We start from the raw sequence: 72,089 nt of genomic DNA on the forward strand, positions 1-72,089 counted from the left end.
TTTGCCTCTTTGAAAAGAATCACTCTTGAAACTGCACAGGTGAAAATCACCATACATTGCTTTATGCACTGTTCTTTGACTGCTGCGTGGGGTGGTACTGTGAAGTCTATTCCTCTGACTTGGAATAGCACATCTTGCGGCAACCGATCTTGTGGAAATGCACGAGCTATTGCGGTGACTGCACTGCATTAGTTCTTTTGCAAACGATATAATTGTTTATAGCTTGTTTTACAGTCTGATGTCCTTGCGAAATCCATAAAGTTGTTCGCAGATGGGCTAGCGTTGCTTGTACGCCACCATGTATCACAAGGCGGTGAGCTTGATTTCGAACCGGTTCCAAAAAATCGCCATGTTTTGGTAGTACAATGACGTGCTTAGTTATCATCTCTGTAGTTTACGCCTTTTTTCGGTCTTAATTTCCTAATCGTCAATAAATGCATGTTTTCCTTGTTTTTGACGAACCTATTTGCATCACCGTGGTGAGTGGCTGAGCGGTGCAAATGTTTCATAAGCTTTCGTAGTGTAGTAATTATCTCTTGCAATTATCTCTTGGTCCCGTATGAATGGAGCGGTAAAATGATCTTGGCTAAGGTTCCTAATCAATCTAAATAAGCAAACTGTTTTTAGTAGTAGCCAATTGTAAGATCCATGTCGTCGGTATTTAATACTAATAACTAACGTTTTCTCTTTTTCTGTACACGTTTGCACTGGACATTTTTTTTTGTTCAATAATTCTTTGTCGGTCCTTTTTACAGTTCTTGTTTTTTCTTCTCGTCTGCAATGTCAAACTGTAATTTCTTCATATATTTGCTGGGTTCATTTGTGGGCCAGGGCACTAGTACGGGACATCACGTCCACATTTTGTGCTTAACGAAGACATTCAGAGCTTTTGGTTCGGGGCCCGACTTCACTTGCACCACGTGCATGATCGTCACAATGCATGCATCACCATCGGATACATCACCTCAAAATACCTCGTATTCACATTACAACGTGTGCTTTCTAAGCGGTTCCTATAAGGCACACATCTCCTCTGAATCACTTGCAATTGGAGGATTAGAACACAACCGTCGCTTCAGAGTCTTTTTATTGAAGGGATTGAGGGGCGCCCTTTGCATTGTGTACGACTCAGCCAAGGTAGTTTTTATGCTTTACTTTTTCGGCGTATCTGCTCCACCTGCCTTTTGTCCTCACCAAAAAGTCTCTTCCCTAGATCAAAAAGTTTTTATTTAGTAGATTCGATAGGAAAACACTGACCTCGTCTTTCTGTATTTGATAGCAAAAGCAGCAATAAGAGCGGTTGCCTCACAGCCTTACGTAAGTGGTTTAAGGAACTCCTCTGAAATTGGCTACAATCCGCCGAGGTACGTATCTTACTTGCCGACACGGTTAAACCTTCGTCGTGATCCATTGTTTTGCCAACTTCCTCTTCCCAAGACCACATTGACCCTTTTTATTCAAGCATCTCCAATAACGAACACTCATTTCGCGTTTCTGTGAATTTGAGACAAAAGGCAGCAGGTTCTCCAGCATCCAGAGTTCCCCAGCATCGCGCGGGGCCCATGCACCCGAGTCAGCAAGATTGAAATTAAGTGGAAGGTCTGAATTGCCTTTACGTAGTATTGTGTGGTGTTGTGTCCTAATTCTTTTTAATGCAAAAAAAAACAATGTAGGTTTGAGACTGCCAACGCTGCGTTATCACTTAAAATTCACAGAGGCCGTTCGGCGTGGTAATCATAAATCTTGGTAGCAGAACTCTCTGCGGCTCTGTGCCGCCACAGGGGGATGGGTTGTAAAAAAGATTCTGAAGCCAGAAGAACCGCCGTCTCAACAGGAGTCGCCACGCCGTCAGGCCATATTGCAATTTTCCACAAAACAACGAAGATAAAAAGAAATACTGCAGGCATTTACCAGTAAAAAAGTGTGAACCAAGAATTTTAGGGTGCGGATTTGAAGTATAGGAAGGCTAAACACCGCAATGTATAAATAAATTACGTATATAAGAGACGAAAATGTTTGACCGATGCGTCTTACTAGTACTCACCTACGAGGAAGAAATTGGGAGTGTCGCTCCAAAGGTTACTTAAATTGAGAACGACTCAACGAGCAATAGAAAGGAAGATGATAGGTGTAACTTTAACAAACAAGATGGAGAAGTGGTTGAGGGAACAATCTTGTGTAAAGGAAATATTATGAGAAATTAGGAATAAGAACCAGGCGTGTGCAGGGCACATAATGCGAAGGCAATATAACCGCTGGTCATGGCGGGTAACAGAGTGGATCTCTAAAAAATGCTAGCGTGGTAGGAATTGGAGCCACGTTAAATGGGATAAATTTATCGCCAATAATAATGGAAAGAATACTTAGAGTTCTATGAGAGACGGCTTTGCCTTGCAGTGGGCGTAGATAGGCTGATGATGATAATAATAATAGCAGCCTTGGATTTTATTTAATTTTTTTTTTGATGAGTGCACAAATTATACACAAGTAAATAGTTCTCAGTCACTTATATTGTGCTCGTAAAGTTTAGCCTAGTAATCCGAACACATCTTTGTTTGGTATCAGGCTTTTGCCGTTTTGTAAGCTGGCTTTAGGTTTTATTCACTTGACCAACCGTCAAAAATACAGAGTGTTGATGTCAATAAAATAACGTTGATGCTTAGGTCTTCATCGACAATATCTCGTACGATCTATGGTTTCTAAAAATATACACGGCCCTAGCGGTGTCAAAAAATAAATTACACCATTTTCCCAATAGGAACCCTGATGAGGATGCTAATACAGAACTAAATTTTTTATTTCTTATAAGGCTGCTGCTGTCTGCATAAAAAAAGTTAGAAATGGCAATTGCACGGTCTCTTGAGTTTTGTCAAATGGTCTATAGCAGTTTTGTCTGATCTGCGGTACGTTGTGTGCTGATAGTAATACTTATTCAAAGCCTGAGTACACGCATTCAATTTTATTTATTAGTTTTGGTTAGGGAACCTACGTGGGCTGCAAAATTTTTAGTGTAATATACAGAATTGATAGTAGGCCTTAGGGGCAGTATCACGGACTCAGTGGTATCGTTCCTAGTAGAAATCTGAATATGTAGAGCGAAAAACATCCGCGAATCAAGAATTGAATTTCTTTGTTTGCTTCATCTTTTACGGGCCGCCTGTGCTGGGCTGTGTTATCTGTGTTCCAACTGAAACTCGTGTTCCCTTCTTTCATTTCTTCTTTCTTATGCCCCCACACGGGGCACCTTGATCAATCTTGGTAACGAGGATGGAGACACCTCGGACACCGAGCCCCCATACCCACGCTGTAACCGACCGTGATAATGAGTTTTATGTGTATGGTAGAAACCTCAGACGGTCGCCAGGTACCTGAGAACATCACCTTACAGGAGGCGCGGAAGAGGTTCGCCTCTTTCCCCCTGGGGAGGTACACCGAAGGAGCTCGCCGGGGGGCGGAGCAGCGTCTGGTTTCCACAGGGATCCAGTTCAGCGAAGGCTGGCCTTGTCTCTCAGCCGCCCACAGCTGGGTTGCCTCCGGGTGCCCAACCCGTGATCACGCCGATTTCTGCGGCAGGGGGGGTTGTGGTTTCAACCGCTTCCATCGGGACCGGTGCCACTCCCGCGCCTGCCTTCCCGCCCTCCAGTGCGTGGAAGGGTGCCAAGAGGAGGGCTATCGGAGCACTGCATCGGCTCCTACCATCACCGCACCGCCCGTGCAACTTCTGGTGCCGCTGACGCCCGCGGCGGTGACGGCTCAAAAGAAGGGCTCCCGAAGGGGGGCCAAGTCCGGGGGGCCCGGCTCGACGGGCACCACCAGGACGTCTGACGATAAGATGGACGTCACGCCGTTCTTGCCTGCAACGCACCACAAGCAGCGACCTCCGATGGCTAAGTGAAAAGAAAGGCCCCAAAAACCAAATCCTACAGCAACAGCCTTGAACGACACATGAACACACATACACCGAGACTTCATTAGCTTTTAAGTCTCCATAATGGGAAGAGAAAATATTATTCAATGGAACTGTAGAAGCATCCTTAAAAAGCCGTGACGATGTCTATGAGATATTGCATTGGAACCAGCCAAGTGTCATGGCACTCAGGAGACATATTTAAATTCCAATCACACAAATTTTCTAAATAGGTACACAATATTTAAAAGAACAGGGTTGGCTGCACACACTCTTCTGGTGAAGTGGCCATTGTCGCCCAGAAATCCTTCGCATGCCACCCTGTCACTTTGAACACTGTCCTTGAGGCTGTAGCAATCACACAATATTATTTAATAGGTTGGTAACAGTGTGCTCTATTTACATTCCTGCTGATCTTGCAGTCTCGAGCTCTGACTTCAAGGCGCTTGTTGACCAGCTGCCCGAACCATACATCATAACAGGTGACTTTATGCACACAATGGTCTTTAAGGCTCTTCTCGCACGGATGCCTGAGGTCGCCTGATGGAGAAGTTTCTTTCATCTGGATCATGCCTTTTTGACAAGAAACACCCCACATACCATAACTTAACACACAATAGATATACACATTTTGACTTGGCTATTGGTGCTGCAGCTCTCTTTCCACGTCTTGAAAGAGCTGAGGGCGCGGTCCCTTATGGTAGTGGCCATTTTCGCACTTTTATAACGTATATAGGTACAGGCCCGATCAGTCCATCTTCCGAAATCAGGTGTAATGAATCAACAGCAGACTGCAGTACATTCACAGAAATATCTAAACTACACCACACATTCATAAACCACCTCCACGTGGAGGAAGCCCCCATACTCATCAGGGCGCACATCCTCGAACCAGCCGAAAAGTACATTCCACATGCCTCCGATGCTCCGCGCAACCAAAAGAGGGCATGGTAGAATGAGGACTGTAGGTGGGCGCGAGAGGCGTAGATCAAGGCCTAGGGTATCCTTCACCGGCACCTCATGTCGGATAATCTAATTTCTTTTACACGGGCTAAGGCTTTTAGGAAGCGAGTGCATCGTAAGACGAAAAAGGACAGTAGGCGCCCCATCCTTACTTCCATCAATTCATACACAGACACACACAAATCTGGACACGAATACGAAAACTAATAGGGCCACAGACACACAGCCTGACCCTGGTTAGTACAACAGGGGACCCACTAGAGGACGAGGCTAACGCACTCGCACAACACTTCCAACACTTGTCCAGTTCAGCCCACTACACCAACACTTTCATAAAACATCAAACATCAAACATTCTTCTCTTATAAAATTTCCTTCTTACTTCAAGAGCTGAATATCGCACCGAGAACTTGTAAACCGTCAGCTCCAGGCGCAGACTACATTACAAACACAATGATACAACACTTGCACGCAGAGACACTTGAAACCCGCCTTCGCCACTACAACAAAATATTTCTTTCGGGGCGTCTTCCTGGTTCTTGGAGGGAGGCCATCGTTAAAACCTTTCTGAAACAGGGGAAGTACCCTTCCTCTCCCGCCAACTATAGACCCATTGCCCTGACAAGCGGTCTGTGAAAGCTGCTCGAGAAGATGATCAATAGGACTCATGTACATCTTTGAGTACAATGGTCTACTCGACAGCTTCCAGGCTGGCTTCAGGGCTGTGAGATCCTCCAACGATCAACTGGTTGCGTTGGAATAGCATGTCAAAAATGCCTTCACCCGTAAACAGTTTTGCATAACAGTCTTCTTTACATGGAAAAGCCCTATGACAAGGCCTGGCGGTGTAGCATCTTGCGTGACCTCTAGTCGTTTGGTGTCTCTGGCAACATGCTGAACACCCTCGCTAGCTACATTTCGGAAACTTTCAAGTGAAGGTTGGCAGTGCACTTTCCAATGTATATGTGCAGGAAAATGGCGTTCCTCAAGGCGGTGCTTGAGCAGCATAGTATTCATTGTTAAGATGAACTCTCTTCGTGTGTCATTGCCACCAACCATTTCCTGTTCTGTATATGTAGATAAGCTGAAAATATCTTTTAAATCTTGTCTCTTCTCAGTTTGTGAACCGCAAGTCCTAGCTTGCTGGCTGGGCGGACACACACGGTTTTAAACTGAACCCGAAAAAGTATTTCTATTGTGTCCTCCCGGAAGCGCGGGATTTAGGCGGACCCTGACATCTCTACTAATGGTGTAGTAATCCCTGTCAGAGGGAACAGAAGTTTTTTCGCCTAATATTCCATAGTAGACTCACATTTGCCCCTAACTTGAAACACCTCAAACACAAATGCCTAAAACAATGAACCTTCCTTAATGCATGTCACACCAGTCCTATCGTCCTGACAAGCAGGTCCTCCTGCGCCTGTATACCGCAGTGGTAGGATCTTGCTTGAAATATGGCAGTGTTGTGTATGGCCCTGCGACAAAGATGGCGCTAAATATGCTTCACTCGGTGCTCCCTTTGGGGCTTTGTCTTGCCTGTGCGCCTTTCGAACTAGGCCCATTGAAAACATGTGCAGAGTGTCCCAAACGGTCCCTGTATTGCCAGAGGACCTAGACTAACTTGTTGTATGCCTCTAAAATCATGTCTATGACAAATCATTCTTTTAATTCAACCATTTATGAAGTCTCATCAGAGCAGCTCTTTGCCAATCGTCCATCTATTTTTATGCGGTTCCCTTTCACAGTGGGATCAGAAGCTTGTGAGGTAGCGGTGTCATTTTCACACTTCATAGGACTCTCATTACTGATTTTATTGCACTGTGGCAAGTCCGTGGTGTTTGTTGCGGCTTGTCCTTCCTTCAATTCGCTAAAAACAGGGCACCAAGAGTAGCCAGCGTTTTCTCTTCCTGCAGGAGAAGCATCAGTGCGCAGAATATTACGGTGATGCATAAAAGACAGCTACAGCTGTGTCTTGTGCTGCACATAGGCCGAACTTTAATGTGTGTAAAAGAATAAACTCCGACAACAGCATTTTTGCGGCTGAAGCTCACGGCATATTTTTTGTTTCATTATATCGTTAAACATCAATTTTCAAAGTCCATAGTGTTTATAGATTCTCTTAGTGTTGTACGTGCACGTTTGGCCACAAAATGGTCAAAAAAGTATGTAATCAATATTGTTATTAAGGCCCTCAGTTCGGCATACTCCTCAAAGATTGAAATGACAATATGTTGGGTTCCTGGCCACTGTATAATAGCCGGGAATGAAACCACAGATCAACTGGCCACTGCTGCTGCACTCTTCAATACAGTGGATATAGCAACAGTGCCGTACACATACATGTAGCCAGACATTAGACAACAACTTCGCAACACATGACAAACACACTGAAGTGAACAGGCAGATGACAAGATACACGATATAAAAACACACTTGGGACCATCACTAGTGACTCACACAACAGACACATTGAAGTTACCTTAGCAAGGTTGCGGATGGGCCGTACACATGTAACACACTCACGCCTGCTCAGTGGCTCTCCAAGACCCGGGTGTGGCAGGTGTTGTGAGGGCCTATCCGTAGTCCACCTCTTAAACACATCAGAGACACTCGACACAACCAGACACAAACACATCAAGGAACTACACACACAACACATTCCTCTTAACCCTTCGTTATTTTGGGTGACGATGGCACTGTTTCTCGGCAACGCGCTTTTAAATAGCTGTCTGATGTTTACTTTTTAAACATCATATCCTATTATGCGTAATCAACACTGGCTCTACGCTTCATCCCTCTCCATTTGTTTTTTTTTATTTTACTGTTATACTGGCGCACGAATTTTAGTGGCCATGGTTTTCTGTTGTATACTTTTGGTTGGCGCTCTTTGCCCCAGCTGGCCTTCCGCCAAAAAAATCCAACCATCATCATCAACTTGATGATGCCGCACGTGTTATCTCCTTTGATAGGGTGATTGCGACTAGCATAAAATACAATATTTTTATATACAGTGTGCTCAAAGCAAATTGATGGTTCGAGAAACACCCGCGGGAAAAAAATGACTGCAGAGCAGACGCCGCGGCAATCGATTTGTCGACAATCACCTGCGCACCATGCTTTGTTGACTGCTGCTTCGCCGCCTGTGTATTCTTTAGGTTTTTAGGGGCGCCCAAGTTCGCTTCAACAAACTTGAGTTTCCTTCAAGACAGCTGCGTCGTCATTGGCTACATGACATGGGGTAGAGGTGCATGTTACAGGCACGCTAAGCCCTCGTCAAGCCGACTAGCAAGCCCAAATCATGTTAGCCTCCAATGGCAAGGTCTTCAGCCAGAGTTTGGAAGTCTCCGGATAAAATAAAGAGAGAAGACTTCATGAAAACTACCATAATCCATACAGGCACCACGACCAGCACTTTGAATTCTGCCCCCATTCTTCAGCAACTCAGCGACCTTCAATCATTCTACGGGTCACCTTAGGAGGATCCCGAAGTCTGGTTGTAGCAGGTCGACCTGGGCACGCTGTTTACCCGATGGGACGACGCGGGGACACTCAGGCAAGTAGTCTTCTATCTTGAGGACTCAACACAGATCTGGTTCGAAAACCATGAGTGCTCCCGAGAGTCTTGGAACAAATTCAGAAAGCAATTTTCAGAAAGCAAACGAATTCAAAAAGCAGAAAGGCAAGACACCGTGCTATTCATTTTCTGACACTGGTGTGCGTACGTTGACTGCTTCGTCAAAGCATGCGTATTCTTTCTCTTGTTATGGGAGCACAAGTTCGCTCAAGTAAACCTGTTTTTCCTTAGAGGCAGGTGTTTCCTATTGGGCTAACTGAAAGTACAATTGCTTGTGTGAAATTTTCCACTGCCATTACCAACACGACTTCAATAAGGATATTGGTAGATGTATTTGACTCTCTGATTTTATCATTTGGCGACCGAACAAAATGAACTGTTGCAACCAACCCACGTGGCGGGGCTTCAAAATCTAGGGAAAGTACATGTCACGAATGTTGATAAAAGGTCAGTGAACAATGTCATCGCCGATGCCAATGACATGTTTTCCGCGTAAAATGTCATGATGGCACACATAACGCCGAAACTTGGAAGTGATATCGACTGCACTGTGGAGAAAAACAGGTCGTGTAAAATGTTCGGTAGGTTTTATTGTCACGTCGCTAGCCCCATTCAAACACTGACCAGTATAAGGTATAGCTTTGCACAACCGAGATCAGAAGTCATCATAATTAGTAGAGATAAACTACAGCTTCTACTCCACTGCCATCTATAAAAGGAGTATTGTATTTGAGAGCTACTAAGGAGAACTTGGTGAATTCCTACAAGACAGTTTTTCTCAAAAACTATTCTGGTGTTCCGTGTTGTCGTCGACAGTGTTTGTGGCAGGCAGAAGAGCCTAGGAGCAAGGCATTTAGGAAGGACACCGACGTCTCGACTGACAAGAGAGGGAAGCGATTAAATGTTTCAGACAAAGGCGAGCGGCCGTAAATAGAGAGATGAGAATTTTTTTAGGTGGTTAGAGGGGTTTGTGGAACGGGTAAGAGAGCACGCTGATGTCTTGGCGTCTGTAAGTAGCATATTGTCACGAAGCCAATGACAACACACTTGTGTCGCAGGAGAAACAAGTTATTTGGAGCGAACTTGTGCTCCCCTAACAACTCAAAAGCATACAGAGGTGGCGAAGAAGCGGTCAACAAAGTGACTTGCGTAGACGAGTTCCGTGGAACCGAATGCCACGGCGCCTGCTCTCTAGTCTTTTATCTTTTGGTGCGAGTGTTTCTAGAACCATCGATTCACATCCAGGTCACAGAAGATCAGACCAGAAGAGCAGGTTACAGAAGATGTAGGTCACAGAAGATCATTCTGGGCCAGCGACGTTAGGGCGAAACAGTCTGCTTATCTGAATGTGATAGCCCGTGCGGCATAAAAATAAAGAACGCAAGACGCGCTTTCCTTGGAACGCAGATAACACAGCCGAGCGTGTCCCGGCAGTAAAACAAACAATAAATAAAAAAAAACATACATGGTTTGCGGCATTACCCCCCTCTATAAGTGCATCAACCTGATACAAAAAAAAACAGTCTGAACAAACAACAAAAAAGTCCGTCATCTTGCAAAGTCAGGTATCAACGAGAACCACGTAGACGACTTCGGGTAGCGTGAGTCGGCGTGAGGTTCCGGAATCACCATCGGATATCACCTCGTAAGGTAGCCGACGCGTCGCATAATCTGGTAGGGACCGAAATACCGTCGCAGAAGCTACTCACTTAGTCCGTGTCGACGGATGGGAATCCAAACCTACAGACGACCCCCAGGGTGGTACTCGGCGTCTTTGCGTCGGAGGTGTTAGCGCCCGGCATTCACCAGCTGGTGGTCCGTTGTACAAACTCGAGCAAGCTGGCGGGCCTCCGCACGATGAAGGTATCCTTGGACGTCGGGGTCACGGTCGTCGTTTTCTACACGCGGAAGCATTGCGTCAAGCATCGTTATCGGCAGTCTTCCATAGACAAGCTCGAACGGCGTCATTTGCGTAGTTTCCTGGATAGCCGTGTTGTACGCAAACGTGACATACTGGAGCACTTATTCCCAAGTCTCATGTTCAATGTCGACGTACATTGACAGCATATCCGCGATCGTTTTGTTCTGACGTTCTGTTAGTCCGTTGGTTTGGGGTGGGCAACGTCGGATGCAAGGCGTGGCCAGTAGTACTTCATCTTGATTTTCCCAATTGTTCGAGCTGCGCCGAGATGTTCGGAGGACGGGTCGTCGTGGCACGCTTCCAGAAGTTCGTCATGGAGATTTGCTGGGATGACCAGAAGCTAATTCTCTCGGTCTGGGGCTGAAATTCTTCTTCACGGGCACGGCGTTTTTCAGGCTGAGTGCACGTGAGTTTTGTTGAGAGGCTCTGGTCACGGCAAGGTTGCATCCTTCCAGGTAGTCGATCATGCTACGTAACTCGGGGTCGGCACCCTGTTGGGCGGCTAGATCGCTTTCAGGCACGACTCCGAAGAACGCACTGTCTTCATCGGGTCTTGTGCTGGTGGGTCGACGGGGACGCGGGACAGGCTGTCGGCGTCGGAACGTTCCTCCTAGATTTAATGACTACTGCAACGTCGAATTCTTGCAGGCGCAAGCTCTACCTACCTAGACGACCAGAGTAGTCCTTCATATTTGCGAGCCAACACAGCGCATGGTGGTCTGTCACTACCTTGAACGGTCTTCCATACAGATATGAGCGAAATTTCGAGATTACCCATGTAGTCTCGAGGCACCTTTCTCAGAGACTGAGTAATTTCTTCCTTCCTTGGACAGACCACGGCTGGCGTAAACGATTACATTTTTGCACCCGCTTTTCTTTTGTACGAGGATGGCACCGAAGTCTATATCACTGGCGTCCGTGTGCATTTCCGTTTCGGCGTTTTCGTTGAAATGCCCGAGCACAGGCGGGCTTTGCAGGCATTCTTGCACTTCGCATAATGCTGTTTCTTGGGCAATTTCCCAGCTGAAAGGGGTGCTATCCTTCGTCAAGCGGGTGAGTGGCTCTGCAATGCGGAATAAGCTTGCTACCAAGCGCCTCTAGTATACGCTTAGTCCGAGAAATCTCCGCACACCCTTCTTACCTTTCGGTCTTGGACGTTCGCTATGGTGGAAGTTTTTGCCAGGCCAGGCCGCACTCCCGCAGTGTTGATGACATGGCCCAAAACGTGAGTTCCTCGTATGCAAGCGGCACTTTTCCGGCTTCAGCGTTAGCCCCGACGTACGAATGGACTTGAGTACCGACTGCAACCTTGCAAGGTGTTGGTCGAAAGTCCGGGAGAATACCACAACATCGTCGAGGTATACGAGGCAGGTGTGCCTCGTATACGAGGTATACGATGCAGGCCAGCTAGCATCGTGTCCATGACTCGTTTAAACGTTGCTGGCACCTTGCACAACCCAAACGATATCGCCTTGAACTGGTATAGGCCGTCTGGGGTAATAAATTCAGTGATCTCGAAGTCTCTGTCGTCCACTTCAATTTGCCAGTAGCCGGTCTTCAGATCCATCAATGACAAGTAATACACGTGGCAGAGGTGGTCAAGGGCGCCATCAAATGCAGGAGAGGAGGTACACGTCCTTTTTGGTGATTTTCTTCAGTCGCCGGTAGTCAACGCAAAACATTAATGTGCCGTCTTTTTTCTTCATGGGTAGGACCACTGCAGCCCAGTGGCTTTTCGACGGCTGTATAATGTCGTCGCTGAGCATGCCGTTGACTTGAGTCCGGATGGCTTCCAGCTCGTGTGAAGACACACCGTACAGTGACTGTCGTCTAGGTCGGGCTCCATCTTCGGTCGATATTCGGTGCTTCGCTAGAGGTGTCTGATGTTGTTTTGTGTTCGATGAAAAACACTCTCTGGAGTAACGCAGCATATCCAATAATTTCTTTCGTTGTTCTTGCGGTAACGCTGGATTCACGTTGAAGTGATTCGGAAGCGTGAAGGTATCTTCAGGTGCACGTTTAAGTCGGCCACCGCAATCATGTCTTTGCTTCTTGCGTTTCTTCGACGAACGCAATTGCAGCAGCCTGTTCAGATGCTGGTATTCCTCACTGAATCAGTGACGAAAACTTTGAGTTGGCGTAGCGTAAAGCGGGCAATACCTCTTGCGACGGAGACACCGCGGTCGAGGAGCAACCTCTGGTCACTCTCTATGATAGCGTCGACGTCAGGAACAGCATGTTCGCAGTAGATGGTGATCATCAAGCTTGCGCGGGGTGGCAGCGTGACATGATCATCAGCGATCCTTAAAGCAGCACGGTGTTCGGGATTCGGATCTGGCGTCATAAAGTGATCTGAGGAAATAGTTGTGAACCTGATCTGTAGATCAATTATTGCACCCTTGTCCGTCAAAAAATCTATTCCGAGAATTACGTCGCTGGAGCAGTTAGGCAGAACGACGAACACCGCAAGGTACTTTGTGCCGTGAGATGTGCACGATTTGCACGTCCCCACCTGGTGACGCGCGATGTGGACGTTCCCCTTGGCGTCACCAGGTGGCCTCCTGTTGTACGTATGTGCGGACCGTCCCATCTGGTCATAACTTTCTTAGTTTTATACGCAAATGAGCAGCCTATTATTGAGTAGTCGGCTCCCGTATCGATGAGGGCTACTACGTCAAGCCGTCGATGGACAACTGGCCGTCGGACGCCGCTTTCCTCGAGTTTCGGGTGCGTTGGGGCGTTTCTTCTAGGCTTGTGCGTGTTGACGGTCGGGCACTATGCGTCGTCAATGGCGTCTTCTTCTCAGCGGCAGGATCTACCATTTCGGGTACACGTCGCGTCGTGTTGTTCTCTTCGTGTTTGCGAGTCACGTCCGGGTAGATAAGGTCATCGGGCTGTGGGTACGGTGTTGGGTGCGGCCAGTCGTCGTTTGAAGGTTTTCGTTTTTTCTCCGTTGTGCAACTTCACCCCCAGAAGTTGCTGCTTTTAGTTTTCCCCGCATGGGCTGGGGGAGCATCCACCTGAGAAGTCAGCAGTGCTCCAGTGGTTCGGAGACTGATACGGGTGGTGAGACGGCGAACGGTTGAATCGGGGTTGTCCTCGGTTGAGTGTTGGTCAGGTAGTCTTCGATCTCAGTTGGGCACTGGCGGGGTCGGGGTCGTCTTGCGTCGAATTACAAGCCTCGCAAACCAAGCCTCTTGTAGAGGCAGCCACGGTAGCTGTCGTCGGCCTCTCCGCAGTGGTAAAACAGCGGACGATTATCGGGCGATCGCAATACCTCGGTCTTCCTTGGCGCGGGAGTTTGCACCACAGGTGGTCGGGCAGGGGACATGGGGCGAGGGTATGGAGCCTCGTGACGGTAGGTCGCAGGTGGGCGAGGCCGGCGAACAGGAGCCGCGTAGGACATGGTTTGGAGCTCCCGGGGTACTTCTGACGTCATTGAGGTACCCAGCGCTTGATGCACTTCTTCCCTAATCACATTGGTAAAGCAAGCGACTTGCGGCTGAGGTGGCGTGGGGAGACGTTTCCGCAGGTGCTCTCTCACTATTGCGCGGATAGACTCACGTAGTCTGTCTGCCGGAATCCGCATGCTGTCGACGAAGTTCGCATTGGCCGCAGCAAGAAAGTTGTGGTCATACTGCTTAGTACGCATTTCCAGAGCCTTCTCAATTGTGCTGGCTCCTGTCACAAATTCGGTGACGGTTTTGGGCGGGTTGCGGTCAAATCAAGCAAAAAATTCTTCGTTCACGCCGCGCATTGAGAAGCGTAACTTCTTTTCTTCCGCCATGCAAGGGTCAGCACACCTGAAGAGCCTCTTCGTCTCTTCGACAAACACAACAGTTTTGTTAGGGTGTTGTGTCCGCGTCCGGAGCAAGACGTCGGCCCGATCTTTTCGCACAACCGCGGTGAACGTCGTTAAAAAATACGTTCGGAATCGTTCCAAGACTCTAGAAAGCTCTCATGGTTTTCGAACCAGATCTTTGCTGAGTCGTCAATGTAGAAGAACACTTGCCTCAGTGCCTCCGCATCGCCCCATCGATTGAACAGCCTGACCCGTTCGACTTGCTCTAACCAGTCTTCGGGGTACTACGAAGGTGACCCATGGTATGATGGGGGCTCCCTGGGTTGCTGAAGAACGAGGGAAGGACTGGGAGTGATGGTCATGGTGCCTGCGTTTGTCATAGTGGTTTTCACGACGTCTTCTTTTTTCACTTTATCAGGAAGCAGTCCATAATCTGGCTGCAAATCTTGCTGTCGGCGGCTGACACGAGTCGTGCTTGCTTCTCGGCTTGACGAGGACTTAGGGTGCATATACCCCGCAACTCCACCAGATGTCACGAAGCCAAAGACGACGCAGTTGTCTTGCAGGAGAAACGAGTTTCTTGGAGTGAACTTGTGCTCTCCTAATAACTCAAAAGAATACAGAGCTAGCGAAGCACGGGTCAACAAACTGACTTGCGCAGACCAGTGCCATCGAACCGAACGCCACGCGCCTGCTCTGCAGGCTTTAATCTTTTGGGGCGAGTGCTTCTAGAACCGTCGATTCACATCCAGAACATTGTTGGTCACAGAAGATCATACTCTGCTTGCGACAATGGTCGAAACAGTCTGCTTATCTCAATGTGATAGCCCGTGTGGCATAAAAATAAAGAATGCAAGACGTGCTTTCCTTGGAAGGCTGATAACACAGCCGGGCGTGTTCCGGCAGTAAAACAAACAATAAATAAACAAACCCATATATGGTTCCCGGCAATATGCTCAACGCTCATGCTCTTTGCACTGTTAGCAAAAACGAGAGGTCAGTCCTAGAGACAACCACAGCAACAAGTATAGTGTGGCGGTCGCTAAAGGAACTAGTGCGGTGAGCATGAGTGGTTCCCGAGGAAAGATACCAGAGACCATAATTTGTTGAGGGCTTGAGGAATAGCATAAAAGGATACACGTGTCTTAGAGTGCATAACCACGTGATGCACATAAATTTTGCTAAATTACCATAGTGCAGTTTACTTTTTTATTCTTTTTTATTTATATAGCTTTGGCACTGAGTTTCAGACATGCTATGCTTTGGTATTTGTTTCTTGCCTTCACTTATGATCGGGAGGATTATTGCAAAGAGGTAACTTTCAGTGTGCGCGTGGAAGCATTTTACGTGACAAATTGTAAGCGCTAGAATTGCAGCTTGTTCAAACGCTTTTATGTCTATACAGCGTCCAAACAGTAGTCGCACGTTTCAGGCCAAGGGAATTGATTCTGAGGTTTGAAATAAACTGATTACGCAGTTCATCGAGTGGGTTTACGTTATATATACATTACGCATCGTCAGAAGGCAACGACGACTTCAGTGGAACACGTTTAGGTTTAAAAGGTTAATAAACACGTAAGACCATCTTTTTTGGCGACACGTAAGACCGTCTTTTTTGGTGGTAAAGATAAAAGTGACCGAAAAATATGGCACGCTGAGGTGCGAAAACGAACAGTTGTTGATATACCCATCGGTCTTTTCAAGGTCACCTAGGTATAAGAGATGGTTAAGCAGTTTGAAAAAAACATCATCTCATTAAGAAAGCTCACATGGGTATGGCTGGGTAACGATTACATTACGTCGTCAGTGTAGACTGGTGAACAGTTGCGAATCCTATTGCCGGTTTCAGATCACCATGCTTTTCAAGAGACTGGCGAGGGTATGATAGAGGGGATCATGGCGGGTGGCTCTTTTGGTAGCTGGTTCCTTGGCCAGCATACCGATTTCAAAATGTTAATATTCACCTAACACAGCGGACTTACTGTAAACGCTTAAGAACAAGTTTCGTTGGCGAACTGTTCGTTTAGCATTCTACGGACTGTTATAAGAAAGATTTATTCATTCGACAAGGCCCTCTACTCAGGAGTGGTAGTCCAGACTCATTAACAACCTCCGAACGACAATCATAAACGAGCGCCGCGATATATCGTGGTGATAAAAGCATTAGTTTGACAATAACGACGAAGCCACGGTTATGAATCAAAGTAAAGAGCGCAAGGACATTGACAGTTACCCTCAACTGGCGACGGTCACAACGTCTTCATAGCAAGTAGCAATCGAGTTTTACCAGTCCAGATCATGAAGTGTGTTTTGAAAAAGGTAATGTTGAATGCATTCGTCTTTTTTGGGAATTCCGCATTTATGTTACTAAAAACAAATTCCAATTTCGTCATAGGGTAGTTTCTGATCTTGCTCTTGTTTATGGAGCTTTCGGGGGGCCCTATCATTATCAAATATTTGGTGCTGCCATACACATACACAATTTCTTTTTGTAACCAAAGTTTTTTGCAGAATGGCAGTAATATCTACATAACCTTCAAAGGCGCACTTTTCCCTATGGGGTCAGAGGCAGCGTAAGGACGTATATATACATATATATTTTTTTTTTGGCGTTTTTTTCTTCCTTCGATGTCTCCAGGAATTATTATTTTAATGTTAAAAGAAGCTAACACGACTGATATCCGGGAGGTGGTCCGTCTTGTTATGTGCATTGCGTGTGCCATCAAGTTGACTTGTTCTATTATAAGTTTATATTTTACAGGTGTATGTTCGGAACTGTAAAAACACCGCCCATGGTTCCAGCATTACAAATATGGCAGTCATGTGTTTCACAATTTACCAGAACATACACACTTCGTCCTGTAATAAAATAATTGTAAAAATATTAGTACTACCTCTGTATGCAAGCCTATTTATTGTACAGACCGGAGACGGAGTTTTGTCAAGTTGTCGACGTCAAGTTACAAAAAATGACTCCAATAGTGTCGATAAACGTTATTGCAATGAAGTTCTGGAAAACTACTTACGATATATACAAGCTGCAATTTGAAAAACATAATACCATTTCGAACTCATCTGCATAAAAAACTAAAAATTAGCCTGCCTGTTTTACAAAAGTAAGCCTCTGTAAACATTCTTAAGCAGGTTTTACCATATTCGTTACAGCTCTGCCCTACAAGGAGAGCGCTTCAACTCAGGTCTTACAACCTCAAGATGAATTTTGAAAAAGAAAACCAAGCGCAATTATCTTCCCTAAACGATCTATGCTTTAAATATTTATTTCGAATGTGTACTAGTATTCCATTAGCACTTTTAACAAGAAGCGCGGGATCATGAACTTATACAAGAGTATGCTCGATAAAACTTTTCACTAAAAGAGAAGAAATAATATTTTAGTAGTCCGATAACTATAGCGTTCCGCGTCTGTGAACTGGCATCAAACAGTAGAATCAATGAAAGATTTTTCTGTAAAAGCAAATACTCTCTGTCGACAGAATATTAAAATATTTGCGCATGCCACATCTTAAGCAAAGTGTAATAATCAAAAATATTTCATGGGTAAATATTTAACCAGGAGCAGGACCTTGTAAATACAAAAAAAAACCAAATGTAGGATTTTTATGGTTGATGACTTTTCTTAAACTCAGTATGCCTGCCTTCCAAATTAAAATAAACGAAATATTTACCTTGCACCGCACGAAGTTTATCCTCCACCAGTGGTCCAAACATTAGGGTCAAGAATATGCCACTTTTCTTGAGTGCAAAGGAGAAAATGACCACCGAAAGCAGTTTGCATTGAATGAGTATTTCTAAAATGTCGTTGTATGTTCAAAGCGTGTTGCTCGAGTTTCACAAAATGGGAGTTTGTGAAACCTAAATACCCAAGAAGCTAAATGGCCACAGAATAACCAATACATAATTTATGCAAGTGTTAACATTGTTCACCAGATTGTACATTTAGGGAAGCTTTTTAGCAGTTCCATCAGGCGATTTGTAGGCCCTAAAAGATTGAGATGAAACTCACAGCTTTCTTAAGTGTTTATTTCACTTTCGTTATTTGCAGTTCTGTGAATGATCGTGAATTAATATTACAAAATTTTTTCGACTGATCACCCAGGCGAAGTGTATTGAAGGATACGAAGAGGAGCCCACGCTTGGCTGAGGCGGAATCTAAAATCTAACTGTAACAAGCCCCGTTGGGGAGCTGGTATTTTGAGGGAGTCCCCTCACTCGACGTGGATCCTGTTGCCCTGATGGTTCACCGTTTGCTAATTCATCGTACTACATAGCCACCCCAGAATTACTTATTTCCTGAACTTCAGCCAGGTTATCTCCTATTCAAGTTTGCTTCCTAATACATGTTGTCGTTTTCTGTCCGCAAGTGTTACTCCGAATAATATTTTCTCCATGGCCCTTTGGGGTTTAGTAAGGTGCCAAGTGTAAGTGTGTATGTCAATACTGGCAGGATGCAATCGTGGAACACCTTTCTTCTTATGAATACAGGTGGCTAACTCTTCATTGTTTCGAATTCTAGCAAAATGCACCTCAACAGGTTGCTTGTCTGCGTTGGATTCCTTTCTGGTAGTCGCTATTGACACTAACCCAGTGGCCTAGGTTGTTATATTATTCCACCTGTCCTGATATTTTGTTACAAATGCTGGAACATACGCCTTTAAAGAGTTTGTGAGTATTTTATTTTCTTGATATCCATCTTTATCCCCTCAATAAAGCTCTGTGTAGTTCAATCATTTTTGGGGTTCTCCTGCTGGTTGACTGATATAAGACTATGTCGTTTCGTGACCTGAAATGACTCAAATCTTATATGGGCAGTGGTTATGACAAGTGATATGATAAGTGACAATGTAGTGAGAAATGGTATGTGGGAAGCCCGGGCAGAGTATTTCCCACTGCCCTGTTGGTGCTAGTGTCAGTGGTAATAAACCAATTTTTTTTTTCTCACTTCATATATCTGATGCCCGAAGTGCTTTGAGATTATACAAAAATGTATCACACGTGTAAACAAAATATTAAATTGTGGTCCTCAAACGGTTAAGGGCCCTTGCATTCGCCTGGTCCCGTACATTGGTGTCCATTCGGTTGCCCTTGGGGTAAACCGGTTCAGATTTCGTCGTACTACATGGTGAGCCCAAGTCTAGCTCATTTTCTTAACTTGAACTATGATATGAACTAATCGAGTTTCATACGTGATCCAGTTTTCTTGTTTTCTTTTTTAAAGGGGTACTGCTTACAATATTAGCTCCATGGCGAGTTCGCGGACTTAGTTTGCTTTATAGGTTAGCAAGGCGCCAAGTTTACGCACTGTATGTCGTTACTACTAGAATGAATTCGCTCAATTTCTTTTCTTTTAAGTATAGGGGTAGCCTATTTTTCATTAGTAGCTATTATCTTACCAATGCACAGCAAGCCATTGCTACTCGGTGCCGGATTTTTATCACGCGGTCGGTATTAGAAGTAACACACTGGCCACGGTTGTTGTATTAGTCTAATTGTTGCAGTGTTTTGTCACTCAATATAAAAAAGTTCGCTTTTAGAAAGTTTAATATTCATACCTAATTTGATTCATTATCATCCCTTGAATAAACTTCCCTTATTATATTTCTTCAATCATTTTGTGCCATTCTTCTGCACATTCACTCAGGAAGACTGTATTTCCTCAGTGGCCTTGTTACTACCCTGCCCCTTTTCGCCCCCCCCCCTAAATGGAAGCTATACTTCTTATGAAAAAAAGAGTGCCTGTTTTAGCGGATCAATTCAAGGTCCTTTATGTATGCGCCGCGTTACAATCAACAATGTCTACAACCAAACATATTGAACTTCACTCAATGTACACACTCGCACACTTGAGTGATAATGTTTAAATCTAAGAGATATCAATGCAATGTAATAAATTAAAACACTGTTTTTGTGTAAAACGCACTGCATAAGACCAGTCTTCATTAAATTGTGTTTTAGCGAATCGGTTTTGTTCTTATTTAAAAAAAATGGCTTTGCGACTCCCTCTTTTGTATTAGCCCACTAAAGGTGCTCTGCAACACCAAAACACAAAAGGCCAATAATTTACTTTACAGAAAAGCGGACTTCCAGAACTATAGTTGCAGATGAATAGATTTATTTACCAAATGAAAACATGTATTCACACGTGGCCATTACAAAGCCCGCCCTGGCGGCACTCCCAACCCAGTTTTTCCTGACCGGCAAGGTCGTTAATGGTTGTAATGTTTCCATGAGAATTGTCCGCCAGATCCCGTGACGTACCCCCCCCCCCCCCCACTGAAGTACTACCGCCTGTGGGGACCGCGTGTGTACCCATCCCTTGTTAAGAGCTTATAGATCGGAGCCGCCGACGGGACCATACGTGAGAGATATCATGACCCCTCCCCCGCCGACCTACGCACTTGCCTGCATTATCAGCCGGCGAGCACCCTCCTTCCCCCCGGGGAGCCTTTCTCTTTCACAGAGGCGTAAAACTGACTTCGAGGGGTGCCTCTTCTTCGGAGCCTTTTCCCTAAAGCCTTTTCTCCGCGCACGTGTTTGCACAAGGAACGTTGCGCCCTGCGACCACAATGCTAAGCGAGTCTATGCTAAGGAGACGAATCAAAGAGCCCGCCTACAACGCCTTAGCGAACTCGTGGGGTGTCGGTGTTCCGTCCAATCTAGGGAGCACTGCTCCCTTCTATATAGTGTACAGTTGAACTACTGCGGAATAAAGGTAATTTTAATAATTTCGCCTGCCTCCGAGACGATAATTGGCACATTCCAGTGAGTCGATGGGACCCTCAGCGCCAAACGCTGCCCCAAGTGGCCAATTGAGGCTTCGGTTCTACTGTTCTTGCTTACTGGCCAGATAATACAGCCCATTTATGGCTGCGAACGCCGCACGTCCCGCTCAATGATACAGAAAGCTGTGGTTTGATACGGATGTGCAATTCGATGAAAATGAATTGTTACAAATTGAGTGCTGCCGCGAACTACGATCGTGACTGATTATGCCTCGCCCACAAAACATGATGTCGTCTGTTCCGGGATAGCGTTGAAGGTTCTGGAGCCACCTCAGACGAACGGGTTCGAGAACACGGCGAAGTAGGCCTTTATCAGATGCGCTCGTCAAGACTGGTCTTCATTGGAGTCATTCGAGCAAGCCATGCGGTGTAAGGCAAATCATTGAGTTCTTGTGTAGGCTGGCCTGAGGCTGTTCCTCGCTGCTTCCAGCTTTTTTATGGATGCGTATACGCCCATTCGAAGCGTATTCGCCTCAAAGACATACCAGGCGCAACTTATGAGGGACGTCACTTGTAGGACTTCGGGTCGTGTGGTCTTCTGCTATTACACAGCTCCTGGGCGTATGCGACAACGTATTTTTGTTGTTGTGGCCACCATCTCCTCCTTCTTGTAAATTTAATGCGAATTTTCCAAAAAAGTGCTCTGCAAGCCGAAAAATCTGGGCAAGCAATTTGCGTCTCGCTTGTTCCTGGCGACACCGCCGCGTTTAGGTAGTTGCTATCATAGCGACACACAGCTCGTACGCAGCCAGCTAACGCCAAGCACGATGAAAGTGATGCCGACAAAAGTGCGCTGTAAATTTAATAAGGAATACTTGTGACGAGACAAGTACGATACTGTGTGTGCAAGAAAACACATTGTAACAGCGACTGAAATGCGTTGCTCACTTGTGATCTCCCCGCGCGTACTGCTCGCATTTTCATGGTCAATGAATGACTACGCATGAATGGTAGTCGGATTGCTTCGCTGCACGTGTTTAAACGTGCTGCTATGATCAGCAATTTGACTTAAGCAGCGCCTATTTTCCCTACAATGTTATAGTTATGCTCGGGTTTGATTAACAAACACTGCCGTAGCCTGTACTCCGCACGGCTATATTTACTTTTCGCGACTTCTCCGTAGTGTATAAATTGTAATAACGTGAGTTTTCTACGCCTTCGAGCGGGTTTGGACCTTGCTATATGTATTTAGTTTTCGTAAGGGTCTCCTCTTGGGAATTGAACCTTCCTTCCTCTAGCCTCATTTTCGAAACCCACGACAGTTTACAGAAGGCGAGGCTGTCTACGAGTTAATGTGGAGTTTCAGAATAGGAGAACCGAGCGTTCGGGTCCCTCAAGAAGATAAGGGACCCATACGCAACCCGAGCGCCCGCGACGACAGGAGCTTCTCCAATAGCTAGCGAACCGGCTTCGGATACACGTAGCCGAATATTGAGAAATTTAGGCTTAGCCTTATGGTGGATATTTCATCGTCAGTATTGTTGCAGTTCCAAATAACAGTCCCTAACACAAGCTCTCAATGCAATGCTGCTCTCCTTGTCGTGCGAACTGGAACTTTATGCCCGTGGTAATTGCGTTTCAAACGATCGATGGTGAAGCAGCCTGCCATGGCCTCGGCCGATTCTTGCGCGCAGCTGTCGCCAACCTTCGGCCACTCCCTACCCTACGTGTGAACGGGCTGGCGGTGCCGAACCGACCTCCGCGGCGAGTCGGCTTAAATCGCGGAAGATATTGGAGCATCGCTTTGAAAACCACATCTGAGGATACTACCTAAAACAACTTTTCATCACATGAAGCTCCACTTTCACGAATCATGAATTTATTTTTCACGCCTTTGTGATTTGAAAAGCGGAAACGTTTTGTTGTTGCGATCTGCGTCGGTTCGAGCCACTTCGTCGGCCGTGCGGAAGGGCACAGCTAGTACGTGTGCGGGGCCTTTCGGTGAGCAATGCACGTTTCATGATTTTCCTCCTTATATGTTTCTCACAAACCAGGGGAGTCTAGAAACTTAACACGGCGATCATCGTATTGTACATTGTTCATCGGGGAAACAAGCCCCATCTCACGCTTACGCCTGGTTCGGGCGATACATGCGCAAAACCACCATGCTCATGTTGTTTTCGGAGAACGTACCACAGTAATGCGGTTATGAATTCCCGATGAGGTCAAACTGCGCTTGACTTAATGTGAATTAACTTCAAACGACGGAAATTAGGACAGACATATTTTTGGAAGGCCCGTCCAAAACGAAGTACGTGCTGCAAGCCAACTACACAGCAATTAAGCAACGGAGATCCTGCAAGTGACGGCAAAACATTGCAGCGCCGGCCTCTCCAGTGGTGGGCCTCACGGCCAATACGGGAGGCAAGAAGGGCATGAACCCGTTGCCTCACGAAGTGGTACGTGGTGCCAGAGCAGAGGACACATACTTCAGTAAAGCTAAAGCCATGTATTTAGAAGTTGAGGCAAACTATTTCCAGGTGGCCATGGCGAAGCCCATGCCTTTTGTTGTTGATCTTGTGGTTCTCTTTTTTACGTTTGGCCTATTAAGCAATGAGAGGACAAACCAATCACCAAACGGCAGTGAACGAAAACTGGTATAGCCATTCCACTCAATGTGAAAGCTGTTGGAAACTCACATCAGTGATTCGCCTTAATGGGCTGTAGTAGCGCTGTCCACTCAATGCTACTACACAATGCAATTCAAATTGGCTGCCTTCAGAGTGCTCGCGCGCTAATCCTGTAATTTCCTTTTGCAGGAGCTCAGTTTTTTTTGTTCTTGCATTTCCACCCACACGTACTGGCGTTGCACTGCCACTTTTTGTTCAGTATCGTAAAAAGCAAGCAAATTAGTGTTCCTAAATAAATGAACGCGGCCGCTGCCGGTTAATACCTTATATATTGCTATAAATGTACCTTCAGTTTCTCTGTGTTAACAATGGCATAATGTATGACACGCGCCAGTGGTTCAAGAGTTCCGAACGCTCTTGACTACACAAACTGCTTTGATATCGATGCCTCTGTGGGACGACGCGACGGCAGCCACTACGACGGAATGCTGTGAGGCTCTTCTTGTGCCCAGGGATCTATCTAAGACGACAAGGCGAGCCCGTAAAGTACTCTGCGCCGAAAAAAAAAACATTTTTATTTAATTACGCCACAACTACTAGTTCTTCCTTGTGTTCATCATTTTGGTTGGTGTACCATGGCGCCATAAATATTGCACGCCACGTCCGGTGATATTGCGAACATTCGATTGGCGCTACGATACTGTACATTCATCCGCAACAACTCAGTCAGGTTCCAAAAATACGAAGGTAATGGGGGCTGAACTACCAATTCGCAATACCGTAAATTATTGTACGACCTTAGATCCCGCCGTTAGATTTCGCCTCTCCATGTTCTTGGAAAATGATAAAAATAAAACAATGAGATTCTTTTGATGCTCGAGCCGTGATGATGGTTTCCACTAGCTCCGATACCGACGTCTGAAGCATGAAGCAGGTTAAAATTGGGACTGCCTTTCTTGCTGCATATTAGGTTTATTTACACTGTTTACGTCACATCACGACAGAATAACTGTTACATTGTCAATCTGCCCGCAGCAGCCTGTTGGGCCAAGATCTATGCTGAACCAGATACTGACCGACCGACCGACTGACCCACCGACACAGGAAAAACCCAACTCTCTGGTTTTGATCCCAAAAACCATACCCCAAAGCGGCGTTAAGAAGGAGCGATAACACTTTTCAACATATTTAATATGCAGCACCGATTGGCCGCTAGAACCAACCAATCCTAAACATGATCCCACCTGCAGTCACATTACCGAATACTCTCTCTAGTGCAACTCCTAGTACGTTGCAACCGACAAGCAAAGGCAAGACGTCTGCTACCCAAGGTCAGTGACTGCGCGGAGTGGTCACATCAATAGGTCGAGCGGGGGGGGGGGGCACTTGATCAAAGCCGAAGCCGGCTTCTTAGAGCGGTCTTTGCACGGCAAACATCTTACAGTGTCCTCACCTTGCCGGCTCGCATTTGTCCGTTAGCGCTCGCCAGCTCAATGAGTGAGTCGTGGCTAATCCCCTCGCAGAATAAGGGATGACGGAGCCCGCCTACTGACTCGCGGGAAGAGCTGCTCTAAATGCAGGCGAGCATTCGCGAAGCGAATAAACTATAAAAGAACAGCACCTATGACGGCTTCGTAAATCTTCAAAGAATATGCCGCGCGCCTTTCCAACACTAAGACGCGACATCCTATCACTTCCCGTAAGCTCGTCCACCTTGACAAACTACTGAGGCACTTCCCAATGTCAGCAGGCCATACTAGCAGCATGCGCGGTGTCCGAGATGGAACCCCGCGCCGGCGCTCTTTTCACTGCTTTGCACCCATCCGCCTTTCACTGAGACCACTCGACAGAACTGACCGCATAGCAACGAAACAAAGGTACTCGGGCTAACCACCCCGCTCTTTTGCCACACAAATGGAAGGAACAGAAAGCATGTACTCGGTGGCCCCTGACCTCGCGTCTGTAAGGCTGTAAGGCAGTATGGCGGCTGCAAACGGAGGCAATGTCGAAACATGAGCCACCGTCCGCTTTCGTTTAATAAATGAGGATACGGAGCTTAACACCTCCGCACAAAGATTGTTGTCCATATGCCAGCTGTATGCTCACTGCACGTTCAGCTATAACTCTCATGGCACGTTATGTCTTTCTGCAGAGTAAGAAATAAACAAAACACTCTCAAGCAGTTATGCGGGAGGTACGCGCAACATCCCAGGTAATAGGAATTGTAATGAGCACGGTACCACAATACTAGGGCACACACCCTAGCTACCAATGCTAACAGTGAGCCAACCGCACCAGCAACGGATAAAACGCGGCACACTTTGTTGCCTTGGCCTAGCCGTGTACGCAAAACAACGTAATACACACATAACCAACACTGGCCATTACATTAGGTATCTCCCATTTACCAAAAAAAACATGACCCTACATGCTTCTAACCCGAAGAAAAACTTCATTTTTTTTTATTGCAAAAGTGGCCAACCATGCATTGTATTCTACGTAACAATCTTAGGCAAGAGCACCATTTTGCACATTCCTTGGTTTGCTTGAGATGCCACCACCAAACTTTGCATAAATACTATACAGGGGGTTGCTGGTGGTTTCGCCAGCCTGCCCTACACATTTGCCTATCAATTAGAGATTGGGCATCAGCGCACCTAATGACTTACCTCTTTACGCGTGAGAACACTAAATGGCACTTTTGTAGTGCCAGGGTCCCGTGGTTATCATCACTAAAAAAGGTGTGCCTACCGCACCACCAAACAATAAACGAAAGTGCTCAACCACTCGCACAGTGCTCGTGAGAACAAATTCATGCCGCCGCCTACAGTTAGAGGTAACCACCCCACGAAGCCTGTAAATATTCAAACGTGACAACTGAATGAACAGCACCATCCACTCTTAAACGTTATGCGCATGTAGGAACACTATTTCACTCTAAGGAAAGAAAAATACAGAAAAAAACCCAAACGTACAAAACGAGGCTACTCCAGTACCAATAAAAAAATGTTCAAGGAACCTTAGTGTGCTTTCACGCGATGAAGGGCGCGGTTCTTTAAGATGGTGCAACAAAGATTTTTCATCCCCGTTGTGGTTCACTTGCTGTACACTTGCAATGTAATTAAAGTTCCTTTTTTCAGTGCTTCAGACCTTGTACTTTAAACACTGGTCCACACACAAGCACCACACCGTGGCCCCGCTTGTATATTCCATATCCCATCATGACCACATGCATGCGAGTGCAAATAACGCACGACATTCGTTTTCGTATCCAAAGGAAAGCTCTCTTACGTGCTGTACCAGCTGCCCTACCGCTCAACAGCACATCGTTAAACCCGCCGAGCTATGCTACAGGCATATCACACGCCAGACGACACTTGAGCGCAATCAACACCAACATAACAACAACGCGGGGAGAATGATAGTACCCGTAAACTAACATTATTCCCAACCTAAGCGCTCCTAACATACGGACGCAAAACAGGCTCACAACTATGTATGTGCAATGCAACACTGACCATTCCTATTAAAAGCTGCACTATAATAGGGCGCAAATGACGTTTTTACGGGGATACGAACCGACCGTCATCCGGAAAACAATCCCGGTAGCATAGTGGCCATGGTAAACCAGAAGAAAACAAATCAGGGCTCACCTGTGCTTTTCGATGTTCGGCCGGGTTGCAGTGTCGCTGATGGAAGAGCTCGTATACCCGATGCACTGGTCTAGTGACTTGGCTGGGGCCAGCTGGCGGAGCCTCGCACTTCCCGCCGCATCAAGGCAGAGCTCACGAGGCCTTCCGCTGAAGTGTCGCCTTGTCGAATGACGTCTGCCACCACCTTGAGCCGGAGCTCATGCGGCCTCCCACTGAGGTGTCGCCTCCTAGAACCGTGGAAGCGGCTGTCCTTAACTGGGGCTCACGAGGCTCCCACCGAGATGGTTGGCTCGTCAAATCGTGGCAGACAGAGCTCTAAGCTGGAGCTCACGAAACCTCCAGCTGAGGTTTCGCCTCGTTGAATCACGGCTGCCGCCTTCCTGAGCCAGAGCTCACTTGGCTTCAGACTGAGTAGTCGCCCCATCGAATCGCAGATGCCATTGCTCAAAGCCGGAGCTTCCCACTGAGGTGTCGCATCGTTTATTTGTATCTTTTGCCGTCCTAAGTCAAAGCTTACAAAACCTCCCACTGAGCTGTTACCTCCTCAAAGCGCAGTTGCTACCGTTTTAAGCCGAAGCTCTCGAGGCCCCCCGCTGAGTTGTCGCTTCGTTGCATCGCTAATGTCGCCTTTCTGAGTCGGAGATTAGAGAGTTTTAGCTCACCGTTTTTGACGCTCCGCTATGCTCCCGACGTGCCGCTCAGCACAACCGGAGCGTCAGCAGCCGAAAGTCTTTTAGCTAAGCAATAACCGTATCTCCCTCGCCGGGGAATGATTCGCGTGACTGGTCGTTTCGCGCCAGCGTGTAAACCGAAACTTCAACCTAAAGGAAACTTAAGAACTTGTATTTGGTCACCCACACAAAGCAAAATACCGTGTTTCTTGGCCTCATTTAACCTTTTTTTTGTATAATGTAGTCGCTGACGTTGTATATTTTTTTAAATATCAATAAACAAGCCGATAAACTTTGGAATGGCCAAGCCAAGAATGTCTTTCTCGGCGCTGCATAGAAGCAGCCCCGCGCTTTGGTCGACGTTTTTCGCTTCCGTTCTAAAGATCTTTGAGGTGTGTGGCTCCATTGCCTATTCGGAAGCGTTTTCGCGGCTTCGTCGGCCGTGTTTTGACTAAAGAAACGAAGTTCGCCGTTGCGCGCTCGCATCGCGGGAGCAGCCATGCTGTTATCCCGCACGGTAGCGTAAGCTGCCGCGACGGTACGCTAAGAAGCCCCAGTTAGCGGAGCGGGGCCCCGCTCCGGTATCGCCGGTAGCATGCTAGCGCGCCACGCATGCGCAATGGCGCTCCCGCTTGCTATCGGAGCGGAGCGGACCGTCAGAAACGGTCAGCTAAAACTCTCTATTATTAGGCCTCCAACTAAGGTGTCGCCTAGGCGAATCAAGGCTCACGCCGCCTTGAGCCGGACCTCATGAGGCCTGCCACTGACGTGTCGCTTGGTCTATACTTGGAGTCCATCTCTTTGTTGGTCTGAGCCGAACCTTCCATTCAAGGAGTCCATAAATAATTCCCCACCAGTTCCTGCACACATTCGTGGTCATCCTGTCGACTGCACCAGTTAAATTTCGCCTCTTCGTCTTCTTTGTGAATGATGAAGACGAAATAATCCGGTTCTTTTGATGCTCACGCCGTGAGGACAACCTCGACTCGCTTCGATGACCGACGTCCGATGACTCAAGCAGAAGAGGGATGAGTACTGCCTTTTTTGCTGGTTGTTAGGTTTATTTAAACTAATTACTGTTTCTATTTACTAACAGCTTACTGTTAGTCATCTGTAGGACACTTAACAAGGAATCGCGAACAGAATTTCTGAAACCTGAGATTTCAGTCAACCTAAGTAACAAGCAGGGATACATCAAAGCTATACAACAATGTACCGTATTCATTACGATCAATCATGTGATAGAGAAATACGCATATTTAACCCCTATATACATTATTCATACATTATGAGAAAGCATTTGATTCGGTCGAAATCTCCGGAGTCATTCAGGCATTACAGAACCAAAGGGCTGAGGAGCGTTATGTAAGAATACTAGAGGGTATTACAATGGGTCCACAGCTACCATCATCATTCCTAAGGAGAGCAGTGAAAAACCTGTACGGAAGGGCGTTAGACAAAGAGACACACTCTCCCCAATGTTATTCACATGTTTACAAAAAATAATCAGAACGTTGGATGGGAACAGTTGGGATTAAAGGGTGGTGAAGAATACCTCAGTAACCTCAGATTTGCTGATGACGTTGCCTTGCTAAGTTACTCGGGGGATGGATATGAAGGCTTGCTTTCCGCACTGGACAGAGTAGAACCGTGGGCCTAAAATAATATGCAAAAACCAAAGTATTTATAATAAACTCGGGACAGCACAGTGGATTGAGATGTGCGGCGAGGCAGTGGGTGTGGAAGGCATAGTTGTGACACCGGATCCCAAACATGAGGCAAAACTAATGAGAACGATAAGAATGAAGTAGAGTGCATACGGCAGACATTCTCAGATAATGAATTGCTGTCTACCATTGTTCCTGAAGAAGAAAGTGCATGGCCGCTGCTCCTACTAATACTCACGTACGAAGCAGGAACTTGGAGGCTCACTAAGGGGGTTCCTTTAATTGAGAACGACTCAGCGGGCAATGGAGCGGGAGATGATAAGTATAACATTAAGGGCCAAGAAGAGAGTGGAGTGGGTCAGAGAACAAACGGTTGGTAAGGACATATTAGAAGAAATGAGGAGGAAGAAATGAACGTGGGTAGGGCATGTAATGTGAAGCCCAGAAAACCGCTGTTCATTAAGGGCAACAGAGTGGATCCCTAGGGAAGGGAAGTGTTGCAGGGGGTGGCAGAAGGTTAGATGCGCAAATGAGATCAAAGTGTTTGAGGAAATATATTGGTGGTAGTTAGCACAAGGCCGGGCTAATAGGAGATTATTCAGAGAGGCCTTTCCCGTGCATTAGGCGTTGATAGGCTGGTGATGACGACGCTATTTAAATTACTCCAATTATTTACATCGAGACAAAATGACGGTTAGGTTGTCACCCTACCTGCAGCAGCCTTTTCGGCCAAGATTTCTACTAAACTAGATCCCTAATGACTGACAAAAGGACCAACCTCTGAAAAACCCCAACACTCTGGTTTCGATTTCAAAAACGACGCATCCATAGGGGGCGTTGTAGCGAAAAGCCTTTTCAACATGACTCATAAGGAGCACAGATTAGCCGCGAGCACCAAAAATCATAAGCATGTGCCACCTTGCGTCACCTGACCCAGCACTCTCTCTTATGCAACTCCTAGAACGTTTCCCACGTACGTCATTGCAACCTACAAGCAAAGGGAATACAACTGTTATCCAAGGTCACTGACCGCGCGGAGTGGTCACACCATTACTTTCAGCGGGCGACACCTGCTCAAAGTCAAAGCCGAACGCTTACAGCGGTCTTCACGTGGCTAACGTCTTACACTGTCCTCGCCTTGCCGCCTCGCATTTGTCCGCGCGCGCTCGGCGGCACAATGAGGAAGACGTTGCTGATCCCGTCCCCACACTGTGGGATTCTGCGGCCAGCCGCCTGACTCGCGGGAAGAGCTGCTCTAAACCCCGGCGAGCATTCTCAAGGCGAATGCCCCATACACAAACAGCATCAATGCCAGCTTCTCAAATCCTCAAAGCCTACGCGACGCATATTTTCCACACTAAGAGATGGCATCCTTTCGCTTCCCGTCAGCTGCTCCACCTTGACGAATGTGAGCCACTTCACAATGTCAGCAAGTCTTAATCGCGGCATGCGCGCTGCCCGAGAGGGAACCCTTCGCCGGAGCGTGTTTCGCCGCTGTGTACCCATCGTCAGTTTCATAGACCGCCTGGTTGAACTGACCGCATACAAACGCAACAAAGGTAGTCGGGCTAACCGCCCGGTCTTTTACCGCACAAAAGGAAGCCACATACGACATTCTACCACATACGACAATATACGACAATCCTATAACTGTGCTTACTAGCTTTTCCACCGCACGGCGGTGATACTTAAGTGGTGGCGCCTCTCCACAAGTGCTGTTACACTCTGCCGCGAGGACAGTGTGTTTACAGGACCCGAAATGTGCTTGGCGGCGGGGTGCTGTCAAGAACGCTCGTGTGGATGGCGTTTTATCTTTTCGATTTGTCGTTTGTGTAATGCCTTGACGTAAGGAGAAGTTAACATTGTTCTTGCTCCGAAATTCAGAGCTCCGCACTTAACGGTTCGCGAACAGCAGCCCAGAAGCACGCCACCCCACGACAACAAGCGCGCCAAGATTTGTTTTGTTTGTTTCTCAACGTGAATGCTAGGACATTGTTTGAAGATTAACTCACTTCAGGTGACGAGTTCGCAAAGAATAATTTTATGAAATGATTAATCAGAACCTAATCTGCTGCACCCGTTTCATTTCAGGTGGGCCCCAGTATGATCCGCGTCGAAGCTTTCACCTGGCATCTTGTTCCTTCCTTGAAAGATTGAGTAGTGCCTGAAATGTGTAAAATGAAGGTATATAGCGTATGTTATAGATGAGAAGAACAAGGCAGGGCACCGAGAGTATATGTAGGCTATATTAGAAAGTTTTGATTTGAACGCGCGCACGTATGCACGCGCGTTCACTATGCGCGCGCGTTCACCTAATATCTAGGCGGCATTACATAATATATGCCGCCTATCGGCAAATTTAGGGAATTCGAGTCTTTTGTCCCGTTGTGTTCCCCCTAGTATGTTCCCCAATAGCTCGCTCAAGATTCGCGCTGTGTACACAGTTTGACAACTTCAAAAACGGTGCAGAGACGAAGACGTAGGGAGCGACACAGTTGAGCGCTCTTGTTTACGATTTACCTCGTGGCTGTTTTTAAGTAGTGAACGCATGTTTCGTTGTCTTTGTTCCCGTTTTAATGTCCGTTTCGTCTACACCAAACAAAATACCTAAAGGTCATCTTTGGAATTTTTGTGGCTGAGGATGGAATCTGTCGTCGCCACCGCACCTAATTTTATTACCTAGTTACATCTCGATCGCACAACACCACAAAACAAACTACCGCTCAAACCGCCCAGAGCGCGCGCATAATGGCTTAGCATCATTGGAACTCACATGGAGGATGGTCGCATGATCGAAGCACCAGAACACGGTCGCCAAAGCAACCTACCGTCTCTCATACTCCTCAAGAAGCCCGCAGAGTGCCTGGGTGGCACGTCACAGCCACCCACTCTCTGACATGCCTCCACCACACAGAATGCAAGAAATAAGAAAGTCAATGCAAGGGACTGGCAGCGAGATAGCGCCAAATGGACAGCGCAACCCGCGCCGCTCTTCTCCCCTGCCAAACCATTTCGCTGTTCCATCTGTCACATGAAGTCAGAACCTGTTCAGTCACTGTCATAGTCTTCGCTTGGACACAATTGTACAAGGGGCGGTTGCTTTCCTCGTGCTGCCTGCTTCGGGTAGGGGGTTGTAGAAAGCGCGACTGCGCAGTCCATAATTTCGAAGCGAAAACAATTGTGGCTACTATTTATGGCAATGCTTTTGCAACTCCATTATGACGCAGAAAAAACACCGTTCCGACCTACTTTTTTACTAAAACACGAAGCAAACGACATTTCGCAGCGGGAAACACGCGTTCCCGAAGCAGAGGGCCATTGCGCTTACGGCGGTGGAAGCGCCGCGCAGGTAGGGCAACCGCGCGGTCAAAAGCCCAGGCTTTACACCCTATAAACGCTGGTTTAATAACGCGAAGTACACAGGTTGGATTCCGTTCACGTGAGCGGTTGTTCCTTTTTTAATCGGCCACCTATGCGACTGTTCTTCGCCGCTTCTAACCCGTAGCCATCGACCCTCTTCGGTTTCCCAGGTTATAGGTTGATGGTTTCACTGCCTAAAGGTCCCAAGTAAGAATCGCCGGACATTTCTAGCTACATGGTGTTCTGACACTTGAGGGGTTATTTTTGCGGCGAGGGACAAAGCTCGGTCTAAGCAGCCCTGATGTTGAGAAATTGACAGTCACAGGACCGCCGAATTTGGTGCATACGGTAACACCTCTGTTTATTTTTTACCGCAAGCCTTTTTATTACTATCCACCAATGATGCAAACAACTGGATCAAATCACTTTTAAATGTGAACAAAAAAGAGAAACACTAAGTATTTTTACACGTTTAACAATAATAACGACTACTGTATCTATAATTACGTCACTGGTCTATACAAAATTGGGACTGTGTGAAACTCCAAACAGAAATACTTTTAAGATTATCTCACTGGAGAGAACCAGTGTTCAAAAGTTCTAGAATCGTTGTCGAAATTGGTCTGAGGTGGCAATTTCTGTTACCCACCCACATCAAATGTCTACTTAGGCAATCCATATTTCTTTTTCAGCTTCGCAGCAGCTTCTTTTTTTTAAACGCAGCGATTTCTAATAGCACTAAACTTTTTTGGTTACAAAAAAGACTCGCTAAAATGCCGGGCAATCTCGTGCAACGTAACACCAGGGGAGAGGTGGAGAATTTAGTGTATATGTGTAATCAAAGATTCCAATTGTAAGTCTCTCTGTAGTAAAACGGCGTGAGCTGCTTGGGCGCCGGAGAAGCGCAGGTGGAAGCAGCGATCGTGCTCGCTGAGGCGGTGGCACGCTCTTTACGTTGAACCAAATTTATGCCACAAAATGTGAAAAAGAGTGGCCGTAAATTGTCTTTGTTTCACACGTGGCAGCATGTTCAGATGTAAAAATCTAGTGTCTTTGAAGCTCGCAGCGTTGAAGTGCAATGCTTTGGAAAATGAGAGTCCCGGTGGGTTCATAGTATGCGTTGCGTTCCGTCGTGTGGTTTTGGAAAGGCAGTGTTTCGGTCTTTTATTACCATGAAGACATCAGACTGAAACAATATAAGACGCCAACAGCACGAGCCCCGAAGTTGCTTGGGCACTAAAAGACCTTCCACGATGTTTAAAAATATCTCTTGATACTTTGCGAAAATTTAGCTAATTACGCTCATGTGGGTATTTAACCCGCATCCTAAAATAGAATTTTTCTCGCCGCTATTTCTTATTTATGTGAAAACGGAGTAGAACACCTCAGCTGTATCCGACATGCATCTTCGACAATGAGATGCTTCCTTGCGCATTTAGCTATTCTAATAAAGCACTTTTCACTTCAATTCAAACTGTTCCTTTTTTTGGTTCTGTAATCACCCTTCATTGTTATTTACGCATAGTGTTTGTCAGTATTACCAGCATTATAAAAACTCATGCTGCTAAGGACATGACCGACTATCTGTAATGTACCTTAAGTTATATTTTAGGGGGTGGTTTTAGAAACCTTTTGTAATTGGTTTTTGAAAATGAAATCGCCACTTGTGAGCACACACTAGCTGAAGCCGCATATCAAGATTACTTTTTCTGCTCCCTTAAATTGTATGATCACTTTACCAAACAAATCACGATTGATTCATTATGAGAAGCAAAGCCTGTCTGTTATTTCACATAAATGGGCTTCCAACGACAATTCTGCAAACGGAAGTGCAATATATTCGACAATATATTGTTCCAAGGTGATCTAATGAAAGGTGATCTCAACGTACACTGGAAAAACTATAGCGCTTTCGTGGTACCCCAGTTAAAAACGCTGCCTATATTCCTGTAACAAAAATTTAATGTAAACATCAGTGGGAGAGCTTTCCTCAGGCAAAATTTAATAAAAATGGCAGGAACTGGTGTTGCCTAAAAGTCTATATTTTTTACTCACAACGATTATCCGAAATATTTATTCCAAAAGTCGCCGAATCACTGGTTAAGTGTATACCAGCACACAGCTAAATCTGCTTGGCCTGAGCACTTGAAACTTACAGTACACATTTATCAATCATAGGCGCTCATGAACCTGGAATCATATTGTCTGAAAGCCAAAGATAACAGACTCGTCTCAAAAAAAAAGAAGTTAATTGGACTGAACGTGTGTTCTCCTAATAACTGAAAAACTACACAGGCGCCGAACCAGCAGTCAACAAAGTTAAGTGCATAGTCGAGTGTCGGCGAATCCAATGCCGTGGCCTGTGCTCGGCGGGCATACTCGCTATTTAGGAGCGAGTGTTTTTTGAACCGTCGATATGATCCAGAACACCGTACATAAAAGGTTATTCTGGCTGTTGGCGTTAGTTGGAAACGCTCTCTCTATCAACAGAGATCACATTTGCGGGATAAAATATTTAATAAAACACAGGCTTTCACTTGGCACACGGATAACACATAACACAGCCCACCGCAGCCGTTAAGCACAATGCATTACAATTTTAATGCATGGCTCGAGGCATTACCCCCCTCTAAGAGTGCATGAATCCGATGCTAAAATAAAATACAGTCCGCCCCGAAACCAAAACTGGTTAATCATCTTGCATATTAGGGTTTCAAAACTACGTGTACGACATTGGGACGCGTGTCGTAGAGATATTCTGGAATAACCACCGGGGATCACCTCTTAGCTAAGGGGGCCAATGCTGTAGAAGCGGGTAGGGTCCGAAATAATATCGAAGAAGCTTTTCACTGAGCTGGCATCCTCGTTTGGAAGTCTAAACCTACACACAATCCCCTGAGTGGTACTCGGTGGCTCGCTGTCCGAGGTTGTAGCGCAAAATATTCACCAGCTGATGGTTCGTTGTTCAAACTAGAGTGACCTGACGGGCATTATCCGCACCCTAAAGGTATCCTTGGACGTCGGCGTTGAGGTCTTTGTTTTCTACATGCGGAAGCATGGCGTTCAAGCATTGTGGTCGGCCGTCTTCCGTAGACAAGCCCGAACGGTGTCTTCTGCACAGTTTCCTGTATAGCCGTGTTGTATGCACACGTGACATATGGGAGCAGTTCGTCCAAAGTGTTACGTTCAACGTCGACGTGCATTGAAAGAATATCCGAAAGACGTTCCGTTTGTCCGTTCGTTTAGTGGTGGTCGCCATCTTTCTTCGGTGATCCGTGTTGCTGAAGTGTACGATTCCTTGCAGAAACGCCGCAGTAGAGGCCGTTGCGTGATCCCTGAGTAGGACTTCGGGGTCTCCACGCCACAGAACAACTTGGTGTATGAAGAACTTTACGACTACTGGTGCAGTCCCTCCTGGAAGGCGGTGGTCTCTGCGTAGCCAGTCGTGTAATCTGTCGTTACGACAATCCACTTGTTCTCAATCGGGACGTACGGAACTGGCCCAGAAGGTCTATTCAAATCTGTTGGAAGGGCCACTATTGGACGGCGATTGGCTTCAGAAGTCTGGTGGGTCTCGTCGGTGGGTTTTCGTCGCCTGCAGGCACGGCAGCTCCGGACTTAGTGGGTGACGTCATATGTAAGGCGCGGCTAATAGTACCTCACCTTGACTTTTCCACTTATGCGAGCTGTGCCGAGATGTCCGGAAGACGGGTCATCGTGGCACGCTTCCAAAATTTTGTCAGGAAGGTCTACGGGGATGGCAAGAAGGTAATTCGCTCTTGTTCATGGGCGTAAATTCTTCACTTGGACGGAGTTTCTCAGGCTAAATGCTGGTAAGCTCCGTTTGAAGGTGCTAGGAACGGCAACGTTGCATCTATCGAAGTGGTAAAATAGGACGCGTAAGCCAGGGCAGGCACGTTGCTGGGGGCCAGGTAGCTCTGCGTCACTATTCCGAAGAAAACGCTGTTGTCATCAGAGTTTTGTGGTGGCTGGCAAATGTGGGCGCGCGACAGGCAGCCGCCGTCGGAGTATTTCCTTCCGGATTTATAAACCGGATTTATATACGGAGTTATATATTTATAGACAAATTTAAAGAACACGGGCAGGCGCAAGCTCCAACACCCAAGACGGGCCGAGCGGTCCTTCGAATTGGTGACTCAACATAGCGCATGGTGGTCTGTAACACTCTAAATGGTCCACCACACACGTATGGTCGAAATTTTGAAATGACCTGTAGGATAGCCAGGCACTCTTTCTAGGAGACAGAGTTGTTTATCCTCCTTCTACGGAATACGGCTGGCATAGGTCATCATCTTTTCGCAACCGCTTTGATTTAGGACGAGGACGGCACCCACGCCTGTATCAATGAGCACATGTGCAGTCCCGTTTCGCCGTTTTCGTCGAAATAAGCGAGCATGGGCGGGCTTTACAGCCGTTTTTGCAGCGCAGAATCTTTTTCTTGATTGTTTTGCCCGCAAAAAAAGGGTGTTATCTTTCGTCAAGCGTGTGAGTGGGTCTGTAATGCGTGCGAAGTTTGCGACGAAGCACAGGTAGCATGCGCACAGTCCGAGAATGGTTCCCACGCCAGTCTTGTCTTTCGTCCTTGGAAAGTTTGCAATGGCTGAAGTTTTGCCGGGTCAGGTGGGACTCCCCTGGCGTTGACGACATGTCCTAGGAATAGGAGTTCCTCGTACGAGAAACGGCACTTTTCTGGCTTCAACGTTAACCCCGATGCACGAATTTCCTCGAGCACATTCTGCAACTTTGCAAGGTGTTCATCGAAAGTCGGGGCGAATACCACAACGTCGTCGAGATATAAAAGACAGGTTTGCCCCTTCAGGCCAGCTTGCAAGCTGTCCATGACCTCTAAAAGGTGGCTGGTGCCATGCACAGCCCGAATGGCATCACCTTGAACACATAAAGACATTCCGGGCTTATGAATGCAATCCTCTCTCGGTCTCTCTCGTCTACTTTTATTTGCCAGTAGCCTGTCTTTAGATCCTTCGACGAGAAGTACTTCGTATTGCGGTTGCGGTCGAAGGCGTCGTGGATTCATGGCAGAGGGTAACAACACTCTTTGGGTGATTTTATTCAGCAGCCGGTAGTCAACGCAAAACCTCAATGTGCCTTCTTTTTTCTTCGGCAGTACGACCGGCACAGCGCAGGCGTTTTTGATAGCTGTATGAGGCCGTCACTTAGCATGTCGTCAACTTGAGAACGAATGGCTTCCCGCTCATGGGATGAGACGCGGTATGGTGAATTTCGGGCAGGTCGGGCTCAATGGTCGGTTAGTATTCCGTGCTTTGCTAGCGGTGGCTGACGTAATTTTGCGTTTGACGAAAAACACTCGCAGTAACAACGCAGCAAATTCAGTAATCGATCACAATGTTTCTGAGAAGAATAAAATTGCACCGCCCTTGTTTAAATGCTGGTACTCATCGGTGAAACTGTTGAAGAAAACGTGTAATTTTATTGCCTAATGCGCGAAATGCCTCTTGCGACAAAGACACCGCTGTTGAGAATCAACCTTTGGTCACTGTCTATGATACCATCGTCGTCAGCAGCACCATTTTTACAAAATACGGTGATCACAAAGCTTGCGTGGGTTGGCCGGATGGCCAAATCATCGGTGATCATTACAGCTGAACGGTGTTCGGGATTCGGTTCTGGTGTCATAAAATGGTCGGAGGAAAAATTTTTTTGTCTTTGCCTCTAGATCACTTGCCCCATTGTCCGTCAAAGAACTACATTGCGGGAGCAGTGAGGCTAAATTATGAAAGCGACAGCGTACGTGCTGCCGTCTATGGTGACGCGTGATCCGCACGTTCGACGTTGTGTTAGGAGATGGAAACCTGCTGTGCGTTCTTTCGGGTCGTTCCATCTGGCCGTTACTTTCTGTAGCTAAGAAGCGAATGATCCGCTCATCATTGTGTAGTGGGCTCCGGTGCTTATGAGGGCGACGATAATAAAGCCGTCGATGGACACCTGGACGTTGGAAGTCCCCTTTCTGCAGTGCCGGGCGTGTCTGGGCGTCGTATCTCGGCTTGTCGGTTTTGATGGATGGGCACTTGTGGTATACGTCATGTCGGGTACACGTCGCTACGTGCTGCTGTCGTCGTGTTCGGGAGTCAGGTCAGGGTTAGATCGGGTCGTCAGGCTCAGGGTGTGTCGCAGATCGTTGTCTTCAATGAATCGTTGCGTTGTTAGGGGTTTTAGGTTTTCCGCCGTTGTGCACCTTGACCTCCAGTAGTCGCTGCCTATAGCTCCCCCCCATGTGGGCTAGTGTCCTCCTACATAAGAAGTCGGCATTGCTACGGCGATTCAGTGAATAGTCTATAGGGCGAAGGCGAATGTTTGAAAGAGGCTGGTCAACTGCTGGTCTTTGACAAGTATTCTTCGAATTCAGATAGGCGCTGACCGGGTCGGGGGCGTGGTGCGTCGACGGGGAACCCTCTCAAATCGAGCCTCTTGTAGGCAGCGACCGAAGCGACCGAGGCCTCTCCACAGTGGTAGCGCAGAGGACGAATATCGGGAGTTCGCTATACGCCTGTCTTCATCTGCGTCTGGTTTCGGGCTACAGGGGGTCGGGCGGGCGACAGTCGGCGGCGGCATGGCGGGGTCTATTCATGACGTGTTGCAGCAGGGAGTGGTCTACGAAAAGCCACGGAGTATGTCATAGCTTGTGGCTGAAGGAATACTTCGGACGGCGTAGAATTTCCCAACGCTTGTTGCGCTTCCTTTCTAATCATGTCAGTAAGGGAATCAAATTGGGGCTGCGTCGGCGTAGGGAGAAGTTTCCGCAGTTCCTCCCTCACTACTGCGGGCATGGTCTCACCTAGGCTATCAGCCGGAATCTGCATGTTGTCGATGTAGTTCGCACTGGCCTACGCAATAAAGTTGCGGTCATACTGCTTAGCACGTATTTCGAGGGCCTTCTCAATTGTGCTGGCTTTGGTCACGAATTCGGCGCCCGTTTTAAGCGGATTGCGGACAAGACCAGCAAACAGTTCCTCCTTCACACCATGCATTAGGAAGCGTAACTTCTTTTTTGCTGCCCTTTCTGGTTCTTCGTGTTTAAATAGTTGCTTCCTGTACTCAACGAAGGTGACGACCCCTTATTTGTTGTGTTGCGGGCGCGCTTCCAACAAAGTGTGGATCGCTCCTTCCGCATGACGGTGCCGAAAGTTTTCAGGAACTCGATTTAAAAGTGAGTCCAGTAAGTCAGACAGCTTTCGTGGTTCTCGACTCAAGTTCGATCTGTATGCTGAGATAGAAGAACACATGCGGAAAGGTCTCGTCGTCATAGCATCTGTTAAAGATTCAGACGCGCTCCATTTTCTCCAGCCAGTCCTCAGAATCTTCAACGGGAGACGCGCAGAACAATGGTGGTTCCCGGGGCGGTTCTAAGGCGATGGGGGAGTGGCTTCATGCACCATCTGGTCGGATGCGGCTCTCTTCCTCGTGGTTCATTCTTGTAGAAGTCCAAAGTCGTCTAGAAAAGCCTGAAGTCGAGGGCTTGTTCCGCTTGGACTGGCTTGTCGGTTTCCAGAAGAAGCAGGGGCATAAACGGTGGGTGCCTTTGCCGTATGTCACAAAACCCAAGATGACACAGTCGCCTTGAAGGGCAAACAAGTTATTAGAGCGAATTTGTGCTCCCCTAACAACTCAAGAAGTACACTGGTGGCGAAGCAGCAGTAAAGAGTGACATGCGTAGGCGAGTGTAGGGGAATCGAATGCCGCAGGATATCCTGTACGGGCGTTTATCTTTGGGACCGAGTATTTCTAGAACCGTCGAGTTATTTAGGCACACTGTAGGGCCAAGAAGAGTACTCTAGGCTACTGACTATAGTTTTTAACTCTCTCTCTATCAACAGAGATAACCTCTACGGCATAAAAATAAAGAATGGAACACGGGATCTCAATTGGCACACGGATAACACAGATAACAGAGCCCGGCGCAGCCGTTTGGCACAAAAAAGCACAAACAAACCTAATACATGCCTCGCGGCAATATCAATTTTTTAATTGTTAACAAGACCATCATCGTCATCACAAGCCTGGTTCCGTAGACTGCCGATTAGATGCATTTTTCCGAGATCTCCACGCACGTCTGTTCACTGCTCGTTAATTCAACCGTTTTCCGCCAAACATTCTCATTTCGTCTACATACCAAGTACTGGCCATGTGGAATGCGGTTACAGTAAACGCGATCTTGAAAGCCTGTTACAATAGTCTGTTGTGATGCAGGTTGTTTTTGAGTGAGGAGGTTGACTTTATCGGGTGGATATGAGTCGAGATGATTTGACTATGGACACAAATCAATTATATTGATGGGACAAATCAGAATGTAATGTGCGCTTGAAAATCGTCTATTTTTATAACAACAGTCCTTTGATAACCAAGTCCCATGAAAAAAAAACACCTTACATTGTTCGTGCTCACGTGTGGCTCCTTGTCGGGGAGATGGCGGGGACGGCTCGCTCAGCTGGTCCATGCCGGCATTGCGGCTGAAGAACAACACGTCAGATTCGGCCCGGTTGTTCCGCGGCCGGCCTCGACTGGAAGAGACGCGGTGTAAGTTGGCGGGAAGATCTCCTGAGCGTTGATGCCCAGACGAGTGCTTCAAGGAGGAATGTGCAGCTCCATAAAGGTGACCTCCAAGGAATTCTCGCCCAGAGGAGAGCTTCTGGACCTAGCTGCTCCTTCTTTCTCTAGCCTCCAACACCTCTACCTCTTCCTCTCTTAGCACGTGTACATCGTTGTTTTTTTATCAATAATGGTGGCTCCTTGTATTACACTTCTATACGTCGTTAGGCATATCTCGGTTTTTTTTCCAGACGTTTATGAGGCCCCACGTTTTTGCTTCATCTGGCTTTAGCGAAACAATAAATTAGATACAATCCAGAGTTTTTGTAACACGGACAGCTTAGTATCGTAGACATCAAATTTCTTTCAAAAAGCAGTGCACCCAATGCTCACTAAGCGGATGTTCTGTACAATGAAATACAGTACACGGGAGGAATCAGCACTTCGGTGTCAGTACATAGTAGCATGACCACCTAGAGCCCAATGGTAATGATAAAAAGGTACAATCCCTTCCGCTAGGGCGTCTGCCTCCAAAAACGACGACTTCCCACACACAGAATCCCCTCTACTTGACGAACTTGTACACGTGTTTACAGGTTGGTGTGCAGGACTTTCAACGTACATACAACCTATTGTTCCCCGTTGTGTAGATCGACTAGAACCAATGGTTTTCTGCACACTGGGTACCTCGTTTGGGGGGTTCATGTAGCCATTGTTATTTAGTTGTGGATCAGTGGCTCTAGACCCTCAGAAAATGCATTAGGGTACCTAACACCTCGGCCGCAGTGGTGGAGTGTTTTGAAGCATTTGATCACGTGCCAAGACCTGGGGCTATTGAAGCCTTTTGAGTGTAGGGTACCCCATGGTTTTACTATATGTCTCCTGAGGATGTGCGAAGAAATCCCCCACGGGAACGAGGACTGCTTATGGTTTATCTCTAAACAAACCGGTGATATCCGGAGGCCGTGGTTCCAAATCCGCACTTCCCGTTTGCGAGACAAGTGTTTTTCAGCACTACAACGTTTTACGCGTGTTTGCTTTTGGTGATACACCTAAACATAAACCGAGAAAACATTGTCATTAATTTATGTTCCTTTCCTTCCTCAGTGGAAATGTTCACGTGCTTTCCGATCACATATGTACCTTGCAAAAAACATCCTTATTGTGGTTTTAGGATATTGCCTTAACAGAATATTGCGGCGAACCTGCCCTTCTGAACGATTTTGGCTTAACAAATTCCACAATTTTGATTTTACTGAGTGTTCAAGCAAAATATTCTTTGATAAATTTAGGTGTAGAAATTCACAAACCCGTCCTAAGCATTTTGACCTGCGCTGCCGCTCAATAGACAACAAGAATACTTTAAATTACCTCTGCGAAGACGTGAAAAGGTTGATTAGGCCATGCAAAACTGTGGCCTCTAGACCCTTGAGATTATCGGAGAACATTCCACATTTATGGCGCACGGTAACTTTGCCTCAACGTTAAAATTAGGTCAGCCTTGTGAGAGCAAAAGGTGAATTTTTTATTTTGTTCTTGCCCGCTAAACAGCGAACAATTCTTTGCTAATATCGGTAACACACATAGGCGAAAACAATCTTTCAGTGCCTTTCTAACGAGAACCACACAGATCCCATTTTTAATTCGCCAACCACTATTGCTTGTTCTCAGAAATTTGCCATTAACTGTTCTGACCATGCTCCTAAGTAATTTATTTTGCTGCCAAATTTTTTTATCTCGCCTTTTCTAAAACTAATTTCAAAAGTTTGTACTAGCGAAGTGTGCAGATAATTGCAGCATTTTTAAGCTGCAGGTATCTGAGTATCTGAGCAGTTGTATCTGAGAATTGCCGGGCACGTAGTTAGGTTTTTTCATCGAAGTTTTTTTGAGTACTTGCGGTGCTAGTAATAGTAAATATAGGCATCGAAAAGGTTGTCGTCTTCTTCCCGGCGAGTGGGACATGCAAAGTCATTCTGAGCATTCTGTAGTTTCAGCAGCTCAACTGGGTAATCTTACAGTAATTCACGCAAAGGCCTGAACTATAGCGAAGCTGGGGGATTTATTTATGCGTTAACAATGAAGGACACATCACCGCGTGTTTGTAGAAGTTCGAAAGTGCTCATTTGAATGTTCCGTCGTTGCTTTACGCTCTGCTAGTAGCAGTGATTGCCGTACGCATTGATATCGTCGTGTCCCTTGTTCGAACCCACGCATGAGTGTTAGCGCTTGAGGACATGGCTAGAATTTTTTTAAAGTCACTGCACAAATCGGAAACTTAGGGCGGTCGACGCAACCCCCACGCTCACGAGCGCTGTGAATTATTGGGTATTTTAAGGGGAGAGAACTACATAGGCACGCCTTGTTTTCTTAGCTGGCTAACGGTTGATGCCACTGCCTGAATCAGGAGGCGCAGTGAGATAACGAACCTAAGTAGAGCCTTTGGTCCCGGCGTCAGGGAGTCAAAACGAGGCTTCGAAAACCATGCCGTTTAAATATACACAACTATTCAAACCCCGTAAACCACTCAATCTCAAAATTATTTTGCGCAAAAAAAAACCTCAAGGTATGTTGTTTCCATTAGTTTTTACGATGGTACGCGAAAAGGCGACCTCAAAAGAAAGAACTGGTGCATTCGAAACGACTCAGAAAAGCTCCAGCCGCCGAGGGAAAAATGGGGCGTTAGAAATGCCAAGAACAGCTCCAGCCCCGCAAGAAAAATGGCGCGTTTGAATGACGCAAAACAGCACTCGCCGCGCAAAAAAATATTACGCGTTCGAAATGATGCAACACAGCTCCAGCATACAAAATTTAACCAAGCGGAAAAAGATAAGAACTCCCGCTTGCGCAATTTCAGACAACGGGCGGGCGAGCACTTCGAAGGAGGGAAATTTGAACGCATTGGGTGTCAGCAGTGAGGGGATAACGGCAATGCAACCCATTTTGGCGAACCACTGCTCTGTATTTCCGACAGTTTTCACATTCAGTGGAGTGGGTTTATTTTTTTGCAACACGAAAATGAGGCTTGTACACAACTCTGGGGTTAAAAAAATATGAATTGAGCTTGAGCAGAAGCAGGTACTCAAACAAGCTGCCATTCAGAACCCGTCGACTAAGTCGCAGAACGAAACTCGCAAATAAGGTTTGTCTCTCTGCCGTCGAATGAAGACATTTATCAATGCCAGTGTTTCTTTACTTTATTTACATTTATAAGTAAGGGCATCAGAGCTTTTCCCCATTTAAGTAAACTTCCTGTTGTTGCTGCAGTAGTCATGTTTCTTTGTCTCAATTTTGAACATTTATTAACTGACAGTCCACTCCACCTTCTTCTGCATTGGCCGAGATGGTACGTATGGTGGGTAATTAACGACGATAATGATGGAGACTTTTCGCTCATGAAGAACTGGCGCTATATGTTGAGATACACTAGAGCCACACAAATTTTGTAGGAGACCGTTTTATTTTTAAAAACATTTTCCTGAGGGTTTACTATTACAACCATATAGATAACACTTCTGCGCGAGCAGTCGGTTCAGAAAAGTAGCCTAGCGCCATTTGTTTTGTAACAATTGCAATGAAACACAATTTTCAGCCATTTTTTTATATACGAATGATTCCGTTAGGAGACGTAGTATTCAAATGAAGCGGTAGTTTTTAAATTCTTGCACATGCATTTGAGGTAACTAAGATAGAAGATGTCAGTGTACACCTAATGTACCCGCAAGCTTCAATATATGGTTGCCTAAACGCCTGTGGCATGCGACTGCCCCATTTATAAATTCCTATTCATAGAAGCGGTAGTAACCATACTTACCTCTTGTAAAGTCTATAAATTTTCACAATACCATGAATAAAACACCGGTCTTTTTTCAAAATAAAATATTACCTAGCCTGTCGTATTTCAGCGCTAAACTTTATATCTCTATTTGGAAGAGATACTGAGAGAGGTGCGACAGTGGTACTTTATAACACGAGTGTTGTTGTATATTAGATAAAAGAGCGTCCGCTAGGAATGTGAAATTAGGAAAACTAAAATTATCGGGACGCAACAACACTACTATGTGTCGAAATGAGCGATATCTTTCTTTTTGTAAAGCAATGTTTCAGTTTTCTAACATCTACAAAATCATTATTTGGTTTAGCATAGTTAGTCCGTAACGTCAGGCTAAAAAACACGTACAATAGGCAAGCAAAGCTGACACAGCTTGAATGAGTGGCAGAAATAAGGCTTTTCTAAATACCGATTTGTTGGTTTCTGCAGATACTGCTGGTATCCACGACATCCATGGTTGCGACCCCGACTTTGGCTTTCTGAATGACACCTGTGGGGCGTATGTTATTCGAGTCTATGTGTGAATCAATGCGTGTAATACTGCGCAGGCTGTGGCTCGCACAGCACCGACGTTGTTCCTATATCTTTCCGAAATGTTGCCCGCACTGCTTATTTTCCTCCTTCCCTTCCTGATGCACTTTTGGACTTTAGATCATCAGCCGCGCCTCTGCTGAACAAAGAGTTGTTATGGGCAACGCAAAGCGTGAGATTACCTATTTGCCAAAGAGACTGCCACTCCCCGGCAACCCTTATGCTGATATTTTTTTGGGGGAGGATGGTATCTTCTCCACCCCTATGGGGAAAGTAAAAGGTCGAACTTCGCATCAGCTTTGTTATCGTAGCTGAAGTGCCAATTTCATAATTCTTCTCTGGAGCTCTTTGCCCTTTTTGGGTTTGCGCCAATACGCATCAACCATCATCACCATCATCATTGAGCTGCCAATTCGGCTCCCTAGCCCCGTCAAGCTGTGGCAACAAAGGTTTTCACACTGATGCCAACATTGCATTAAGCTGAGAAAAAATAAAATTTTAATGTGAATTTTATTTTGAAAGAATCCGTGAACTCTTTTACACAATCGTTCTCAAAACGTTGCACGTAAACAAGAAATATCCACACTGAAGGCTCAGACCAACACACGCAAGGTAGCACAAAATCGAGCACCCGCAATCGAAAATGAGCGGAGAGAAGACGACGGAGCCAAAATCGATTATGATTCACATTCTCTTCCACCCAGCTGAAAGCTTCAGAAATTGTTAGCAGATACAGAATATAAGGAGAAATCAGAACGCAACTCTGGGTTAACATCGATACACGCTTTAACTGCACCATTGAGAAGATAGAGTCGAAAATTAACGAGTTTAATTCTAGCATCCAGAAACAGATGGGAATTATGAACACGGCCACCACCAAGCTACAAAGCAACTCCGCATTACCATGAGATGACCTCAGGCTTGCACGAAACACCCACGAAATCGGGGAACACCACTAGCACCGAAGCCATGTCGTATAGTTCCAATGTCCAAATTGCAATACCAGAATGTAATCTGGCTGTGCAACTCCAATAGTACCAGCGGAAGAGACATAACCTGCAGATATCCAGTGATCAACTGGAGAGAACAAAAACACCTCATTTTATTGCCCTACAAGAAACACATATAGTTTTAAAGTTTTCAGAATATGTTACATCCATCCAACCTGCAAACACTGGAAAACCTTCGATAGCAACGTTAGACAAAATATTCCAGTCATCCAGCACAACATAAAATTGAAACGGCAGATCACAACCTTCTAAAAAGGATCGATGCCGGAACAACAAAATATTTACGGTCATCATCATCATCATCACCAGCCTATCTACGCCCACTGCAGGGCAAAGGCCTCTCCCATTATTCTCCAATTGCCTCGGTCCTGTGCCAACTGTGACCAATTTATCCCCGCAAACTTCTTTATCTCATCTGCCCATCTAACTTTCTGCCGCCCCCTGCAACGCTTGCCTTCTCTAGGGATCCACTCTGTTACCCTTAATGACCAGCGGTTATCTTGCCTTCGCATTACATGTCCTGCCCACGTCCATTTCTTCTTCTTAATTTCTACTAATATGTCTTTAACACCAGTTTGCTCCCTGACCCACTCCGCTCTCTTCCTGTCCCTTAATGTTACACCTATCATTTTCCGCTCCATTGCCCGCTGAGTTGTTCTCAATTTAAGTTGAACCCTCTTAGTGAGCCTCGAAGTTTCTGCCCCGTAGGTGAGTACCGGTAAGATGCAGCTGTCATACACTTTCTTCTTCAGCGACAATGGTAGGCTGCTATTCATTATCTGAGAATGTCTGCCATATGCACCCCACCCCATTCTGATCCTTCTATTTATCTCTGCCTCATGGTTTGGATCTGGGGTCACAACTTGGCCTAAGTAGATATATTCGCTTACCACTTCCACGGCCTCGCCACCTATGTCAAACCGCTGTGCTGTCCCGAGGTTATTGATCATTACTTTAGTTTTCTGCATATTAATTTTCAGTCCCACGGTTCTACTCTGTTCGCCCAGTGCGGAAAGCATGCTTTGCAATTCGTCCCCCGAGTTACTTAGCAAGGCAACGTCATCAGCAAATCTGAGGTTACTGAGGTATTCTCCATTAACCCTTACACCCACCTGTTCCCAAACCAACGTTCTGAATACTTCTTGTAAACATGCTGTGAATAGCATTGGAGAGATTGTGTCTCCTTGTCTGACACCCTTTCTTATAGGTATTTTACTGCTCTCCCTATGGAGGATGATCGTAGCTGTAGACCCATTGTAGATATCCTCTAGTATTGTTACATAATGCTCATCTACCCCCTGGTTCCGTAATGCCTCAATGACTGCTAGGGTTTCGACCGAGTCAAATGCTTTCTCATAATCTATGAAGGCTATATATAGGGGTTCAGTATACTCAGCGCACTTCTCTATCACCTGATTGATCGTGTGAATATGGTCCATTGTTGAATAACCTTTACGGAACCCTGCTTGTCCTTTAGGTTGACTGAAATATAAGGTTGCAGAAATTCGGTTAGCGATTACCTTGGTAAATACCTTGTAGACGACTGACAGTAAGCTGATCGGCAGGTAATTTTTCAAGTCCTTCATGTCGCCTTTCTTATGAATTAGGATGATGTTCGCGTTCTTCCAAGATTTCGGTACCATTGCGGTCATTAGGCATTGCGTATACAGGTTTGCCAGTTTTTCAAGGACAATTTCTCCGCCTTCCTTCAAGAGGTCTGCTGTTATCTGATCCTCACCAGGTGCTTTGCCCCCTTTCATTTCTTTCAAAGCCTTCCTTACTTCTTCGGTCGTTACTGGTGGGATGTCTATCTCCTGTGAACTACTGTCTCGTTCGGCATTATCCTGTATGTCCTGGCTACTGTACAGATCCCTATAGAACTCCTCGGCCACTGTGACTATTTTATCCCTATTTGTGATGACATTGCCTTGCTTATCCTTAACTGCATACATCTGATTTTTCCCAATGCCAAGACGTCTCTTCACTGCTTTCAGGCTACCTCCGTTCTTTACAGCGTATTCGATCCTCTCCATATTATACTTCCGTATGTCAGCTGTCTTACGCTTATTGATTAGCTTGGAGAGCTCCGCTAGTTCTATTCTGTCAGCTGCGGTGGAGATTCTCATGGTTTGCCGTTTCCTGATTAGATCTTTCGTCTCCTGTGAAAGTTTACCAGTATCCTGTCTAGCTATAGTGCCCCCGACTTCTACTGCACACTCCGTAATAATGCGTGTAAGGTTGTCACTGGCTTCCTGCGTCGTAAACTCGGCTTCCTCGTTAAGAGCGGAATATCGGTTCTGCAGCGCGATCCTGAATTCTTCTACTTTACGTCTTACTGTTAGCTCATTTATCGGCTTCTTTCGTACTAGCTTGTTGCGGTCCCTCCTCAAATCTAGCCTAATTCGGGATCTTACCATACGGTGGTCACTACACCTTACCCTTCCGAGCACTTCCACATCCTGCACGACGCCAGGGTTATCGCATAATATGAAGTCTATTTCATTTTTGTGCTCCCTATTCGGGCTCCTCCATGTCCACTTCCGACTCTCCCGTTTACAGAAGAAGGTATTCATTATGCGTAGGTTATTCCGTTCTGCAAACTCAACTAGTAGGTCCCCCCTGCTATTTCTACAGCCCAGACAATAGTTCCCAACTGCCTTGTCTCCAGCCTGATTCTTGCCTACTTTAGCATTGAAGTCCCCCATAACTACGGTATACTGTGTTTTTACTTTAGCCATTGCCGATTCCACTTCTTCATAGAAGCGTTCCACTACTTGGTCGTCGTGGCTGGATGTGGGCGCGTAGCCCTGCACCACCTTGAGCTTGTACCTCTTATTCAGCCTAATTACAAGACCTGCTGCCCTTTCGTTAATGCTATAGTATTCGTCTATGTTGCCAGCTATGCTTTTATTGACTAGAAATCCCACTCACAGTTCTCTTCTGGACTCTAGACCACGGTAACATAGGACGTGTCCATTTTTCAGCACCGTAAAGGCTTCCCCTGCCCTCCTAACCTCGCTGAGCCCTATTACATCCCATTTAATGCCCTTTAATTCCTCGAACAACACCTCGAGACTTGCTTCGCTAGATAAGGTTCGCGCGTTAAACGTTGCCAGGTTCAGATTCCATTGGCGGCCTGTCCGGATCCAGTGATTCTTAGCACCCTCTGCTGCGTCACAGGTCTGACCGCCGCCGTGGTCAGTTGCTTCGCAGCCGCTGGGGACTGAGGGCCGAGGGTTAGTTGGCGTATTCATGGGAGGTTGTGGCCATTACTACACCAGGGGGGCCAATCCTGCTCTGGTGAGGGAGTGTATTACCGGCAATGGTCGCCGGGGTCAGGCCGCACCACAAGCTCCTTTGTGCAATTCCATCAATACGCGGATTTTTTTTTTTAATCCGGTGGGAATTGTCCGGCACCGGGATTCGAACCACGGTCCTTCTGCACGCCAGACGGGTGTTCTACCTCTACGCCATCGCTGCATTCTTACGGTATATTCCTATAAATGCATCCACGAGCCCAAGACAACCGAACAATTTCACCAAACTTTCCAAAGCCACACTCAAAATCTCCAAGAACCTCCTACTAATCATCAGCGACTTCAATTCACCACAAAACACTGGGGGTTAGGATAAGGAAACTCAAAAATGTAGAAACTTTTTGAAATACATACATCCAGTCGACCTCACACTCACCCCTGATTTTACCTACCCTACCCGACTAGAAAATAGCATGTCTAGACACACTACGCGGGACCTATAGCTGTAACAAAACGCCAGCAATACTCAATGTCACAACCTACAAGAAGACCTAGGCAATGATTATTATATAGTCACCACCACAATAGCAACCACCAGAAATAAAATTGCAACAATTACGAAAATCACCCAGTGGAAAAAAGTTTCGACTGATCCGCAACACTGGTATGGAAACCGTCCATGAAATCATGGACATCATTATCTGGGTTCCCCAAAGTATTAGTGATGTCAACACCGCCACAGAGGACGTTTGAAGTGGAGAGGAAGAACAAGATGTGGATCCGAAACTCGCTCACGTGTGACTGGCCTGAAATTGGTTTCCACAGAGTTTCCAAACACTCACACACCTCCGCCATCTGTTGAGGAGATTAGCCAAGCTTATTAAGGAGATACCAGACTATACCCGACAACTCGTCAATGAGTCTTGGAACACACTGTGCGAAGCAACGGATGGACACATTGATAATAAGAAAGCATGGCACCATCGCTGTCTGGAACATTCAGAACAAAATGAAACTACAAGAAAATATAACATAGCAAAACTCTTACATACTTATCCCGGCATACAGCAACAACTTATTGTGGAGCTATGTCATAAATATCCCAAGCCACCCTTGTTGGCAGCGGTCAACGAAGTGACTTGCACAGGCGAGTGTCGTCGAACCGAATGCCGCGGCGTCTGCTCTGCAGGCTTTTATCTTTCGGCGCGACTGTTTCTAGAACCGTCGATTCACATACAGAACACCGTAGATCACAGAAAATTATTCTGGGCTAGCGACTTTAGGACAAAACAGTCTGCTTATCTGAATGAGATTGCCCGAGTGGCATAAAAATAAAGAATGAAACGCGCTTCGCGTGGGACACAGATAACAGAGCCGGTCTCGGCCGGGCATTCAAAACAAACAATAAATACACAAACCCTTACATGGATCGCAGCATTACCCCCCTCTAAGATTGCATCGACCCGATGCTAAAATAATACGACAGTCCGAACAAACAGCCTCAAGAAAACAACGAAAAACGTTTTCCATCTTGCAAAGTACGGTTTGAGGTGAACCACGTGGCCGAATTTGGGTCGCGTGCGTCGTCGTGATGTGCCTGAATCACCATTGAGAATCACTTCGTAGGTCAATTGGCCAACACGTTGTAGAATCTGGTAGGGTGTGAAATACCCTCGCAGAAGCTTCTCACTGAGTCCGCGTCGTCGGATGGGACTCCAAACCCACACAAGATCCCCTGGTTGGCACTCGGCGTCTCGGCGTCGGAGGTTGTAGCGGCCGGCATCCACCAGCTGCTGGTCCGTTATACAAAGTAGAGCGAGCTGGCGGGCTTCCTACGCACGTTGAAGGTAATCTTAGAAGTCGGCGTTGAGGTCGACGTCTTTTACATGCGGAAGCATTGCGTCGAGCGTCGTAGTCGGCAGTCTTCCGTGGACAAGCTTAAATGGTCTCATCTGCGTAGTATCCTGGGACGCTGTGTTGTACGCAAACGTTACAGACAGGATGACTTCTTCTCAAGTCTTATATTCGACGTCGACGTATATAGACAGCATAATTGCGATCATCTTGTTCAGACGTTCCCTAAGTCAGTTCGCTTGGGGATGGTACGGCGTCGTCCTTTGGTGATCCGTGTTGCTGTAACGTAAACTTCCTTGCATCGGCTACGCAGTGAAGGCCATTCCGAGGTCCGTGATTAGGACTTCCGGGGCTCCATGTCTCAGCACAACTTGGTTAATAAATAACTTTGGGATTTCTTGTACAGTACCCCTCGGAAGAGCGGCTGTCTCTGCGTAGCGAAGCATGTAGTCTGTCGCTAACACAATAGACTTCTCGGATCGTGAAGTAGCGAACAGGCGCGGAAGGTCCTTTCCAATCTGTTGGAAGGGCTTCGATGGAACGGCGATTGGCTGTAAAAGTCCGGGGGTCTCATAGGCGGCGTTTTTTATTTCTGGAAGTCACGGCAGCTGCGGACAAGTGGGTGACGTCAGAGGTAAGGCCGGGCAAGAAGTGCCTTGCCTTAATTTTTCCAATAGTGCGAGCTGTGCCGAGATGTCCGGAAGACGGGTCGTGGTGGCACGCTTCCAAAATTTCGTTAAGAAGGTGCGCGGGTATGACAAGAAGGTAATTCGCGCGTGTTCCAGGGCTGAAAATTTTCTTCACGAGGACGGCGGTTCTCATGCTGAGTGCTGGTAAGCTGCGTTTGAAGGTCCTAGGAACGGCAACGTTGCATCAGTCAAGGTAGCCAATTATGACGCTTAAGTGGGAGTCGGCACTCTGCTGGGCGGCTAGGTCGCTCTCGGTCACGATTCCGAAGAACGCGCTGTATTCATCAGAGTGTTGTGTTTATGCAACGACGGGTGGCGGGACAGGCAGTCGGCGTCTCAGTGTTTCCTGCCGCATTCATAGACGACTGTAACGTCTCACTCCTGCAGGCGCAAGCTCCACCGCCAACAACGAGCGGAGGGCTACATCAAAAATGGCGAGTCAACACACGAACGTGGTGGTCTGTCACAACATAAAATCGTCTTCCATACACATATGGGCGAAATTTTTAATCGCCCATATAATAGACAGGCACTCTTTCTCGGAGACAGAGTAGTTTTTTCTCCTCTTTCGACAGATCACGGCTGGCATAGGCCAATACCTTTTCACAACCGCTTTGCTGTTAGACAAGGACGGCACCAGAGCCTATATCACTGGTGTCCGTGTGCATTTCTGTTTCGGCGTTTTCGTCGAAATGAGCGAGCACATGCGGCCTTTGCAGGCGTTTTCCCAGCAGGCCGAATGGTTTTTCGTGGTCGTTTTCTCAGCTGAAAGAGGTTCTATCTTTCGCCAACCGTGTGAGTGGCTCTGCAATGCGTGCGAAGTATGCAACGAAGCGCCGGTAGTATGCGCACAACCCCAGAAACCTTCGCACATCCTTCATGTCTTTCGGCTTGGGAAGTTCGCAAAGGCTGAAGGTATTGCCCGGTCAGGTTGGACTCCCGCAGCGTTGAAGACGTGGCTAAGAACTTGAATTTCTCGTAAGCGAAACGGCACTTTTCAGGCTTCAGCATTATTCCCGAGGTACAAATAGCCTCGATAACAGAATCCAATCCTGCAAGGTGTTCGTCGAAAGTCCGGGCGAATACCACAACGTTGTCGAGGTATAGTGGTCTGGTGTGCCACTTAAGGCCAGCTAGTACAGTGTTTATGAATCTGATACGCCGCTGGTGCTATGCACAGCCAAAACGGCATCACCTTAAACTCGAATAGGCCGTCCGGGGTTATAAATGCGGTCTTCTCTCGGTCTCTCTTGTGCACTTCAATTTGCCAGTAGGCGCCCTTCAGGTCCATCGATTAGAAGTACTTCGCATGCCAAAGGTGGTGGAGGGCGTCGTCGATTTTTGGGAGAGGGTACGCGTCCTTTTTGGTGATTTTGTTCAGTCACCCATAGTAAACTCGAAATCTCAATGTACCGTCTTTTTTCTTCAAAAGTACGACCGGAGCAGCCCAGGGGCTTTTCGATGGCTGTATACTAATGTCGTCGCTGAGAATGTCAACTGACTTGAGTTCCTACGGTTTCCCGCTCGTGGGAATAGAAGCGGTACGGTGAATGTAGGGTATTTCGGGTTGCATCTTCGGTTATTATTCGGTGCTTTGCTGGAGGTGTCTGATGTAGTTTTACGCTAGACGAAAAGCATTCCCTATAGCGATGCCAATAATTTGTTCCCAAGTTCTTGCGGTAGCGCCGGATTCACGTCGAAGGTCTGCGGGCGCTTGAAGGTTTCTACGGGTGTGCGTTCAAAGTCGGCGACCGCCATCATGTCACTTGCTCCTTGCGTTTCTTCGACGAATGCAATTGACGCATCCTTGTTTAAATGCCGGTACTCCTCCTTGAAATTGGCCACCAAAACGTGAGATTGTTGTTCTCTGAACCACGCAGTTCTTCTTGAGACAGAGACATTACGATGCAGAAGCAAGTTTTGATCACAGTCTACTATACCGTCGACGTCAGGAGCAGTATCTTCACAGTAGACTGCGATCATTACTCTTGCGCGGGGTGGCAAGGTGACGTGATCATCGGCAATACTTACCGCAGCACGACGTTTGGGGTTAGGTACCGGCATCACGGAATGATGGCGGGAAAAAGTTGACTTGGTCTGCAGATTGATATTTGCACCGTTGTCCATCAAAAAAGTTTCCAAGAATTACGTCACAGGAGCAGTTAGGCAGAACGACGAACGCCGCAGGGTACGTTGTGCCGTTTTTGGTGACGCGCAATGTGCACGTTTCACTTGGCGTCACGAAATGGCCTCCTGCTGTGCGTATGTGCGGACCGTCCCATCTGGTCATAGTTTTTTTTACCTTAGACGCATATGTCCCACTCATTACTGAGTAGTCGGCTCCCGTGTTTATGAAAGCGACTACATCAAAGCCGTCGATGGACAGCTGAACATCGGACACCGCCTTCCTCAAGTTCCGGGTGCGTCGTGGCGTCGCATCTCTTCTTGTTCTTCTTTACGGTCGGGCACTATGCGTCGTCGCCTTCGTCATATTCTCAGCGACAGGTTAGTTCGTGTCGGGTACGCGTCGCGCCGTTTTGCTGTCGTCGTGTTCGGAAGTCACGTCAGGGTTAGATCGGGTCGTTAGGCTGAGGACAAGTCGTGAATCATGGTCTTCAGCAAGTCGCTGCGTCATTGGAGGATTTTTATTTTTTTAGGGGTGTTGCAATTTTACCTCCAGGCGTTGCTGCGTTTAGTTTCATCGGCGTGGGCTTGGGGACCTTTCCCGTGAAAAGTCAGCAGTGCTGCGCCGGTTTGGCGACTGGTACGGGTAGGGCGACTGTGACCGGTTGAATCGGGTTGGTCGTCGGTTGGTGTTGGACAGTTAGTCTTCGATCTCAGTAGGGTGCTGGCCGTGTCGGGGGCGTGGTGCGTGGACGGGGAAGCCTCGCAAACCGTGCCTCTTGTAGGGGCAGCGACGGTAGATGTGGTCGGCCTCTATGCAGTGGTAGCACAGCGGTCGATTATTGGGCGTTCTTCGCCACACCTTTGTCTTTCTTGGGGCGGGGGGTTGACCACTGGTGGTCGTCCCGGCTACAGGGGCGACGGTACGGAGCCTCGTGACAGTAGGGCGCAGGTAGGGCGCAGTAGGATGCAGGGCTTTTATCTTTCGGTGCGACTGTTTTTAGTACCATCGATTCACATCCAGAACCTTGTAGATCACAAAAAATTATTCTGGGCTACCGACTTTAGGGCAAAACAGGCTGCTTATCTGAATGAGATAGCCCGTGCGGTATAAAAGTGACGAAGGGAATATCCGCTTCGCGTGAGACAAAGACAAAAGAGCAGGGCGCGGCCGGGCATAAAAAAATCAATAAATAAACAAACGGGGACATGGTTCGCGGCATTATATATATATATATATATATATATATATATATATATTTAACACAGAAATAAGGGTTGGCAGTCGAGAAAACCTCGGAAAGCAAAGGGGAGGATGTGGTAGATCATTGAAACAGATTAAGAATTTGGAAAGAAAGAAAGAAAGTGAAGAAAAAATGCCCGCCAGGTGGGATCCGAACCCACGACCTCCAGAATACCGGTCTGGTGCGATAACCACTACGCTACCGGCGGGGCGATTTTCCCATTCACTTTCTGGGGTATTTATGTTAGGTAGATTTGTTTCCTGTGCTTGGGGGTGGTAGCCAGCCACGACGCACCCGGAACTTGAGGAAGGCGGTGTCCGATGTTCAGCTGTCCATCGACGGCTTTGATGTAGTCGCTTTCATAAACACGGGAGCCGACTACTCAGTAATGTGTGGGACATATGCGTCTAAGGTAAAAAAAAGCTATGACCAGATGGGACGGTCCGCACATACGCACAGCAGGAGGCCATTTCGTGACGCCAAGTGAAACGTGCACATTGCGCGTCACCAAAAACGGCACAACGTACCCTGCGGCGTTCGTCGTTCTGCCTAACTGCTCCTGTGACGTAATTCTTGGAAACTTTTTTGATGGACAACGGTGCAAATATCAATCTGCAGACCAAGTCAACTTTTTCCCGCCATCATTCCGTGATGCTGGTACCTAACCCCAAACGTCGTGCTGCGGTAAGTATTGCCGATGATCACGTCACCTTGCCACCCCGCGCAAGAGTAATGATCGCAGTCTACTGTGAAGATACTGCTCCTGACGTCGACGGTATAGTAGACTGTGATCAAAACTTGCTTCTGCATCGTAATGTCTCTGTCTCAAGAAGAACTGCGTGGTTCAGAGAACAACAATCTCACGTTTTGGTGGCCAATTTCAAGGAGGAGTACCGGCATTTATACAAGGATGCGTCAATTGCATTCGTCGAAGAAACGCAAGGAGCAAGTGACATGATGGCGGTCGCCGACTTTGAACGCACACCCGTAGAAACCTTCAAGCTCCCGCAGACCTTCGACGTGAATCCGGCGCTACCGCAAGAACTTGGGAACAAATTATTGGCATCGCTATAGGGAATGCTTTTCGTCTAGCGTAAAACTACATCAGACACCTCCAGCAAAGCACCGAATAATAACCGAAGATGCAACCCGAAATACCCTACATTCACCGTACCGCTTCTATTCCCACGAGCGGGAAACCGTAGGAACTCAAGTCAGTTGACATTCTCAGCGACGACATTAGTATACAGCCATCGAAAAGCCCCTGGGCTGCACCGGTCGTACTTTTGAAGAAAAAAGACGGTACATTGAGATTTCGAGTTTACTATGGGCGACTGAACAAAATCACCAAAAAGGACGCGTACCCTCTCCCAAAAATCGACGACGCCCTCCACCACCTTTGGCATGCGAAGTACTTCTAATCGATGGACCTGAAGGGCGCCTACTGGCAAATTGAAGTGCACAAGAGAGACCGAGAGAAGACCACATTTATAACCCCGGACGGCCTATTCGAGTTTAAGGTGATGCCGTTTTGGCTGTGCATAGCACCAGCGGCGTATCAGATTCATAAACACTGTACTAGCTGGCCTTAAGTGGCACACCAGACCACTATACCTCGACAACGTTGTGGTATTCGCCCGGACTTTCGACGAACACCTTGCAGGATTGGATTCTGTTATCGAGGCTATTTGTACCTCGGGAATAATGCTGAAGCCTGAAAAGTGCCGTTTCGCTTACGAGAAATTCAAGTTCTTAGCCACGTCTTCAACGCTGCGGGAGTCCAACCTAACCGGGCAATACCTTCAGCCTTTGCGAACTTCCCAAGCCGAAAGACATGAAGGATGTGCGAAGGTTTCTGGGGTTGTGCGCATACTACCGGCGCTTCGTTGCATACTTCGCACGCATTGCAGAGCCACTCACACGGTTGGCGAAAGATAGAACCTCTTTCAGCTGAGAAAACGACCACGAAAAACCATTCGGCCTGCTGGGAAAACGCCTGCAAAGGCCGCATGTGCTCGCTCATTTCGACGAAAACGCCGAAACAGAAATGCACACGGACACCAGTGATATAGGCTCTGGTGCCGTCCTTGTCTAACAGCAAAGCGGTTGTGAAAAGGTATTGGCCTATGCCAGCCGTGATCTGTCGAAAGAGGAGAAAAAAACTACTCTGTCTCCGAGAAAGAGTGCCTGTCTATTATATGGGCGATTGAAAATTTCGCCCATATGTGTATGAAAGACGATTTTATGTTGTGACAGACCACCACGTTCGTGTGTTGACTCGCCATTTTTGATGTAGCCCTCCGCTCGTTGTTGGCGGTGGAGCTTGCGCCTGCAGGAGTGAGACGTTACAGTCGTCTATGAATCCGGCAGGAAACACTGAGACGCCGACTGCCTGTCCCGCCACCCGTCGTTGCATAAACACAACACTCTGATGAATACAGCGCGTTCTTCGGAATCGTGACCGAGAGCGACCTAGCCGCCCAGCAGCGTGCCGACTCCCACTTAAGCGTCATAATTGGCTACCTTGACTGATGCAACGTTGCCGTTCCTAGGACCTTCAAACGCAGCTTACCAGCACTCAGCATGAGAACCGCCGTCCTCGTGAAGAAAATTTTCAGCCCCGGAACACGCGCGAATTACCTTCTTGTCATACCCGCGCACCTTCTTAACGAAATTTTGGAAGCGTGCCACCACGACCCGTTTTCCGGACATCTCGGCACAGCTCGCACTATTGGAAAATTTAAGGCAAGGCACTTCTTGCCCGGCCTTACCTCTGACGTCACCCACTTGTCCGCAGCTGCCGTGACTTCCAGAAATAAAAAACGCCGCCTATGAGACCCCCGGACTTTTACAGCCAATCGCCGTTCCATTGAAGCCCTTCCAACAGATTGGAAAGGACCTTCCGCGCCTGTTCGCTACTTCACGATCCGAGAAGAAGTCTATTGTGTTAGCGACAGACTACATGCTTCGCTACGCAGAGACAGCCGCTCTTCCGAGGGGTACTGTACAAGAAATCCCAAAGTTATTTATTAACCAAGTTGTGCTGAGACATGGAGCCCCGGAAGTCCTAATCACGGACCTCGGAATGGCCTTCACTGCGTAGCCGATGCAAGGAAGTTTACGTTACAGCAACACGGATCACCGAAGGACGACGCCGTACCATCCCCAAGCGAACTGACTTAGGGAACGTCTGAACAAGATGATTGCAATTATGCTGTCTATATACGATTAGTCCGAATGGCGCTGGCTACCACCCCCAAGTACAGGAAACAAATCTACCTAACATAAATACCCCAGAAAGTGAATGGGAAAATCGCCCCGCCGGTAGCGTAGTGGTTATCGCACCAGACCGGTATTCTGGAGGTCGTGGGTTCGGATCCCACCTGGCGGGCATTTTTTCTTCACTTTCTTTCTTTCTTTCCAAATTCTTAATCTGTTTCAATGATCTACCACATCCTCCCCTTTGCTTTCCGAGGTTTTCTCGACTGCCAACCCTTATTTCTGTGTTATTTTCAACGAGCCCCTCATTTCCTATTCTGATTCGCTATATATATATATATATACATATATATATATATATATATATATATATATATATATATATATATATATATATATATATATATATATATATATATATATATGTATATATATATATATATATAGTTATATATATATATATATATATGGATGACAACCAGCAGAGTGCGTGGTGGTCGGTTACAACCGTGCAATGACGTCCGTACAAGTAGGGCCGGAACTTTTGAATAGACCAAACGACAGCGAGGCACTCCTGCTCGGTAATGGCATAGTTTTTTTTTGGCTTGTGTCAACGTGCGGCTGGCAAACGCAACTACTTTTTCCATAGAAGAAGCAGTGCATTGCAAGGGCACAGCCCCGATACCATGGCGACTGGCGTCTGTATGGAGTATTGTTAGGCGTTTTCATCAAAATGGCTGAGTACAGGAGAAGAAGTGAGGGCCTGTTTGAGTGTTGTAAACTCTGTCTCACAATCTTCCGAACAGTCTAAAGAAGAATTGGCAGCGAGGAGTTTGTGCAGCGGTGAAGCAATTGTAGAAAAGTTGCGAATGAAACGATGGAAGTACGATGCCAATCCTAGGAAACTGCGCAGCTCTTTCTGACGGAGAGGTCGGGGAAAATTAATGACGGCCGTAATTTTGTCGGGATCAGGACGAATTCCATCTTTGCTAACGACATGACCCGACACTTTGATAGATTTACTTGCGAAGTGACATTTTTTTGCGTTGAGTTGCTGGTCGGCAGTACTGAGGCAAGTTAAGACTTGATCAAGGCGCTGGAGGTGCTCTTTAAACGTGGACGAAAAGATAACAATGTCGTCCTGGTAGCACAGGCACGTTTTCCATTTACATCCACGAAGAACATTGTCTATCATACGCTCCAAGGTGGCCGAAGCGTTGCAAAGCCCAAATGACATGACAATAAATCCGTAGAGTCCATCGGGTGTTGCAAAAGCGGTTTTCTCTTTATCGGCCTCATTCATGGGGATCTGCCAGTACCCGGATCGAAGATCAAGACTAGAAAAATATTCAGCGCCTTGCAAGGTGTCTAAAGCATCGTCGATCAGAGGCATCGGGTACACATCTTTGCGCGTGATTTTGTTGAGTGCCCGATAATCCACACACAATCTCGCGGAACCGTTTTCTTTTGAACAAGCACCACGGGTGATGAGCAGGAAATCGCACAAGGACGAACGATGTTTCTCGTCAGGAGTTCGTCGGCGTTTTCTTGGACATCTTCACCCCGGAGGACTGAGAACGACGGAGGATCGCGCGGACAGCTGGTGATCATGATGGGGGGCTGGACTGGGGCCGCAGCGTTGCTGCCCGATTGTGCGCTCTCGTGTTGCATGGAGCTGGTGGGCAGTAGCAACCGCTGACCTGATCGGAGCTCCAGTGGTGCGACCGCGATAGGTAGACGGCGGGATCAAAAGCACCCTCCACCACTTGAGAGAGTCGACGGGAACACTTGAGGTCCGCTTCATTTGCGAGCGCCGAGCACGGACACAAAAGGACAGCAACCGTTCCAGCAGCGGAGATGATGATCAACCGACGAGAAGGAAGATGAAATGAGGTGATCATGAACGCGCACAATGTCTAAACGACAACGAAGCATAAAAGGGATATTGGCCGCTTCCCGTTGCAAACCCTCTTCTTTGCCAATTTCACGCTCCCCATATATATATATATATATATATATATATATATATATATATATATATATATATATATATATATATATATATATATAAATATAAATATATATATATATTTATATATTTATATATATATATATATATATATATACATATATATACATATATATATTTATAAATATATATACATATATACATATATAGATTTATAAATATATATATATATACACACACAGAGATGGGAATAATTCGTTCATTTGGCCTGCTGTCAAAGATAAAACAGGCGCCACATTCAAGAAAGTGTTTCTAGATGCATCTGTGTACAGTCTAGCAGAAAATTCAAAAGGTACAATTATTGGGAAGCTTTCTACCCACCATTATCGCAGAACCTGCATTTTTTGGCGCCTCTGCCACCCTATTCCCCAACATTGCTCACCAAATGTTCTCTTCGCGATATTCCCAATGATGTAGTTTCCTCGACACTTATTTACCGTAACTGCGGGTGCCAGTTTCGCTTTGTCTGGAGCGAGAAAACTTTTTATAGTGGCTTCATTTTTCTAATCTAAATAAATACAGCTTTCCTAATGGGCAATATTACCTGTGAACATGCACTAGAGATAGCCGTATGACTTACATTGACCCAATTCTGGAAATGCAAGCGATGAAGTTATCTCATTGCAGGAACACCAACATGCACTAGAAGTAATGTGCGATACTGGCGCAGCTATATCACTCTTGATTCCATTGTAATCGAACATCAAGAACTCGTGTCGCTTACTGTGTGTATATATTGTCCCGGAAACAGGTTTTTACCATTGCACCGGACAGCAGTAGATGGAGCACTGGGCTCATTTTTTTTTCTTTTTAAGACTCAATGCTTGCTGCTGTACCCAAAAAAGTTTGATGATATTACTGCACCGGAAACAGAACTCTACTCTACCGATTATCGCTTGCTGCGAAGTTAGCATGCCCATCGCACTGGGTTTACTCTTCTTCGCTTAGAGGTTACGCCCTTGCCTTCTTACTGGACAGAAATATTGCGTTCTGTAGTGCTCCGCTGATTCTTGGCACGACCCTAACCAAACGTTCTCAAATCATGCGACATAACTGTTATATTACGTATTCCGCTGTTCGTATAAATAAGGTGGCTACGGTGGTCTTCACCAGAATGCAAGGCTGAGGTAATTTAGACCCCTTGCGCATTCTCTTTTTTTCCTTTGCACAGATACTTCCAAAACTGCATGTTTGCCAGGCCTGAACCTTTCTTTAGGCTAAAAACAATGCCCACCACATCAACATTGCTGCCTTGTCAGACGCAATGTGGTATTAGCCGCCTCCTTCTTGACAGGGGCCTAGAAATATCATTCTACCACAAAAATATATAGGACGTTTATGACCACACCTGTGCACATGCGGCCCACTCTATAGGAATTTGAAGTGGGTTGTTGGAGAAAAACCAGGCCCTCTAAAGAAGTTGCCAAAATAACTTGACGACCATAATATGCCAATGTTAATACAGTTGCTCGTCAAGAAAAAAGATAAACGAGACCACTTTGGTAGAGGTAAACACACATTTCATGATACAAAATTATCTCCAAAACTATATGTGGCCAAATTGTGTCTATCAGCTGTTTCTAAAAGAAAACCTTCCTCCAAAACTATAAGCGCTGAAACATGCTTGCTGGTTATAACAAGTGTTCTAAATACCAATCAAAAGGGCCAATCTATAAAAGTTATTGATTAGAAATACACTTTTAATTGGCCTGTGCAAGAAACGTTTAACATAATATTTCCTTTTTGTCTTGTGTTTCGTGTCGTTATTATGAGAAAAAAAATAAGAGTAGGAAATGAAACTCTTTACAAAGGTTCTACAAACTACGCATTTTGCGTGCACCTCCAATTCAATTCAAACTATTACAGTTTTATGACAAAACGACTCCATCGGGCAATTCGAACATTGCTAAAAGCTATACCATAGCTGCTTCAGCGAGAACACCTCAATAAAGCACTGTATCTGTTAGTACCATGTGGCACACGACATCCACTCTGCACCATTCGTTACTCAGAAACCGTAGCATATGAACACGTATTTGTTTAAAGTGTGTGATACGATTTTAGCTACGCCTCTAATGTTTTAATTGCGGCTCATGAATAAAATATTGGTGCTATACCTTTACGGTCCAGCCACACAAACGTGCGGGTTACTGTTAGTGAGTGGCCCCTGTTTTGGAGTGGCAGACGCTTCCGAGACTTTATTGGTTTCGTTATTTCACTTATTTCGCCAGCAGGGGGCGACAAATCGCACATTAAAAACGGAGTCAAGCCGTCGGTATCAGGCGAGCCGTCTTAAAAAAACTGACATTTTCCGTGCTATTCTCGTATTTTTTATAACAAGAAAAGACACAACTTGCAGGACATCGAAAAACGCGATCGGCTAAAAATACACCCGTTTTCTTCATTTGCGTTCGTCGTCACGCTTGAAAAATGCACCCACATATATGTGGGGACTGGGCTTTTGTCCTCAAGAAAATGTTGCTTGGCGATTCGATTGGACCTTTAAATCATTTCGTAATTACTTGCGATAATAATACTAATTTACAAAATTATGATAATAAATCTTTTTTATTATTTGTTTCCCCAAAATCCTAGTTATAGTGTAAGTACTCCTGAAAACGACATGCGACGCATAGGGCGTTCACGTTACAGCGTTGGATAGCAGAGGAACGGCGCTGGAACGATGGAGGGGAGCGGCGCAGGCACCGAGTTTTATAGCGCGCATAACGGTGAGGGGACGCGCCTGCGCCAGTGCGTCTGCCACGGCTGTGACGCAACGCAATCCAACACAATCCACTTTAATCCAATCCAACCAAATCCAATCCAATGCAATCCAATCCAATTCAAGCCAAGCCATTCCAAGCCAATCCAATCGAATCCAGTCCAATGCCCCTCCTGAGAGAGTGTTTGCTATCGGAGAGGAGAGGGGGTGAGCGGCGGAGAGTGCCGCTGCGCGGCGAGGAGAATGGGGGAGGGGTGAACGCCGACAGCGCCGGATGGATGCAGGGACAAGGCGAGTGAATGAGATGCGTTCGCATCTGAAAATGCAGGTTTTAAGGTATTGTTACTACGCGCAGATTACAGGAATCGGAGCCAAGCCCACACATATTTGTGGATTTATTTTCTGTGTGAAATAGTCTTAGCTTTCCATTTTCACCTGTCGAAGCATCATTAGGAAGGAGTACATACAGAAAATGTATAGACTTCTGGCTTTTTATACTAAATATTTTTGTTAGGCAGGAAAGGGATAAAAGTTGTCAAGGATCGGAAATTTGCGCTCGCCTAATCTCCACTGTTTATTACCACTCCTGCCGCTTCAGCAGCGCTACAATATTCTTCAGATCTCGATCGACTACTCTGCAGATCTATATCAAACCTTGCTTTTATAAACATTTTACGGAAACATATTGTAAATATTGTACATTTCTTTCTATGTCTTATAAACGATTGTCTTTTGTCATTATATTAACCGAAATGCGACTCTGTGATTTTACAAAGAATTCCGAATTACCACGCCTGCGAAGTTCCCACTTTACAAAGGAACACCTAGCTATCGCAGAGGAAGAGAGTGGCATCGCTTTGTCGTTCCAACGTAAGGTTTTTCTTTTCTATGCCTGCAATACTCTATTTGTACCGGGGTTATGAAAAGACAGACGATATCATAATTAAAACAGAACAAAGACTTCATCTGCAGAGCGGGTTGAGGTGAATGGGAGAGGCCGGCGCCCTGAAGTAGACCTACATAGGCTGTTGATGATGGTATTAGAAAACGTCTCAAAAAACCTAATCGACCACTCTAGCCGTACATCCTTTCTCTCGCGCATTGCTCTCAAAACATTTTTCGTACTTTCATATAACGTTTACGGTACCCAGAATTTTTTATTTTAAACAATTTTTGTTCTGGTATTGGTTGAAGCACACAAATTGCAGTGCAATAGTTTGGCATGTTTGAGCAGTTATTGTGGCCAAAAAGAAGTAGCTTGTAGCGGATGTCTATATTTAAAAGCAGCTTTAAACGAGAAGATCAAAAGCGTTGCCCAGACGCTGCAAACAGAGAGTTTTGGCGTCCATTCCTTTATTTTATCAAAATATTTTGCTAAGGTTGTGGTGAAATCATACTGGTATAAATAGGTAAATAATGTAAATATAATAAGTGAAACCGTTCCCGTACAGCAAGCGTAACTCATATGAAGTCAACGTTAATTCTACCTAGACTGTCACTTCGCCGGAAAATCTCGCGCCTGTGCCACTTCCACAAGTTGTACCATACCATGCATTCACTGAGTAACTCGCTTTATTCCTGCCATCCTACATTTCATCCCGCAGCGATGACCACTTCAAAGTTGAAATTCCAAGAAGCCGTACAAATCTTAATTTTAATTCATCAGTGCCCACAACAAGCTCGGACTGGAATCCCCTTCCCGCTTCCATCGCATCCATCACTGACCCGGCCAACTTCAAGAGTACCATAAACGCATACCCTTTTAAACATGCTCTATTTTTTTGTACAGATTTTTAGTTGTTTTTCCACCACTACTCTCTATAACGCCTTGTGCATTGAGAGTAAATAAATAAAATGAAATGAAATACACTTGGAGGTTTGTTTATGGGTCCTCTGCTGGTCCTCTTGAGTGTACCACTGACCGATGGAGCGTTTTTATAATGTCATCTAAGAGTAACGTGTACTCAAAAACTGGGTACTTGTTTCTCTACGCCAGACAGGATATTCACATCAAGACGGTAAAGACTAACTGTAAAGTAGCAAATGTGCCTAATGTTTCTGCGGATATTCTTTTGGGTCTGCCTCGCCAACATGCCGTGCTAGTCAAAGGGAGGATTTCAAGTATGAGTTAGCTCGTCGCAGCAGGGACGATCGATGTGCGCGATATGAACACGTTGCACCACAATCAGGACTACAGTACACGCCACCTTCGGATTTAGATGGGAGGTTGCCATCAGCCAAATAGATGGGTAAAAGAAGAGGGCCGTACAGTGAAGACTAGTAACATTGACCGGCAGTGTTGTCGATCATTAGATTATGTTGTTTGGGGGCTTTCTGCTGCCGTTACGTTTCTACTGCTGGCTTTACTTCCGGAAATAAGTGTGTAGGACAAGCACCGTGACAAACCGACGTGATTAAATGAACTTTCTCAGTACTTTGTGCATTAGATCATGTTGCATTTTGCCAAAACGTTAACCCACTTCAAACATTACTACTATAGTTTAAGACAATGTCACTGACAATACGATCATGATGCTGTCCCGCACGTTGGCTGTGCTTTAGAAGTTCACTGCTCAGCACAGACATTCGCGACGATTTATAAAGGGCTACAAATGAAGCCGCTAAAGCACAGGCTTTACTGTCATCAAAGCAAAGACCACCTTTTACTGTTCCGTCCTCTTCAGGTAATATCCCAAGAATGTATTAAGAATGACAAATCCGTAACTCGAGTGTATCGGATTTGTTTCAAGCTAAAGCTGTTCTTAATTTTTACGCAGACCGGTTTGGAAATCGTAGAGGCATATCTTGAATAAGTTTTAAATCGTAGAAAATCCCTCGCAGTTCTCAAGGGTTTATTTCAATCTTGTAAATGAAACAATAAAATTTGGAGGGGTACTTGGTTACCCCTACTTTGCTAATTGGATAAGATCCAAATCTGGTAACCACGTTTTTTTTAGCGTTCACCAAAGAAATTTGGCGAACGATGGCAGTTTTGGCCTGTGGTTACAGCATGGTCGCTAAACTGGCTTTTTATTATGGCGTTTTTGGCGGCATTTTTTGTTTATTTCAAGTAAAGTTGGCTTCAAATTGTGAAAGTCGGCAGTCCACTTCAGTAGGACTTTGCGGCATCCGGCGGGCATGGCGTTTGTCGAGTTTCAGTGCCACGCACCTCATCACATACGGCATACAAAAAACAACCTTTAAGTCAATTTAGAAGTTCTGAGCAAATCTTTGCTTTATTCAAAAAAATAAATAACAAGTTTAAAATAGCTGGCAACTTCATAAACCACTTGTTAGAATGCCCAGGTTTGTGTTGGGCTTTTATTTATGTCCAAATGATTTCTCTTGGACACTTCTATAATTACATTGGGATCCTTCTTTCAAAATAAATAACTGCCTTCGGTAGTAACCGGAAGGAGTTCCCCAGCCTGTGTCGCATGGTGTTGCCGTTTTAACATACGACAGACGCACGTAGAGTTCCACAAATAAAACTAATGCAAACGCCTTCCATGTGGCCATAAACTATAAAAAGCTGCGATGAGCCGAAAACTCTAATCTCGCTTGTAATAGATCTCGGGAAAATTGATACAGACGTTCATGGTTTCGAAACTTCTAGTTCGTCCATGGTGAACATAAAAATTTGTGGCTACTGGAGGTTGCTTTTGCTCCAGTGCTTCAAAGTGAGATGGATGATGATGATGATGTTTGGAGTTTACTGGCTCAAGGCCAAATAAGGGCGAAGAGCGCAAAACAATAGTGATTAGATGAGAGTGACATGGAAGTAAAAGTAGAAGATTTCAGTAAAAGTAAACAAAGTACAACACAAGGTATTGAAGACGGCTAGTGTAAAGGGCCAGTTTGTCAAGATGCATGATAAGAAATGGGATGTAAAAATTTGACGTCGGTAAGAAAATCAAAAACGCGTTTGATTGAAAACATGGCTTCATCTTTTAAAGAGTATCACGTGTGTGGTGGAATATGTCGTATGTGTTGTTGTTGGAAGTATTTCGTTCGTGTTGTGTCAAGTGCCTTACATTCTATGAGGATGTCGGTCACGGAGTGCCTCTCTGCACCTGCTGCACAGAGGTCTTGGAGATCCAGTGAGAAGGTGCGAGTGCGTTGCATGAGTGTGCCCTATCCGTAATCTAGCCAAGGCGACTTCAGAGTATCTATTGCTTGTGTCGGTGGTGTATATTCTCAAGCGTTGTTTTATTACGTGTAACTTGTCTCTTTGTTCACTCCAGCGTGTTTGCCATGTTTTCCGGAGTTGTCTGGTGTGCGGTCTCACACGGTGTAGGGTAATGTGGTTATGGCTACTGTATTTAATAGTGTAGCAGCAGCAGCCATTCGATCAGCTGCTTCGTTCCCGGCTATACCACAGCGACCAGTGACCCAACAAAGCACTAGTTCAGATTTGTGGACATGCACGGACATAATGATTTTGATGAATAGATTTAAAACGTTATATTTTGAAGACTTTGCTGAGGACAATGCCCCCACAACACCGAGGGAGTCTTTATAGATAAATGATTGTGGGATGTGGCTTTGAAGTATATGGTTAACAAAAAGAAGTACACTATAAGCCTCTGACGTAAAGATACTTGTATTACTGTAAAAGTTCTATTAACACTAAGGCCGGGGCCATGAGCTACGCAGGACACAGAGGTGGATGCCTAATAGGCATCCGTATAAAATTCAGAACACTGATATTTCTGCTGCAAATACAAGTGCTGCATAATTGCACGTGTGGGAGCTCGATTTTATCTACATGTGTGAGAGGTGTGTAGCATGATACAGGGCGGAGGTGCCATGGTGCTCTAAATCAGTTAAAGAACTTTGAATTGTATTTAGAAAGTATACCACAAGCTCTCACGCTTCCTTTCGAACTCTCTAAGAGAAGCGCACAGAGAACGATGGTCGATGTAACAGGAGTTCAGTCAAGGAGATATCATAAAAAATCATTTAAAAGAATGGCGAGGCATGAATGAAAATTAAAAGCATAAAGGAGATCTGTGTATGCTCATTGTCACTGTACGTTCATTTGTTGCACTCTACATACAGCCTTTCAAAAGGGCTGGTATGGAAGGCACCACACGTCACGCGGAGCCCTAGATAAAGCACAGGGGCCAGCATTCTGAAGGATGTTTTCTTGGCTGACCCATAGACAACGCTACCGTAGTCCAATCGTGGACCTATTAGGCTGGTAAAAACACGTAAACGAAGTTGTTTGTCAGCACCAAAAGAAATGCGCGAGAGAACATTAAGGATAATCAGTGTTTTTAAGCATTTGTATTTTAGTTGTTTTATGTGTGGGATGAATGTGAGCTTTTCGTCCATGATAATACTTAAAAACTTGTGTTCTTCTTTTACAGGAATACATACACCCTGGAGTTGAATGTCTAGATCCGGCCGAATGCCACGCATCTTGGAAAACAAAACAAAAGTGCACTTTCCTAGATTAAAGTTTAAAGCACTGCTATCTGCCCAGCCGGCTAGCTTCTTCACACCAAACTGGACTTGCTGCTCGCAGATAGAGAAGTTACGCGATTTGAAGGAGAGTTGAACGTCGCCTACATAGATTGAACAGGCAATCCATGGTGGCAGCGCCTGCCGAAATGAATTCATTTTTACAATAAACAAAGTGCTACTCAAAAGGCACTTTGCGGCACTTTGTTTTCCTGCACACGAACCCTAGAAAGTGCAGCTCCAACTTGCATGCAAAACGTTCTTTCTGACTTGTAACTGCCAAGCGTGTTCATCATGTTACCCGACATGCCAAACGATATCAAATCGCTGATGATACCGTACCTACAAACAGTATCGTACGCCTTTTGAAGATCAAAGAATATGGTCATACAGTACTGCTTGTGGGGGTAAGCATCTTTGATATACGACTCTAACGCAACGACTTGACCGCTGGTAGATCGCCCCGCCCTAAAGCCTGCCTGGCAGGTCTCGAGAAGACCGTTGTATTCTAAGGAGTAAACGAGTCTCCTGTTTATCATCTTCTCGAAGAGCTTACACAGGCAGCTTGTCAGAGCAATGGGATGATAACTGGCGGGAGAGGAAGGGTCCTTCCCTTCCTTTAGGACAGCCATTACTATTGCCTCCTCCAAGAGCGTGGAGTGTACCGTGAAAGCCGTATTTTATTGTATAAGTGTAAGAATGTTTCAAAAGTGTCTGGGTGTAGGTGCTGTATTATGGTGTATGTAATCTTTTGTATACCTGGAGCTGAAGGGCAGGAGCTGAAGGGCACGTTCTTAGGGCAGAACTCAACTCATAGAGAGTGAATTCAGAATTGTAAGAATTTTTTTTTGTCTTTGTCTAGTAAGGGCTTTTCTTTCTGCAATTGTTTTGTGTTTCATGAAAGTGATGGCGTAGTGTGCTGAACTGGACACGTGTTCGAAGTGTTGTGCAATTTTGTTAGCCTGGTGTTTAACTGTGTCCCCTGTTGTGCTAACCAGGGGCAGGCTGTATGTATGCTGTCTTTTGAGCTTGCGGATACGTGTCCAGTGCACTGAAGACATGGAAAGAGAATTGCCGAACCAATAGTCAAGATTTAAGTATGTATTCTGTTTTATGTTATGGTATGTAGCTGTTTGGTGTTGAAAAGGCATGCTTCAGAGGATTTTAGAAACTTCTCTTTCAGGCGACCTCGGGTGTCTGTTCGAGAAGAGCCCTAAAAAGAGTTATGAGTATTCTTCTCGCCTGTTAGGGTGTATGGTTCGGGCAGCTGGTCCACCAGTGCCTCGAAATCGGAGCTCAGAAGGGCAAGATCAGGAGAGATGCAAAGGAAGCATACCGTTACAAATAATATTGTGGGGACGGACACAGCCTCAATGACGGTGTTCAAGGTGACGGAGTGGCATGCTAAGGATTAGCGGGCAATTCTTTCTGTATACCAGGTAACTATTCAAAAAATGTGTGCTCTCGGAATTCGGATGTGTTTTCTGAACGCACATTAAACTTGGCTGATTAGCATGCAAAATACAATAAACACCGTCAAGATTATTCAGAAGGCCTCTGCAGTTCCATTCAATGATATTTCTCTTCCCATTATGATGTGTTAGAGCTACTGGAGTGTGACTATTTATGTGCGGTCTTTCGGGGTTTGGACTCTTGGAAAGGGTTTTTTGACCTTCTCTGGAGGTTTGGATTGAAGGACCCGGTCCTTCCGCTGCAAATCAGACAGAAAAGGTCCCACATCCACCTAATCAGCAGATTTTGTAGGGGTACCCGGCCTACCGGACTCCCCGAACTTGGCCCCTTTGCGGTGCCCTTCGGGGGGTCAGGAGCGCCCCGGATGCCACAGGGGGGGCAGCGCAGGTGGGAACTGCTGTGGTTTACTCCGTCTCCATCTATTCTGGGCCATCACGTGTGCTTCGTCCCGGTGGAGAGGACGAAACAGTGGGTTCACCAGCATCCCAAACGGTGGTGGTAGCCACCACAGCCGCTGCTCACCCAGCGATCGGTACGGAGGCGGGTTGGGCTGCCCGAGGCAACCAGGGGGGAGGGAGTTCGCAGGACCAGGTCCGACTCGCGGTAATGAGTTCCCGCGGAAACCAGACGCCGCTCCGCAACCCGGCGAGCTGCGTCGGCGTACTTCCCCAGGGGGAAAGAGGCGAACCTTTTCTAAGACTCTGGGAAGGTGATGTTTTCCGTGTATTTTAGGTTGAATATTTTCTTTTTCATCTTGAACGCTTCACACGTGGGGGGTACGCAGCAAGAGGTCCATGACAGCTGCGGCTTAATACTTGTTGAGCCTGGCAGTTATCTGTCTCATGATCTTGAGATGAACATTTTGCACACGTTGTTTTGCCTTGACAGGAGGTGGTGCCATGCCCGAACCCTTGGCATTTGAAACAGCGCCGCGGGTTCGGGATTTACGGCCGGACAGAACAATAAATGAAACCTGCTTTGATGGCTTCGGGTAGTGTGGAACGGTCAAATGTCCAGATTATATGCTTTGTCATGATTTGCGTATCATCTCGACCCACGGTGATGTGCCTCACTGGCGTCACGCCCTCACCTTTTAGGCCTTCGAGCAGATCGGTTTGCTTCTCTTTTATCAGATCTGACTCCGAAATCACATCCCGAGAGCTCTTGA

The 72,089-nt window shown here is 46.3% G+C and overlaps 1 long non-coding RNA gene across 1 annotated transcript; it reads right to left on the reverse strand.

Annotated features, from left to right (window-relative positions):
- Positions 1 to 3,616: 3,616 nt before the first annotated feature.
- LOC144139590 (uncharacterized) lies at positions 3,617 to 32,377 on the reverse strand. Its single transcript, XR_013316288.1, has 3 exons — positions 32,302 to 32,377; positions 27,191 to 27,417; positions 3,617 to 3,854 (listed from the first exon to the last, which is right to left on the reverse strand). It is a non-coding gene; the product is annotated as an uncharacterized LOC144139590 (long non-coding RNA).
- Between the last annotated feature and the right edge of the window lie 39,712 nt (positions 32,378 to 72,089).

Source organism: Haemaphysalis longicornis, unplaced genomic scaffold (assembly GCF_048455015.1).
Source record: "Haemaphysalis longicornis isolate Haplotype H1 unplaced genomic scaffold, Haemaphysalis longicornis Haplotype H1 scaffold_5, whole genome shotgun sequence".
Lineage (NCBI taxonomy): Eukaryota > Metazoa > Arthropoda > Arachnida > Ixodida > Ixodidae > Haemaphysalis > Haemaphysalis longicornis.